This window comes from Jatropha curcas, chromosome 8 (assembly GCF_041381405.1).
Source record: "Jatropha curcas cultivar XTBG-Jc1 chromosome 8, XTBG_Jcur_1.0, whole genome shotgun sequence".
NCBI lineage: Eukaryota > Viridiplantae > Streptophyta > Magnoliopsida > Malpighiales > Euphorbiaceae > Jatropha > Jatropha curcas.
Genome location: NC_143158.1, coordinates 20,506,631 through 20,578,719, shown reverse-complemented (window position 1 = coordinate 20,578,719; position 72,089 = coordinate 20,506,631). Strand labels below are relative to the sequence as shown.

The 72,089-nt window shown below is 33.5% G+C and overlaps 1 protein-coding gene and 1 non-coding gene across 3 annotated transcripts; both read left to right on the top strand.

The window, feature by feature from the left end:
* Window positions 1-36,054: 36,054 nt before the first annotated feature.
* Window positions 36,055-44,202, top strand: LOC105629629 (basic helix-loop-helix (bHLH) DNA-binding superfamily protein). 2 transcript variants are annotated; one of them, XM_012211241.4, is made up of 5 exons: window positions 36,055-36,264; window positions 36,346-36,544; window positions 36,780-37,001; window positions 37,202-37,372; window positions 43,859-44,202. In XM_012211241.4, the coding sequence occupies exons 1-5, from the start codon at window positions 36,185-36,187 to the stop codon at window positions 43,946-43,948; spliced, it is 762 nt and encodes a 253-aa protein (XP_012066631.1). In that variant the 5' UTR covers window positions 36,055-36,184; the 3' UTR covers window positions 43,949-44,202. The 2 variants fall into 2 exon arrangements, with proteins under 2 accessions (XP_012066631.1, XP_012066632.1); XM_012211242.4 differs by having other exon boundaries at window positions 36,058-36,264; window positions 36,382-36,544.
* A 14,107-nt stretch (window positions 44,203-58,309) lies between these two features.
* Window positions 58,310-58,447, top strand: LOC119371019 (small nucleolar RNA Z247). The gene has a single exon (XR_005178576.1). It is a non-coding gene; the product is annotated as a small nucleolar RNA Z247 (small nucleolar RNA).
* Window positions 58,448-72,089: the final 13,642 nt, after the last annotated feature.

Sequence of the window (72,089 nt, the reverse complement as noted above, 5' to 3'; positions counted from 1 at the left end):
TAAATAATCCACTTTAATGTGCTTTCATTTCTTAATCCAAGGGCAGGAGGCCCAAATGCTAATCCAGCAAATAATTTCAAAAGAAAAGATTTATTGTTGTCTTTTGCTGTCTCTAAGTGTAAAAAATAGGAATCAATAAGAAGAGAACCGATGGAATTATTCATTGAAAAGAACCGATGGAATTATTCATTGAAAAGAAAAAGAAAAACGGATACAATGATTGGGAGTTCATAGCCCTCCGAAATACAGGAAATTGAATAAAAAGAAAAGTAGCAGCAGCAGTCATCACGGTGGTTGGATCATCAAACACCGACCCCTCCAAGACCCAGTTTCATCACTAGGAATAAAACCAATCAGCATACTCGGGTGTCACGGTATCATGCATCACCCCCTGACCCATGTACCAGGTATTCCGATTCCGCCAAGGATCAGCTAGGTTGGTCAACAGACTCTGCATCATGGGACTGCTTTCGAAGTAATGGACTCTGGGAACGTGCTAAACGCGACCATACTGGCGGTTGACTCTGTCTGGAAAGTAGGCCATTGAGCGATCAAGACTGGCATATAGCACATAATTGAGGTTCATGCTCCTGGTAGTGACCAGTCCAATCCTCCACCAAGGGCAAGTCCACCGAATCACGGGGTTATCTCCAAAATCAAAGTGTCCTCGGGAGCGGGTGTGAAAATTGGCAGGACCATAAGTTGGGATTGAACGAGCTGGGACTGGAGGAATCATGCTCAGTTTATCTAAAACCCAGGCTTGCAGTAACATCGGGAAACCCGATGGTGAACGTTGAAGTTGTTAACCTGAAGGGTAATGTCCCTAACCCAGCACATGGTCTCTCCCATGATCATCATGAAGACGGTACGATGATACACCTGCATGTCTCGGACGACGGTCAGTAGTCGGAAATCTCCAATTCCAGGTTGGCGATTTTTCTTAGCATACATGTTCAGCAATAGGAAATAACAAGCTCGAACCCAAGAGGGGTTCGCATCCATGGATAGAACCCTATTCAGGAAAGGCTCTAAGGGAAGGCCTTGGTTCAGATCTATTCCACCAGGAAGGTAAACCGGACACAGAGCAGCAACCTCGGTCAGATCATATCTTGGGCCCGGGGGCAAAGGTGGAGTTTCATCCTGCTCAGGGTGGTGACCCATTATGGCACACATCTCCTCGTAGGTCGGCGTCACTTCAGAATCGTCAAATCGAAAAACGATAGTATTGGGGTTGAAGTGCCTTGCGAGCCAGGACAAGAAACCATGGTCAGGCTTCAAGTCTTTGAAGTATTTCAGCCAGGCTAGTTGATTCATGGGGTGGATCCCCCACAGGTTATCAGGAAGTGATTGAACAAAAGATGAGACTTGATTTCTGAAAGCCATGGAAGAAAAGGGTTGTTAAAACAGTTTATTTCGAATGCGGTGGAATGAGGAGAGAATGAAGAATGGAACTCCTATTTATAGGAGGGGAAAGGCCTTACTGGGTTGAAAATGATGCTCATCACTAGCTGGCTGTCATCTGCTTTCGGTGATGGTAGGGTGGCGACTTCAGATGGGCAATTATAAGAAAAAAGTAGCAGTGGAAGCATCCGGAGATACAACAGATGCGCAATTGGCATACGAATAAAGCGGTAACTCTTATTTTGTGTCAATTCTAGCTGTTTCTCGTCTCCAGATGGAGAATGACAGGCTCCGCACCAGACTGGAGTTTGAGGGGATTCCCTTAGACTTCTCAAATGAAGAGGATGATGATGATGATGAAGCGGGTACAGTCTAGCAATATAGGTTCAGGCAAAGCAGAACCTCTGATATAGCTCCTAATACCTTTGAGCAGGCACCTGCAAGTGAAGAAAGGCACTCAATGAAGAATCTTCCAGGTAAATATTTCTGACTTAGTAAATTCATTTTTATACTTACATGTGTGGCATGCTCAGGATCCAGCTGTAGCTGTGGTGGAACCTGCCTGAGATCAGCAGGAATAGCAAGGGTCGGCTCAAGCCCATCAAAAACCCATCAAAGCCCAAGTCGGCTTATTTAGGCAATTTGGAGTCGATGTGTGGCTCGTCTACTGTAATAATTTCATCTACTCGCCACACAGGGGGCAAAATCATCAAATTTACCAAAATACCCTCAGGTAAGTTTTTTTTCAATACCGCATCAGGAAGAGTATATCTGAAAATTTAGGACTAGGAAAATTTAACAAAATTTTTGCTAAACTTTTTGCAATGAATAAAAAAATAAATAATAAAAAAAATAATAAAATAATAGATAAATAAATAAAAATAAGATTTTCAAGGTTTGCTTAAAAGATAATATTTTTTATCTCGGGACGGAATTCCAGACTGGGGGCAAAAACTAAAATCTTTTGCCCTGATGCAAAATTTCAAATTTCAAAGTTTATGATTATTAATGCATGGGGGCATGTGACGCTCCAACATTTTAACAAAGGCGAGATCTGTTTGTACACAGAAATTGCTTTTTTCTCTTGAAAATATTTTCAGGCCAACCGGTGATGGTTTCTCGAAGCCGTTTGGTCCCACTAAGCAGTGATGGTGTATTACGAAGCTGTTTGGATCCTTTTCTCGATTAGTAATGATGCATTACAAAACTGATCGAGTCAATCCTTAATCGAGTCAGTGATAGTTTTTTGAAGTTGACTCTAATCCTGATTAGTGATGGTGTATTACGAAACTGATCAAGACAATCTCAATACCAATTAGTGATGATGCATTACGAAACTGATTGGTCAATAGAACCTTGGACGTGACCAGATGACTGCTGACGTTTAGAACGCTAATGTAGTCCGACTGGAGCATTCAAGTCAACTCAACCAAACCCTCTAAAGCCAATCAAACTGAGCTGAGGAGGTGAGCAATAAAGCCGATCAGACTGAGCTTTGGACATAACCAAAATCCTTCGAGCCAATCAGACCGAGCTTCGGAGGTGACTTTAAAGCCAATTAGACCGAGCTTTGGAGATGATTACAGATCCGACTGGAGCCAACAAAGCCAATCGGACTGAGCTTTGGACGTAACCAGATGATCAAGACAACTACTTCATTCAACCCAAGATTGAAGGCGCGTCAGTGAGCCACTTTAACATTAATTGTTTACACGATTAATGATAAAGTGGGGGGGCAAACTGTTGACGCGTGTCTTTATGCCCCCGCTGATCCGATGAGGGTACGAGGATGCGAAATGAAGGGTTAATGCTATCTAGAAGTCTTTTAATCCAATGATTTAAATTAAACCGATTTTAAGTTTCTGGTTGGGTCATAGTTGCGTCACGCAGCTAAGCAGGCGCTGTAACATCCCTTCCCGGTCCACCCGTTAACCCGAATGAACCGAACCGAGACGCTACAAACTGGTTGACTTTATGTCCTGTCATGCTGATATCATAATGTATATTGAATATAATATCATGCTGATGTTGTTTACATTAATAATGTACTTTATATTTACAAGACATGATACTAGTGTCAAAATGAAATGGGCCCAACTGTGTGCCCTGTACATGCCATAAAAAGGGTAGACAAAAGATACACATCCAAATGAGTAGCTACCCTGAAGACTGAGTCTTCTACAGATGAACTGCAGCAATTGTAAGCTGACTCTCTACGGTCCAGTCTCAAAACCTGCGAGTTAAACAGGTAACTCGCTGAGCAAATAAAGCTCAGTGGATATCTCAACATAAAAAAAAAAACAATTAAGCACATACATGTATAGAAAGAACCATGTAAACACATATGGCACATATAAGCACACATATCATGATACTTTCTTTCTACCTTGACGGTCTTTCTTGCTATTTATTATACTGTATGATTCATGCAATATTATGTCAAGATATCTGTATGGCTCCATAAGGTTATAGTGAAACCGAAGTGATAAGAAAAACTATATGAAACTGGATGAAACTGTATGCTTGGCTGCTATGGCCCATATATAATCATATCCACTCAACGGCCTTTAGCCGGAGTACCAAACTGTATGGGGTGCAGATCTGCTATCCTATGTCGCGACATAGCCTTATCTACATGGTTTCTACCTAACCTCAATGGAGCATAATGTTGGTATGTCAATAGTATAACACAACATCATATTAATGGTTTCATAAGTTCATAAATCATAATGTTTATTTGGTTTCACATCATTTGCATGCTTGCAGGTTGTTTGATACATGTTCTAATGTTGTCTTTTTGTTTTAAAATGATTGGAGGCATACAAGTTGAGCAAAGGAATACAATTGCATAGCAAATGAAGTCCAAAAGAGCATAAAAACACAAGTCGCGAGCGCGCAAATGAAAGTCGCGAGCGTGCAAAGCACACATGAGAGTCAGTGAGTTTACAGGCCAAATTCGCGAGCGCGCAATGAAATTCGCGGGCGCGCGACGTGTTTTCCAGCCTGCGCAGTCTGTACTCTTTTGGTCATATCTCTCAATATATAACTCCGATTTGGGTGATTCAAAAACCCATGTAAAGCTAACACATAGAGGAACAAATAACTCATCTATGACACTTCCTAATTTCGTCATTAAATAGGGTCAAAATCAAGGTGAAGTCACTGGTTCTTTTTCCAGCAAAACCTGTTTCAGCATAACTCAATATCTACTTCATTTGTTCAGTTCATCCCATGTTTTCTCACCATTTCCAGTCCTCTCACTCAACATTAAGCAATATATTGTCTCATTATCAACACACCACATGAGTTCTCATGCAAAGAAAATGGTAAATGACAAGAGATATCAAACCTTCACTCCACAAAGCTTGAGCTCTTCTTTAGCTTCCCTTTTCTACAATCTTTGAACTCACTTCTCCTATACACATCAAAATTCTTATAACTTATCTTCAATATAACTCAATTAGAGGTTGAATAACATAAAGCTTCAAGAAATTCTACTTACTTGGAGAAAATAGAGGTTGCCTTAATGCTTAACTACCATGAAAATTGATGGAGAAAGAAAGGGAAAGGAAGGAGATGAAGAAGATGAAGATAAAGATGAAAATGGGAAAGTGAAATGATTATCACGGGTAGGCCATCAAAATATCAAGGGATTTATGTGAAACTTCCTAAATGGTACCTCAATTATCAACAGGTTACAACTTAATACCCAAGCTTGATCTTTTAGTGCAAGTAAATCCTAACCCTTATACTTTGATCTTTTTCTCTCATTCAAGTAAGTCCACTTATAATCCCATTCTACCCCAACCGGGTTTGGTTCGGCCCGACTCAACTCGACTCTATGAAATGACTCAACTCAGTAGGATGTCACAGGCGCGGGACGGCACTGTCAACTGTGTCACGCAGCTCTAATCCAAATGCAATTTGGATTTGTATGATGTCACCAAAAATGACGACATAACAGTTGTTTATTTTGTCTGAGTGACACATGGCTGTGGTCTAGAAAGGAAAATACATCACGCATCTAACTAGATCCGTCACCTAGCCATAAGCTGCGTGACGCAGCTACCCTCTGCTGCCCTACATCTATAAATTGATCTTTTTCTCTCATTTGAAGGGGCTTTTTGAAAAACTCACTTTCGGCTATATTTTTCTCCAGAGACTCTTCTGAGTTCATTTGAAGAAAAATTGCCATTAGATATCAATTTAAGTAAAAACAAAATCATAAAAAAGAAAAAATCAAGAGAGAAAAGAATAAGTGTTTGAATCCTTGGTGATAAAGCTTCTGGGAGGCCTTAACTATCATTTGTTAAGGCATTTAAGCCACTTACAATCCTCAATCTGAGGATTAGGTAACTCCTTTACCCTTCTTTGTATTTTTATTTACTTTTGTGGTTTTAGTAGTTTAAGCTTCTTTAAATTGTATTATGTTCATCTTTGGTCATTTTAGGTTTTCTTAAAGCATATTTAGATAAAAAAAAATGATCTAAACAAATCATTTAAAAATAAGCTTGGGCCAGTGTAGTTGCGTCATGCAACCAATGGATCCGTAACGGATCTGTTCATATCCAAAATTTTATTTCTATACTCAGTGTTCTATTTTCCAGATTGTGGATTTAAAATAAGTTTCTAATGGATCTAGAGTTTTAGGGACAGTTCCGTCATGGAACTTGAAGATCCATCACGCAGCTGTTCTAAGAATCCAGAAATAATTTTTGTTTTTTTAAAAAATAATAAATTTTGCACAAAATAAAGTTTAATTTCTCCAATAAATCCAAAGATGTCCAATTATGAACAAATTGCAATTTAATTAAGTTTAGAGTACTAAAATGTAATTTTGCGTATTTACTTGTATGAATTTTACAATTTTAGTTTGAATGAAAAATGAAATTAAATTTATGGGTTTGTTAGTAATTTGCATGTTTAGGATTAAATTAAAAAAGAAAATGTGATTTAGGTGCTAAATAATAATTATGCATGATTTTGGTTTTTGGTTTTTGGTTTTTGGGTTTAATTTTGAATCGGGTAGAATGTATTTTAGGTTCAGTTTGTTACCCGCCTTGAACCATAAGGCAAGAGCGGGTCTTTTATTTATTCGATTTAATGGTTTGGTTTGAATGATTATAAATGCGATAATTGGATTTGATTGGGGCGATTAAGTAATTTTTCATATAAGAACTCGGTCCGATTCATTTGGGTTGGGTTTAAGTAAATAAATAATTTGGCTTTTCTAACTAAAATAAATTAAAAATCATAGGTTAAAAGACGCCAGTTTTTCCCGGCGTCGGCTTCCAACGGGCCGGCGTACCCAATTCCCTTACCCAGAATCTCATTGGTGCGCCTGACCAGTCTTTTTAATAATTTGGCCTTAAATAAAATTAGGTTTAAAATGGAGTCACTTATTTATAAAATAAAATTGAAAACGGTCCCATTGCCAAAATAATGGGTGGCGACTCAAAAAACTATTTATAAGACCGATTTATCGGCATGGTATCCAATAAAATGTTTCATCACCACTTTTCATAATAAGATTACTTTCCACATCAAAATAAAATAAACAACAAAATAATAAATAAAAAGGATGTTTTCGAGTCATCCGGGGGCGCGATACGAAAACAAAATCCAAGGAAGAAGTTTAAGTCTCCCATCATACTCATTTCAAACTCAGCCGGTATAATCTTAGAAAATTCCTTGCAGAGAAGATCATTAATAGAACCAAAGATTATGTCATCAACATAGATTTGCACAACTAAAATATCAGGTGCATTATTCTTAATAAATAGTGTAGTATCATCTTTTCCTCTAGAAAAACCATTTTCTAACAAAAGCTTACTTAATCTTTCATACCAAGCTCTGGGAGATTGTTTTAAACCATAAAGTGCTTTAGTAAGTTTGTAAACATGATTTGGTTTATCATAAACTTCAAAACTGGTTGGTAATTCTACATACACTTTTTAATTTAAAAAACCATTTAGAAAAGCACTTTTCACATCCATTTTATACAATATGAAGTTTTTAAAATATGCAAATGCATAAAGCATTCTAATGGCCTCAAGTCTAGCAACCGGAGCAAAGGTCTCATCAAAATCGATGCCCTCTTCTTGGTTGTAACCTTGAGCCACTAACCTTGCTTTGTTTCTTACAATATTACCTTGTTCATTAAGCTTATTTCTAAACACCCATTTTGTTCCAATAACAGAATGGTTTTTAGGTCTAGAAACAAGTTTCCAAACTTGGTTTATCTAAACTGATTCAGTTCTTGCATAGCAAGAATCCAACTTTCATCATTTTGAGCATCTTCTAACTTCTTAAGTTCTAATTGAGAAATGAAAGCAACATTACCAAAATATCTATTAAGTTGAGCTCTAGTCATCATCCTTTCTGAAGGATTGTCCATAATATCCTCTTGAGGATGATACTTGTGGAATCGCCACCGTTTTGGTAATTCAGAATTCTCATTTTCTATTCTGGCGTTTGACTTTCAATTGCATTTTGATCATCATGTTCATCTTCTGGTTCAGCCTGATTATCAACATTCTGCTCACTTTCTGGCTGTTCTAGTTGTTTTGACTGTTCATTCTGCTTTTCTTAATTGAAATCTACAACATCATCATTTTCTAAAATTCTAGAAGTAGAATCAGATTCATCAAACACAACATGGATAGACTCTTCTACAACTAGAGTTTTCTTATTAAACACCCTATAGGCTTTACTATTAATAGACTATCCTAGAAAAATTTCTTCATAAGATTTAGCAAGGTGATTTTTCTTGTTATCTAGAATAAACATTTACACCCAAAAATATGAAAATAACCAATATTTGGCTTTCTACCTTTGTATAGCTCATATGAAGTCTTTTTCAGTTTAGATCTTACCAAAGCCCTCTTTAGAATATAACATGTAGTGTTAACAGCTTCTGCCCAAAAATACTTTGGTAACTTAGAATCACTCATCATGGTTCTAGCCATCTCTTGAATTGTTCTATTCATGCATTCCACTACTCCATTCTGTTGGGGTGTTCTAGGTGCTGAGAAGTTATGGAAGATTCCTAATTCTTTGCAAAAAGCATCGAATTTCTGATTCTCAAATTCTCTTCCATGGTCAATTCTAATCGCAGAGATGTTGTATCCTTTCTCATTCTGTATTCTCTTGCAAAAATGAACAAATACGTCATACAATTCATCCTTATTTTTAGGGAAGAGGGTCCAGGTGAATCTAGAGTAATCATCAATAATAACAAGTGCATAAAATTTTCCTCCAAGACTAGAAGTAGTAATAGGTCCAAATAAATCAAGGTGTAACAATTCTAAAGGTCTAGAAGTAGAAACCATGCCCTTAGAGTTGAAAGATGTTCTGGTTTGTTTGCCCAATTGATAAACATCACAAATGTGATCCTTTTCAAACTTTAGCTTTAGCAAACCACAAATCAAGTCTTTCTTAGATAGTTTAGAAATAAGGTGCATGCTTGCATGTTCAAGTCTTATATGCGATAACCAACTAGAATTATCAACAGAAACTAAGTATATGTTTAGGTTATGCATATCAGAGAGGTCTACTAGGTATATTTTCCCAAACCTTTTTCCAACAAATAAAGTTTTGTTATCGTGCATGTTCTGAACTTCACAACAAGAGGGTTCAAAGATCACTCTTCTATTTTTCTCACAAATCTGACTTACACTTAACAAGTTATAATGTAATCCTTCTACTAAGTATACATCTTTTATTAAAGGATTAGAACCTACCACACCAATACCAACAATTTTACCTTTTGCTTTGTCTCCAAAGCTCACTGTACCTCCCTTTTTCTTTTCTAATCTGGTGAATTTCTTTCTACCACAAGTCATATGCCTAAAGCAAGTGCTGTCCATGTACCACATTTCTGTTTTCAGCTTACTCTTTAGGCGCACCTGAAAAGATCATGCAGATTTAGGTACTCAACTCAATTGGGTCTTGGAGGGTTAGTGGTAATAGGGGTAGATCCTTTTACGTTTATTTTACTATGATTTTTCTTTCTATTGAGACTATCAGATTTTTCAAATTGCTTTTGATGTTCTAAAGTCACAACATTAAAAATAGCATTTTTCTTATTAGAAACATGATTTTATCTTGAAATTCTATTGTAGCTACAACTTATCTTTTCTTTAGAAAATGATTCTGAAATTGACTTTAGAATTCTAATCTCAATTTTCAAAGATTCATTCTTTGACTTTAGATTTTTTACATTTTTCGACAAAGTGTTTCAGATTTTCAGAAAATTTATCATTACAATCTTTAAGATCTTTGATCTCTACGATAGATCTTTGCATGTAACTTCTCAATTAAAATCATCTTTCAAATGATTACATTCAGTTTTCAATTTTTTAAAATCTTTCTTTAGAACTTTATACTTTTTAATAAGTTTTTCAAATTCAGTGCAAAGGTTATTATAAGTATCTAGAAGATCATTTTCAAATTGAAGTTCAGACATACTTACATTGCCTTCATCATGCTTTTGGCCTGCTACATCTGCTTTACTAGCACATACAAGAATATTAAATTTATTTGTTTGTATAATCATCAAAATCTTAAGATAAAATTAACCCTTGAGCCAACAAAAACAAAAAAAAACTACAAATAATATAAACAAATATTTCAATTAATAAATAAAAAAATAAAATAAAAAATGTTTAAATTCATAATAGGTTAATTAGTATTGATATCGGTAACGACAATCCCCGGCAAGAGCGCTAAAAACTTGACAGGCTTTTTGCAAGTGTACGAAATTGCAAACAAGTAATAAAGAGCGAGTAGAGTATCGTCCCACGAAAATTATATACCAGATACCAAAATTGTGTTAACTTACTATTATTTAAACAAAAAAAAAAGGAGAATAGATTGGAAAATAAAATAAAACAATAAACAAGAAATCAAACAAGAATATTTGATGAAAAGAAATCAAGGATTAAAAGTTACTGGGGATTATGACTTCACTTAATTCTATCCAATTTGTTCTATTAGTTTGATAATCAATTGTAATTGTTCAAGTAGGGTAACAAACGTAAAATCACTAACAAGCTCTCCCGGCTCTTCCAATAGCGCAATCAAACATGAATTAAATCATTAAGTTTTATGGTTTGTTTGTGAATTCATAACCTAAGGTCGTTAACTTATAAAAAAATCCCATTAGTCAAACCATATAGCTTCCGCAAGTTATTATTCTTATGTAATTTATTACCTTTTTTTATATCAAAAACCCTTCTCCCGATAGTGATTAATGAAATAAATCAATCTAGGGGAGAAACTTTACCTGGAAGCATTAAATTCAAAAATAAATTATACTTTGAACAAAGAAAAGCAAATCTAATATTATAAATTGAAATAGAAATTAAGCTACATCAAGTCCCTAGTATGAGAATTTAGTTCGACATAGTAATTAATAAAACTCAATCAAACTTGTAAATTATCTCATAAAGAATAATAAACAAAAAGAGAGTTTAGAAATAAAGCGGCTTCCTTGAATCTTGACGTCAACTTTGTTGACGCGTGATTTTATGCCTCCACCTGACCCGATGATGATATGAGGACAAAGGATAAGGTATCACGATGAACCAGAAGTGTTTGAACCACAAATTGAACCAAACCGCCCAAAGGTGCCTGACCCGTGTTAGGGCTGCGTCACGTACCTAGTACCTGCGTGACGGCACTATTAGCTGCGTCACGCAGCTCTAACAAGACTGACACTTCTGGCGTGCGCCCGTGCAACGGCCTGCACTGTTTGTATGGATATGCGGCAACTGTACGAAAAGTAAGTCGCGACGAGCTTACGGGTGCGTCACGCAGCTCCTACCCGCGTGACGCGACTGCTCTGTTGCCCTAGCCATATAAATACAACATTTTACAGCAAAAACGGGACTTTTTTACACTTTGCTCGCATTTCCTCTAAGAAAAATACAACTTTCTAAGATTAAGTTTCTGGATTAACGACTAAAGCTCTTTCTCAAGAACTCAACTGAGTAAACTTGGGGAAGATCAAGTCATAAATATTTAGACTTAAAAATCAAAAAAAATACAAAAATATAAGAAGAGGAAAAGAGAGGGAAGAAAAAAAAAAGAAAACGATTTATTTTGTGAAAAAACTTGGTGACCACGCTTCTGGGATCGTGAAACATTGTCTCTAAATCAATCTCAGTGCATGCAATCCTCAAATCTGAGGGCTAGGTAACGATTCTAACTTTTCTTTTTCATTTCTAGTATTTTGTCTCTTAAAAATCTAATTTTCATATTGTTTAATTGATCTGCCATTGATAAAACGTAAGTTTGCTTATTATTGAACCTTTCTGGGTTTGTTTTAATCATTTTGGACAAAAAGAAAATGTAAAAAAGAGTAGTTTGAAAGGTAGTTGCGGAACAGAGCAGCCGCGTCACGCAGCTACTACCTGCGTGACGCGACTGCTCCTGTCCAAAAGCTCTTAACCAGGATTGGACCACCTGCGTGACGCAGCTGTTTATGTACTCAGTTGTATTTTGTTTTATATTTGTATTTAATGTTTCGCTAAAAATGAATAATCAATAAGTCTGAGTGTTATAAATAAGTCACAAATAGTTCCGTCACGTAGGAAAGAGCTCCGTCACGCGACTGTTCTTCATAGAACACCCGCGTGACGCGACTGTTCTTAATTCCAGCAGGAGTGACAGAGTTCCGTCACGCGACTGTTCTTCATAGAACACCCGCGTGACGCAACTGCTATAAGTTCCAGAATAAAAGACAAGAGTCGCGCCACGCGACTGTTCTTCCATAGAACACCCGCGTGACGCGACTGTCCCCCAGTTGTAGTTTATTTTTGTTATTTTTATTTCATTAAGTAAATTTTAATCTCAATCCAGAAAAAGGTCAATAATGGGCAAATCGAGTTTTAATCAAACCAAATCAATTAATCTGTTGTGATTATGATATTTTGAGATTTAATATTCGTTATTTCCTTTGATTACATTATTGAACTCGGTTTGTGGCCCGCCTTTAACCATAAGGCAAGAGCGGGTCTTTTAATTTTATTTGATATATATGGTGGATGAATGATGAATGTGATACTTGGTTTATGAATGAATGCAATGAATGAGCTTACTTGGGACGATCAAATAATTTTCCAAATAGGAACTCGGTTTGATTTATTCGGGTTGGGTTTAAATAATTGGTTTTTCTAAAATAAAATCAATTAGAAATCGTAGGTTACAAGAGGCCGGTTTTCCGGGCGTCGGTTTCCAATGGGCTGACGTACCTAATTCCCTTACCTAGAATCGTACTCGGTATGCCTGACCAGTTTTCTTGCAAATAATTTGGCCTTAAATAAAATTGGGTTTAAAATGGAGTCATTTAATAAAATTAAAATAGAAACGATCCCATTGCCGAAAAAATGGGTGGCGACTAAAATGATTTATAAGATCGATTTATCGGCATCGCATATCCAAAAGGTTTTATCATCTCTTTTTCAAAACAAAATAATAACAATCAAAATGCCGATTTCGAGATTGTTTTTGGGGAAAACAGTTTGGCGACTTCACTGGGGATTTTGCACCCACTAATCCCCGGTTGTTTTTAATAAACAATTTAGTGGTTGCAATGAGGAGTTGACTCTAAAAAGCCTACCTTTTTAAATAAAATTAGTTAGAAAAGCCGATGGAAAATTATTAATCGTCCGTATATGTTTAAATTGCTTTCCTTTTTCTTTCTAGGATTTTTGCATTCATACCGCATTTCTCTCTTCTCACCTCATTCTACCCATACTACCCTCCGGTACTGGTGTTAACTTTGACGGTGGATCTAGCCTAAACCTCGCGTTTTAGGTGCATCCATCCGAGAATTAACATTACTACCAACCGCAAGCCTAGTACCTTAAAGGTGCGTCAAAAGGAGTAGGCCCAACAAAGCCCGAATCCTGTTTGCGGAACCCAGACTTTGTTCAGCCCAATAAGACTAAAGCCAATGCATATAGTTGAAAACCTTAGTTACTTCCCCTAAGGAGCACCCAATTTTGTTTGTTGTTGTTATGCCGCATTCATTTCTGAGAGTTGATATCGTCAATCTCAAAACCCCCTATTGGTTGTCGAGATTAAACCAATTCCTATGAAACAGATGTCGGAATTTTATACCAACGGAATCCGTGTGTGGGAGAAATAAGGTTGGAAGGCATGCATTTCCCAACTCCCGTTCCCCTGTATGATATAAACTGTGCATATGTTGTGACATTCATGCATCATGTAACATTTTCTTTTTCAGCCATGCATTAATAAGAGCTAATGTTCGGTATGGACATTTGACCTTGATCTTGAGACTGGCCCTCAAATTCGTTGTGAATAATATAATGCAATCACTTATAGTGAATCAATACCCAAAAGAAAAGGGAGTTCAAAGGGGGTTGCGATTCCTTTGTATTGTCACATTTCTCACATTATCTGAAAATAAGTGAGCAAGAGATTACAAAATTTGTAACAAAACAAAACGAGATCCTGCTTGGGACCATATGTTCCAAGGCAAAAAGTAAGGATACAAAAACAAAAAAAAAAGTAAAAAGTAAAAATAAGAAAAATCCCGCTTGGAGATTCTTCCATTCCAAGGCAAAAATTAAGGACACAAAAAAAATAATAATAAAAATCCCGCTTGGAGATTCTTTCATTCCAAGGCAAAAGTTAGGGACTTGAGAGAAAATAGTCGACTGTAAATTCCAAAAAGGGACGGTCGACGACAGATAATGCCGAAAATGTTTGAATACAAAATAAGTCATTGCCATGTTATTCACACCGAATTTTGGGTCCAGTCGTTGAAATCGAGATCTTATTTTCATACCGGTCATTAGCACATTAGAACTGCATTTCTCATTCTATGTGCTGCTATTTCTCATACATACATGCAGGACCTACTTTAACTCAGATGTTTATATCTATCAGTCATAATTGATCCTTCCTGGAAAATCACCTCGAGAGCTTGGCACCGGCGCCCTGATCAACGTTTGGTCAGAGTATCCCAATCCCCGAGCCTGTTCCGTTTAGTCCTGTGATTCATTCAAGTTCTTCGGATTCAATTTCTGATTCATATTTGGTTGGGATGGTTGATAACACTGTGAATGAGACGGGTTTCTCTCCAGCCCAGATAAGGACCATTTCTAAAATAATAGTTGCTGCCCTTGCTCAAGATAGAGCCCAGAACCAAGTGCCGCCTACTTCAAGTAATCAGCCTATAGTGGAGGGAAGAGAGGCTCCAGAACACACCTTTGGTAGTCAAGCATCAGTTGATAATGCTAGTCTGGCTGAGAATGAGCTGATTAAGAAAATAGCAAAACTAAAGGACAAGGTGGAGAGGATATCTATTTCGAAAGAAAAAGATCCAGTCATCAATTTTCATATGACAGAGTATGTCTTAAAGCCCACAAATTCTACTTCTTCGAAGCATACCCTGTTCGTGGAGAATGATGACCCGAGGTCCCATTTGTCGGAGTCCATCCGTGTTGCTCAGATGAACCAATACGGCGAAGAGGATGTGTTGCGAGGATTTCCTCAGACATCGTACAAGAACTATAGGAAAAGATATGACGGCCTGGAACTGGGGATACGGAGGGCTGGATTGAATTTTGAAGAACTGTACAACAAAAAGAAAAAGACGAGCCGAGGGTTTGGTAACTACCGGTCTTCCAGCAGTAATCATAACAGAAATGTTGGTCATGCAGCTACAAACCAATTAGGGAGTAGCAATACAGTTAGAGCTGTTAAGGAGAAAAAGAAAAGGGAATTCACTGATTTGGGCATGCCTTTAAGCGCAGTCATGAGATCCTGCATTGAGAATGGCGTATTGTCAAAGTTGCCAATTAATCCATCTAAGCCTATTCAGGGTAGGTTCGCTGATCAAGACTGTGAATATCATCAGTGTAAAGGTCATTCTACTGATAATTGTCTCAAGCTCCGACATGATATCCAAGATTTGATAGATATCGGGAAGATCACCAAGCCTCCTGAGCATAATGAGCCGGCGCCCGGAAACCATTAAAGTTAGCTGATGGGCGAATTGAACAAGCTCTTAATCTTTTTTTTTGTTTTTCTGAATATTGCTTTAAGAACAATTTGAATGAACTTCCTTTACTATTTCAATCAATGGGAATGAATTTTGATTACTTGTTTTCTTACTTCTCCTGATTGTTATGTTCATGGCATTGATTATACCACACGCATATTTGGCATAAATGCATTGCATCATTTTGCATTTAACCTAAGCACCGTCCAAAATCTCAAAAAAAAAAAAAATAATAATCGAAATCGGATCAGACTTTAAGCTTGAGCTCAAAAACGATTTCCAAGAACGTCTACAGTTATGCTGATATACCGGGGGATCAATAAGCCGATTACAGGACATGTCGTCCCTACCGATTCAAATATCAAGCCAGTAAAGCGGAAAAGGAGATGGGTCAAACTAGAAGTGGCAAAATAGATGAAGGCTATGGTTCAAAAAGAGCTAGATGCAAGTTTCTGGGAAGGTAATGCATTACCCTAAGTGGTCGGCGAACATAGTCCCTATGCTCAAGAAAGGGGGAGACTAACAACCTGTGTCGACTACAGCCTCGCCCAAAGATGACTTCCTTCTTCCACATATGGATGTCTTGAGTAACAGCGCTGTAGGAATGGCATGTTATCAAAAAATAATAATAATAATAATAATAATAATAATAATAATAATAATAATAATAATAATAATGAAATGAATGAAAAAAAAAAAAAAGAATGATTGCTTGTTTCTACAGTAAGCGGGTACATCCAAGGACTTTGAAAAATGGAGATTCAGTGCTGATCAAACTGTTAGACAACGAATCCCAGAGTCACCCTAGAGGGAAATTCAGACCCAATTGGCATGGACCATTCAAAATCTAGAAGCTGTTGGATAAGGGTGCCGCTGAATTGGTCATTTCGGAAGGGAAGCCTGTCAATCGGATTGTCAGTCAGGATCAAATGAAGAGATTCAATGTCTGAAATGATGATTTCGATTAAAAGAAAAAGAAAAAGAAAAGAAAAGAAAGGGCTAAGTTGAAAACCCGAAAGGGCGGCTTAGGCGAGAAATGAGCTCGCTAGGTTGAAAACCCGAAAGGGCGGCCTAGGCAAAAGTTAGAGCATAATAAAAATAATAAAAAAATGATAATAATAAAAATAAAGAGTTTCGAGATTAACGCATGGTGCTTAGTTTAAATGCGAAATCTATGCCATGCATTTGTGACATGCTTGCAACTGGTTGCTCAATGTCATCAACCTGATTAGAAGGAGAATAGGCAAATGAGTAATTAGAATGAATAACCATTGTATTGAAATAATTTCTCTTCACTTCTGTATAATGTTGAAAGAAGTAAGTGCAATAAAGAGCTTGATTCTCAAATTCTTCTTCCCTTTTGTTTCTGGGGCATGATCGTCGATTACAAGACATTCCTCTCTGCCTATGTGGTCAGCATTTGCTCATTTGTTTTGAAGATGTGTAGCTGTTGGTCCTACCCGGGTATTGGATTCTCTTAGACAGCGATCAGAAGGTCAAGTGCCATTTTCTTGGTGATTTCCTGGGAAAGATCAATAAAACCATGGATAAAACCTTAGTACTCATGTAGGTTCATGCATACATAAAGAAGTTGCATATGTTGTTTTTGTTTGATCTATGCAGGTAATAAAATAGTCATCCCATTCTTTGTTATTTCTCAGTGTAAGCCTTTATTTTTATCAAATAATTCATTTTTATGAGCATTTCTTTATTAACCCAAGGGCAGGAGGCCCAAATAACTAACACGACAAATAATTTCGAAAGAAAAGTTTTGTTGCCTGGTGCTATCCATGTGTGCAGGAATTAATAAAGGCAGAATCAGCAAATTCATTGATTCAAAGAAAGCAGATACATTAAATAGGAGCTCAAAGCTCGAGCTCAAAAGAAGACAGAGAAAGCAATAATAACATTTATTTCAGTAAGGGCTACCATCAGACACCGATCCTTGTAGAACTTAACATCATCATGGGGTAAAAAATCGGTTCACATATTCGAGTGTCACAGTGTCCTGCATCACTCCTTCACCTAGGTACCTGGTGTTTCGGCTTCGCCAGTGGTTAGCTAAATTGGTCAGCAGATACAGTGTCATTAGACCGCTCTCAAAGTTATGGATCCTGGGAACACACTAAATTGTTCCATATTGACGGCTGATCCTGTCGGGAAAATAGGCCATGGAACGGTCTAGACTAGCGTACAGCACATAATTGAGATTCATGCTTCCAATAGTGACCAGCCTGATCCTCCACCAAGGACAAGTCCACCGAATTGTCGGGTTATCCCCAAAGTCGAAATGTCCTCGAGTCCAAGACCGAAAGTTGGCAGGACCATAGGTTGGAATTAAACGAGCTGGGACCGGAAGAAGTAGGCTTAACTTGTCTAGAGCCCAAGCTTGCAGCAACATTGGACAACCACGATGATGAACATTGAAGTTGATGATGTGAAGGGCAATATCCCTGACCCAGCACATCGTTTCTCCCATGATCATCATGAATACGGTACGATGATACAGTTGAATGTCACGAACAACTGTCAGAAGACGGAAGTCTCCAAGTCCGGGTTGACAGTTCTTCATGACGTACACATTCAGCAACAAGCTCGAATCCAAGAAGGATCCAGATCCATGGACAGAACTTTGTTAAGAAAAGGCTCTAAAGGAAGACCCTGATCCGTGTTTATGCCATCAGGGAGGTAAACCGGACACAAGGCCGCAATCTCAGCTAGATCGTATCTAGGACCTGGGGGCAGGGCCGGAGTTTCATTTTGTTCAGGATGATGGTCCATCACAGCACATGGTTCCTCATAGGTCGGAGTTATTTCAGCGTCTTCAAACCGGAAAACCATGGTGTTAGGGTCAAAGTGCGCAACGAGCCAAGACAAGAAGCCATAGTTGGGTTTTAGGTCTTTAAAATATTTCAGCCAGGCAAGTTGGTCCGTTGGGGGAATCTGCCATAAGTCATCAGGGATGGATTGGAAAAAGGATGAAACTTGGTTCCTGAAAGCCATGGAAATGGATTATCTAAGGAATGGATTTGTTCTGAATGCTGGGTGTGAAGAGGCCGTAAAAGGAAGCCTTCATTTATAGAAGTGTAAAGGGTTTCATGAACGAAGCACCATCATTATCAGACCTGATATTTATTGTCAATAGTGGTTGGAATAGCATTTATTCATAGGTCGCTCCAGTTGGTGGACATTTATGCCTGCGTTAATAAGAAGGACAATTTGTACAATAAGGAAGTTGAGCCTTTATGATCGCATTAACCGAGAAAGGATAGTTGAGCCATTACATCCGCATTCACCGAGTGGACTGCCCTATCAGGTAAGTACTATGATCCACTTCTGTTTCTAATTGATTTTTGTCGTGTTTTCTTTTAAGTTCCTTATTTAATCTTTTATTTCATTTCATTCCATTTATTCATTTACAATAAATTGGTTCATTGATCACTAACAAGGTGGACCACTCTTGTGAATAAGTGGGATACCGCTATTTTGTGTTCTTGTGTTTGTATTTTGTTTTTGCAGGAATAAAATCTCACAAGTTGTAAGAAATACACGTATAAACGATACTGTAATAAAAGCAAATATACTGTAAAAATGTAAAATAATGTCATAAAATTAATAAAACTGTACATATAATCCTACAAACTACAAAAATGTTTCAAAAATGGTCAAAAAACAGGAGCCTGGCTAGCGACGCCTCCGGCTCGGACCAGCAGCTACCTAAGGGGGTGGGGATGGCGGTGCGTCATCGGATGAGGAACCATCATCATCCTCTCCGGAGAAGTCTAGCGGAATCCCCTCCACCTCTAACCTTGTCCGAAGTCGATCCACCTCCAGCTGGAATCGGGTAACGGCGCTGGATTGGCGAGACTGGTGCCTCCGTAACCTCCCAATCTCCAAATCCTGTAAGAGCAGAAATATGTAAGAAGGGTATGCAGACAAAAGAAGAAGAAAGTAACGCATATGAGATACATACCCTCTCGTCGCGGTCAGCGTAGAGTTGAGCGATGTAAGACCGGGCGAAGCCGAACCGCTGGCACACCTCCTGATACCTCTGAGCAGGCACCTACAAGCACAGAAAAGAACATTTGGTGCAATTGCTAAATGAAATGGTTAGAAGAAACTTACTTATAAGTAAGCGTTGGGCCCAAGCCCACCTCTCTAAGTCCAAAAGAAGGAGGGGCCCATCAACAACCCTCAAGCCCAAAGGAAGGGCCCATCACACTCGTTAAGCCCACAAGGCCCAAATGGTCCGTTTAAAGCCCATAGTGACCCGTTCAAGCAATTTGACGTCGATATGCAGTTCGTACACTTCAGCGATTTTGTCCACTCACTGCACAGGGGGGAGCATCAAATTGCCCAAATTACCCTCAGGTAAGTTTTCTCTCAAACACCGCATCAGGAAGGGTATACTTGAAAATTCAGGCTTAAAATTCTTCTGGCCTAAAATTTTTACTAAATTTTTTGCAAACCTTTCAAACCAAATTTTGACAATAAACATTGAAGGTCTGCGTAAGAAGATGATACTTTTGGTCCTAAGTCGGAATTCCGGACTGGGGGCAAAAGTATAATCTTTTGCCCTGATGCAAACTTTCGAAATTTATAATTAATGCATGGGGGCATATGATGTCCCAACATTCTTCTAACAAAAAGGCAAGGTCTGTTTGTACACAGATATTGCTCTTTTTCTGTTGAACAATTTTTCAGATCAACCGGTGATGGTTTTTCGAAGCCGATAGGTCCCACCAAGCAGTGATTGTGTTTATGAAGCTGTTTGGATCCTTTTCTCGATTCGTGATGATGTATTGCGAAGCGGATCGAGTCAATCCTCTTCCTGGTTAATGATGATGTATTGCGAAGCTGATCAGGACAATCTCAAATCCCATCAAGCAGTGATGATGTATTGCGAAGCTGTTTGGGTTCTTTTCTCGATTAGTGATGATGTATTGCGAAGCTGATCGAGTCAATCCTTTTCCTGATTAGTGATGGTGTATTGCGAAGCTGATCAGGACAATCTCAAATCCCACCAAGCCGTGATGGTGTATTGCGAAGCTGCTTGGACCTTTTCTTGATTAGTGATGGTGTGTTGCGAAGCTGATCAAGACAATCTCTATTCAAATCATCCAAAGCCGATCAAAGCGAGCTGAGTAGGTGGCCAGATCAAAGCTCTTCAAGCCGATCAAACCGAGCTTTGAAGACTTTGTCATCAAATCAACGTCTTTCGGGCCGATTAAACCGAGCCTCGAGGATGTCTTTTTAGATTCAACGGAAGCCGACGAAGCCGATCAAACCGAGCTGAGAAGGTGACCAGACATTCAAGCCCTTCAGGCCGATCAAACCGAGCCTCGGAGGTGTTTTTAAAGCCAATCAAACCGAGCTTTGAATTCATTCACATGTTGGATGGAAACCGACGAAGCCGATCAAACCGAGCTTAGGAGGTGGCCAGATGATTGATTCAGCATCTTTCCAAGCCGATCAAACCGAGCTTCGGAGATGATTGCCTGATAGAAGGCGCGTCAATGGACCACTTTAACATTAATCGTTTATACAATTAATGATAAAGTGGGGGGGCAAACTGTTGACGCGTGATTTTATGCCTCCACCTGACCCGATGATGATATGAGGACAAGGGATAAGGTATCACGATGAACTAGAAGTGTTTGAACCACAAATTGAACCAAACCGCCCAAAGGTGCCTGACCCGTGTTAAGGCTGCGTCACGCAGCTAGTACCTGCGTGACGGCACTATTAGCTGCGTCACGCAGCTCTAACAGGACTGACACTTCTGGCGTGCGCTCGTGCAACGGCCTGCACTGTTTGTATGGATACGCGGCAACTGTACAAAAAGTAAGTCGCGTCACGCGAGCTTACGGGTGCGTCACGCAGCTCCTACTCGCATGACGCGACTGCTCTGTTGCCCTAGCCATATAAATACAACATTTTACAGCAAAAACGGGACTTTTTTACACTTTGCTCTCATTTCCTCTAAGAAAAATACAACTTTCTAAGATTAAGTTTCTGGATTAACGACTAAAGCTCTTTCTCGAGAACTCAACTGAGTAAACTTGGGGAAGATCAAGTCATAAATATTAGACTTAAAAATCAAAAAAAAAATACAAAAATATAAGAAGAGGAAAAGAGAGGGAAGAAAAAAAAAAAAGAAAACGATTTATTTTGTGAAAAAACTTGGTGACCACGCTTCTGGGATCGTGAAACATTGTCTCTAAATCAATCTCAGTGCATGCAATCCTCAAATCTGAGGGCTAGGTAACGATTCTAACTTTTCTTTTTCATTTCTAGTATTTTATCTCTTAAAAATCTCATTTTCCTATTGTTTAATTGATCTGCCATAGATAAAACGTAAGTTTGCTTATTATTGAACCTTTCTGGGTTTGTTTTAATCATTTTGGACAAAAAGAAAATGTAAAAAAGAGTAGTTTGAAAGGTAGTTGCGGAACAGAGCAGCCGCGTCACGCAACTACTACCTGCGTGACGCGACTGCTCCTGTCCAAAAGCTCTTAACCAGGATTGGACCACCTGCGTGACGCAGCTGTTTGTGTACTCAGTTGTATTTTGTTTTATATTTGTATTTAATGTTTCGCTAAAAATGAATAATCAATAAGTCTGAGTGTTATAAATAAGTCACAAATAGTTCCGTCACGTAGGAAAGAGCTCCGTCACGCGACTGTTCTTCATAGAACACCCGCGTGACGCGACTGTTCTTAATTCCAGCAGGAGTGACAGAGTTTCGTCATGCGACTGTTCTTCATAGAACACCCGCGTGACGCAACTGCTGTAAGTTCCAGAATAAAAGACAAGAGTCACGCCACGCGACTGTTCTTCCATAGAACACCCGCGTGACGCGACTGTCCCCCAGTTGCAGTTTATTTTTGTTATTTTTATTTCATTAAGTAAATTTTAATCTCAATCCAAAAAAAGGTCAATAATGGGCAAATCGAGTTTTAATCAAACCAAATCAATTAATCTGTTGTGATTATGATATTTTGAGATTTAATATTCGTTATTTCCTTTTGATTACATTATTGAACTCGGTTTGTGGCCCGCCTTTAACCATAAGGCAAGAGCGGGTCTTTTAATTTTATTTGATATATATGGTGGATGAATGATGAATGTGATACTTGGTTTATGAATGAATGCGATGAATGAGCTTACTTGGGACGATCAAATAATTTTCCAAATAGGAACTCGGTTCGATTTATTCGGGTTGGGTTTAAATAATTGGTTTTTCTAAAATAAAATCAATTAGAAATCGTAGGTTAAAAGAGGCCGGTTTTCCGGGCGTCGGTTTCCAATGGGCTGACGTACCTAATTCCCTTACCTAGAATCGTACTCGGTATGCCTGACCAGTTTTCTTTCAAATAATTTGGCCTTAAATAAAATTGGGTTTAAAATGGAGTCATTTAATAAAATTAAAATAGAAACGGTCCCATTGCCGAAAAAATGGGTGGCGACTAAAATGATTTATAAGACCGATTTATCGGCATCGCATATCCAAAAGGTTTTATCATCTCTTTTTCAAAACAAAATAATAACAATCAAAATGCCGATTTCGAGATTGTTTTTGGGGAAAACAAACTTGTACTTGGAGTCTTAAGAGAGAGAAACTAAATAGACTAGAGAATAGAATCAAAGATGGAATATACAATGAATCATGAATCCCCCGACTATGGCTAGTCTCTCTCTTTATATAGACTTTCTGGAATATTTTCGAATTCATTTAGGAAAGTGAATCTCTATTGAGGAAGAAATCTTTTGGAGATAGGAAACTGTTTAGGTTTTATTTTTCTTTCCAATTAAGACTCTCCCAGTGTCTAAATAGGACTCCAGCTTTAATAAGGTACATCCACAATATCTTCATGTGGGCCGCACTAGCTTAATATGAAATTTCGGCCAAAGTTAAACTCTGCAGAGTAGCACGGGGGTGTTGGGGTAGCACGCCCTAGGGGTGCTACTTACTGGAAGTCTTTGATAATTGATCTTCTCTTACATTTTTGGCTGGTTTTCTATAAAAATCTTGCAGAATTCCTCAAGATTAAATGAAATATGATGCAAGAAAACTTTATTGAAAAACATAAATAAACTAAACAAAAACTAATTAAAGTAATTAAAAATACTAAAAATCCTAATAAAAACTATATTAAAAATACTATAAAAATAACACTTATCACTAGATATACACATAGCACTAGTACTAAAGAAAACAGATCATTATATACATTCTAGTACTATCACACATCACACACTTTAGGGCAGTAACCTCTCCCTTTAATCACAAATCTCTAGTGCCTATAACCTAATGGGTATAGCCCCATAAAGTTGTGATTCTATCATATTAGCTAAACAAATAGTTTGGTATGTTCAAATAGGCTTAGAGACCAAATAGGATCTCACAATTCACAATTTCAATGACATAATTAACACATGGTTTCAAGTGTCAACAATAGTATGCATTTGATAAAAAAGTTTCAAGGCAAAAAGGAAGGGATTAGCCACTATTACTCACCTTGAACTCGAGAATTTGATTTCCTTAGATCACTAACCATTTCAAAATGTTTCTATGGTAATCCTTGACCTATATTCACATTTACACACATGTATTGCACACTTAGTTTTGCTTTAGCTCTTTATTGACATTCAAGGTTCTTTAATCTTTTTATTCATAAAATTTGCATTTGAAATTTTGGGATATAAATTGAACATGTTGAGCTTTATGTTCATCTATTATATGATCATGTTCATAGTCTATTTACATATACTTTAATATGTTCAATTGGTGAAAGTTAGTGAAACACAAAATTTTCAGCATATGAGCAACTTTTATTCATTTGGTTGTACATTTACTTTCTTAAAATCCTTTTGTCTTAAAATCTTACCGGGTTGTTCCCAATACCCAAGTTACTTGCCTGTAATTTTCATGAATTTTAGATTTCATTTATGTAGTAAAATAGCATAAACACAATAGCAAAATTTGTTTAGAGTGTCAAACTGAGCAACCTGTATTTACTTAGTTATAAATTCACTTTCTTTCATCTTTTGGACTTGCCCTTTTATCACAATCTGTCCAATATCCCAACCTAGCTCTATAGAAAATTGCATGAATGTTGAAGCTTTACATATTAAATTAATAAAAGATAGTAGTTGAATTTCAAGAGATTTAAGCAGCTCAATTGTGATAGATTTAGGAATTAAAGTTTCTAGCTTTTCCATGTTCAATTTCTTTTAGTAATAACCAATTTCTAACATCCTAAATAATCAATTAACATGTTTAAAAGATAATTTTAAATTTTGACTCATCAAATTAAAGATGTAAGCTTTGGGAAATAAAATTGAGAGTTAAAGTGCAGAATTTTGGGTTTCATACCTCTTTTAGTTCCTTTTGTTTTCTCTTCTTTTCTATTACTTTGTTAGCTTAACTGTTCCTTTGAAACTCATATAGACACGTGATATTAAGTTATGAATGAACAATCAGGTAAGAGAATGATAGAAAGAAGGAGAAAGAAAGAGGCTATGATTTGGAGTTTAAGAGGTATAGAGACAAGGCTTGTCCTTCATTATCCACTTGTTTTCCTTTCACTTAACTGTGGGTCCTGTATATGAATGGCACAACCCAAGAGGGGGGGTGAATTAGGTTTTCAAAAATTAATTTCAGATTTTAAAATCAGAATATAGAATTCTAAGTGCAACGGAAAAAGTAAAGAACTTGTGAGAATAGATTATGGATTAGAACTTCCTCACAATGTTCTATTCATAGAAAATAGAAAAACTATGCAAAGTGCAGCTATTAATTAGAACTGTTTCACAATGTCTTATTCAATATTAGAACTTCTTTATGACGGAAAGCTATTGTATTTAGAACTTCCTCATAAAGTTTAGAAAATCATATAAGACTATGTGAAAGACAGTTATCGAAATTAGAACTGCTTCACAGAGCTTTAATCAGATTTAGAAAACAGATTAGAAACCCAAGTAGTGAAATATACTGAAAATAGAAGAATAGTTTAGAACCTGGTATATTCACTTATCAGAATTCCAGAGTTCTAATGTTCAGAAAAAATAAGACTTATTTCAGTTTTAGAACATTAAATCCATTAACACTTTAGCATTTCTAAAATATAAACAGAAGTGTAAGTAAAGCAGTATCAAGCAAAACTTCAGAAATTAAAAAAGATCAACACAGTGATTTATAGTGGTTCGGCACTAACTCGCCTACATCCACTCCCCAAGACTCATCTTGAGATCCTCAACTATGTTATCTCTTTTCAAGGGTAAGAGACAAACCAACAGTACAAGGCAATAGATCAACACCTAGATCTACCCTTTATCCCACTAGATTTTCCAAAGGTTCTAGTTAACCTCAACCCTTTCTATTTTTGGCAGAGTACAGAAACTCAATTCAAGACATTAGAATCTCTCTCACAGAGAAGGTTGCTTGATAACCTCTTTCACAATAGCTTCTAACCTAAGCTATTACACAATTGTTTATCAAATAAAAACCTGTCTACTATAGATTATAGAATCTAAATAGACAGACAGAAATGCAAATATAAGCATAGAAAAAACAGTTTTTCAAATGAGAAAATCGTTTAGAACACAGAACCGTTTTTAAAAAGTAGTTAACCAAAATTCTTTTCTCTTTAAAGATAAAAATGAGAAGTGTAAAGATGAAAATAAAAATGGGGGTAGAGAGTAAGTTTTGAGAGATAAAAGATGTGATCAATGAGTGAATACTCTTAAAACGAAAACTCTTTCTTCCATTTAGCTTAAAGCGTGAAAGCTCCTTTTTATAGAGAGATATGTGACTCTCGCTTTTGGAAAGAGGGTATTTCATTTTGAAATCAGAATATTTTCTTTCCTTATTTAGAAGATACGAAAATCTTTGTTACCAAAAATTTATTTTATCGTTTTGGTAAGAGAATAGAAAACAATCTTTCTTTCCTTAAACATAAAGATTTTTGAAAGCAATTTATTTGGAAAATATTTTTCAAAAAGATACTACTTACTAAAAACGAAAAGATACAATCTTCCTTCGTTTTAGGTAAGAGAATAAATTAAAATCCTTTAGATCTTCAAAGGGAATTTCCGAAAAAGAAAGTGTATGATTTATTACCAAAATCGCTAGAGACATAATCTCTTTAATTTTAGGTAATTGAATCATTTTGGCTTTAAAGAATATTTTTGAAAACAAATTTTTGACGAAAGAATTATTTTTGAAGAATCTAATTTTCGAAAAATATTTTTGATGAGAGAAAAAAAAAATTATGTGCTTATAGATGAGTTTTCTCTCTATCCTACAATGTATCCTAAAACCCTAATCATTAGGGTCTTCGGATATCTTCACACACTATGGATTTTTGTATGACTTGCCTTGATCGTTTTATTTCCATAAGAATTCTGCATAAAATAATATTAGCACAAATAATAAAGTTTAAATTTATTTGTTTTGTTTTAATCATCAAAATTTCGAGATTAGAATTTGACCATTGAGCCAACAATCTCCCCCTTTTTAAAATCACACATTTTTATGCAAATTCAAGCATATTTATGCAAAATCATGCATCACATACGCACGCTTTTCTGGGCCTAATCGCGAAATTTCTAACCATAACCGGCCAAAGAGCCTTTCTCCCATGTGTTGTCAAAATGGTTTTATAGGTACCTCCCAAAGTAGAGCATCTCAAATTCAAACCCGTTCGAAGTGGCACACCCAAAGTCGTCCCAAGTGGCACAACAAAAGCCTTTCAAAGAAGGCACCGCAAGGGACAACCTCCCAAAGTGGAGCATTCTAAAACCTAAGCCGCTAACTGGCGCAAGTCAGCTGCAGAAGCCGTTAACAATCACCACGATGCAATTCATCTGCCTTACAAATGTTGTAATGGTAATGTAAGTCCCCCGAGGCAGGTTTTCAAAGCCCTTTAAAGAAGGCACCATCCAAAGGACAACCTCTGAAAGGAGCATTTCAGACACCGGGTCGACCAAAGTGTCGCATCCATTCATCTGTTAAAGTCATCCCAAGTGGCGCAACTCCAAAGTTGTCCCAAGTGGCACACCTCATTTTGCCTCTCGCCATCCAAAGGACAACCTCTCAAAGGATCATTTCAGAATCAAGCCGTCCAAAGTGGCACACAAGGCCGATCAAAGTGTCGTATCCATTCATCTATTGAAGTCGCTCCTAATGGCACACCTCGAAAGCTATCTCAAGTGGCGCACCTCATTCCACCTCTCACCGTCGAAAGGACAAACTTTGAAAGGAGCATTTCAGAATCAAGTCATCCACAGTGGCACACCAGGTCGACCAAAGTATCATATCCATTCATCCATTGAAGTCGTACCTAGTGGCGCACCTGGGAAGTTGTACTACGTGGCAGACCTCATTTCGCCTCTCACCATCCAAAGGACAACCTCAAAAAAGGAGCATTTCAGAATTAAGCCATCTAAAGTGGTGCACCGGGTCGACTAAAGTGTTGTATCCATTCATCCGTTAAAGCCATCCCTAGTGGCGCACCCCGAAAGTCATCCCAAGTGGCTCACCTTATTTTGCCTCTCACCATCCAAAAGACAACCTTTAAAAGGAGCATTTCAGAAATCGGGTCAACCAAAGTGTCTATCCATTCATCCGTTAAAGTCGTACCCAGTGGCGTACCCCAAAAGCAATCACATGTGGCACATCTCATTCCGCCTCTCACAAGTCTTACAATTTATCAAAGCCGCCGATTGGCACAGATAGCCGTAGAAGCCACCAACAACCACCATGGCGCAATTTGTCTGCCCAACAAATGTCGTAATGGTAATTCACATCAACAAAGCCGCCGAAATGGCGCACTTCATCGATCAAAGCTATTCATGCAATGCAAATCAGGTAAATATTCTCTTACTTAAGCATCTACTTTACACTTTGATGACATTTTGCTTAAAAAGCAAAATATTATCAAAGTGGGGGCACACTGTAGACGCTCACATTTTTCCCTTAAAAGGTTCAGTGATGATACACCATTTTTTTATATAAAATTAGATTGGGATTCCCGATCACTCTGGTTTTTAGACCAATGGTCTGTGGCTGAAATTATCTACGTGTTTAACCATTTTTACTTTTTCAGGCCACTGGGCATTTCACTATAAAATCGGGCCCAGGAAACCCATCAGGCCCGCTCGACACATTTTTCGGTATACCACCTCATTTTGCACGCCACCCAGTTCATTTTAGTGAAAGTGGGCTCGGTCTTATTGCGGTTTCGATAGTGGCATTTTTTCCACATCAACCTTAAATGGGGCCACCCTACCCTCAAATGTCTATAAATAGACATTTGGGGGTGAGCCTTAAGGAGAGAATTTTCGGTAGCTTAAGGAAATTCTTGAAATTTCAAAACTCAATCTAAGAAATCAAAGGAAACCATTATTTCTCTTTGTTCTAAGATTGTGCTCCATTGATTCTTTAATCAAAAGCCCTTGAGCATATACTAGAAATCCCAAAAACACGTTCTTAATCTTCAATCTCGGATCTTTGGCTCAAGGACTAAGGAGTTGGATTCCTTCTTCCATTGTTATTCAATCTTCAAAGGAATCTCCAAGAGGTAATTTTTGAGAACGTCATTTCTCCATCATTTTCTTTTCCTCTTCAAACTTTTAAACATTTGTTCTGGGTTTAGTTGTGAGGAAAACCAAGGATCAACCATACAAGGATTTTTATGCCTTTGTGGCAAGCGACCTAAGCTAGTGGCGTGAGCCACTATGTGTGGCTTGCGCCACAGGCATGTGGCTCGCACCACATGTGCCCAGGTTCCTCTGTTTTTGCCCTATTCATGCTAGAAGACTTTCTAATCTGGGAAAGGCCCTGCGCCATATCCTTGCGATGCATGCCATAACTCCATATATGGTGCAAGGCCCTTCGATTCAGAGGTTCTGAATATATAAAAACTCAATAAATGTTCCGATTCAGAGATCCAGTGACCTAGCTCCAATCCTAAAGGGTTTGGATCGCGTATTTGGTCACATATGGATCAAATAAACATTGAAACAAGGTTGAGGGCTGTGATTGATGGATTTGTTCATCTTCTTGGATGAACATCAAGATCATGAGCTTAAACCTTGATTAACTTTTAATTTTTTACCCGTTGATTACTGTTCTTTACATTACAAGCATTTTACTTTTCTTTCATTTGATTTCGCATTCTCTAATTTAACGCTTTATAATTATTACTGTGCTAACCCCTTCATTTATTAATTTTGTACCTCTAACATGCATCATATTTTCATTTTAATGAGTGCGTGAGTGTGAGTAGTTGGGAATTTATGTTCTATTACCTTATTAATATTGTTTGTCTCTGTGTAAATGTTGTTTGTAGGCATCTTTCATTTCTTTATGTGTTTTATTAATTATTGTTGCTAAATGCAAGAGATAATGTATCTCATTAAAACTTATTTATAATATTAAATTGGGTTTCAAAAATTTAGAGGGGTGAGGGTAGATTGTATTGGGATGGTTTTGCAACTCTTTTCTCCTCCCTCCTTCTTTGTGTATGCTTTATGATTCATGTTTATTATGCTTACAATAATTTGTGTGAATGGCATAGTTTTTTTTTTTTTTAAAATTGCATTAAAATCGTTTTACATCTCAATTTAAAGTGAATCTCATTATTAATTATTATGAATTTTTGGACAACGTGAAGGCCGATTTAACTGGGCGAAATGGATGCCTAACATCTTCCCATTTCGTACCTAACTCCTGGACCTCGTCTCTTGTTTAAAACTGAATTAGTCAATTCCAAAGAATCGACGAATTCCAGAATTTTCCCTAATAAAGGTGACGACTCCTAAAATAAAACTCCTATCAAAGAAAGAGAATCTATTTTCGAGGATTAAACGGTTTTAATAAAGGAAAACCATTTTACTAAACAAAATTAATCAAGTCCGTTGGATTTGATTTTTTTCAAACTTTTGGAAAAAAATCCGAGGCATCCTCACATGATTATTTTACCATTTATAAACCGCAACTTTTCACTAATCTACATTATTGTCAACAATAATATGATCTAAAAGACAAGGCTATTACATTTGAAAGTTGAAAAATTTTGTATCAATCATATATTTCTATAGCCTTATACCCTCTCCGTTGAGCTTGATATTTCTACATCTTTTTTCTTCTCTTTGCTAACCACCGTAGGTTTTTTCTCCAAAACTGTTTGAAAGTAAATCAGGTTCCTTTTTAAGATTTTATTCAAACTCTTTTATGGCCTGTAAATCGACGGTGATCATATATGTATATATTCCTTATAAAAAGTTAAGGAATGGTGATATATTATAAACATTTGCAAGAAACTGTTCAAAAAAGATCTTTAGATCATTAATGGGCGTTACTTGATAGTGAAAGCATGAATCATAAGCAAGTTTGGAAATAGGTTTTAACAAAAAGAAAAACGTCCATTGAATTTTTAAACAACAAAAATTAAAGTGTGTTCACTTGTAGAAAACTAGAGTAGTTTTCTAGAAAAGTTTTCAAGAAAACTAGAAAACAGAGTTTTGTATTCAAATTAGTCAGTTTTCTATTTGAAAAACTAGAAAACAGTTTCCCAATTTTTCAAAATTTAAGTTTGGAAAACAATTTTAAGTTGTTTTCCACATTTTTTCTTTATAACAAAACACATGCTTTCCAACTGTTTTCCATTTTAAAAAAATGACATTTTCACAATTGAAGTTATAATATCTACAAATACTTTTTTCTATAAAATGTTTTTATTAAACATTAAAATATCCAAATAACATAAAAAAATTATATTATGCTTTAATATATAATTAATTTTATTATTACAAATATATTATATCTTTTATTTTTAAAAAATTTTATAAAAATGATAAAAATTGATATTATTATTATAATAATCAATAATAAAAATTCAAAAATTTTAAAAAAATATTTATAAAGTTATTTTATACTAATATTTTATTTTAATTGTGAATGATATGAATAATGTTTGTGAAGTTTTTAAATTAAAATATATTTTTTCATAAAATACTAAGTGAATACATTTTCTATTTCCTGCTTTCTAATTTTCATTTTCCAAAAAAGTGTTTTCAATAAAAATCAGAAAATAGAAAACAGAAAATTATTTTCTGTAAATAAACACACATCTAATTTCTTATTTGCTTTTCTCCACCTTTCTTCATCTTTATTCTTGACAATAAACCTTTGATATTTAATCAAAAAAAATTTTTGAGATCTTTTTTTTCTTTTAAGTTTTGATTAATTGATATATGTATAAGAGAAATGTAGATAAAATATAAATTCAAAAAGAAAAATTTAAAGATTTTCAAATATCTAATCATCTATAAAAAAAAATATCTACATTTAAGATCTATAGATATATAATTATTCATATATATTTATTATAAAAAATAAAATTTCAAAAACAAAAATTTTAAAAATTTTCAAGACTTAATTATCTATATATCTATCTAAAAAGTTAATTTTTTAAAAATAAATCCAACCAAATTGTAGAAAAATAAAAATTACACAAATTTAGAAATAATGATTTATTTTAAAAAGAAAGTTTAAATTTTCAAAGGCTTAATTATGTATGCATGTATATTCAAAAAATAAATTTTAAAAAAAATGATGCAATCAAATTTAAAAATAAAAATTAAAAAATTAATTCCAATCCAAGTATTTTAAATTATAATTAAATATTACATGTATTTTTAAAATTTTTTTTCTATATCTTTATCTCTCTCTTTATCAAAATACTCAAAATTACAATTAAATATTAAATTTAAATATTATAAAAATTTTTTAAGATAAATTTAAAATTACGATTAAATATTAAATTTAAATATTGTAAATATTTTTAAGATAAATTTTCTAAATATTTTTAAGATAAATCTTTTATACTTTGGTATTTTCTAATCATTATTGAGCTTGAAAATCTTTAAGGTCAAAAGTATTGGAATTTTGGAATCCCAAAATTCCATACAAATTTCAACAGAATGGAATAAAATAAACATTTTAATTCTAAAAAAAAATTGAAACAGAATGAAATAATTTTAAATTTCAAAATATATTTTTAAAACATTTTTAAAATGGGATTAAAGGTTATTTCAATCTATACTGACTAATTACATATTCTAATATAATGAATATTTCTAGGAGCGTTTGAGCATGCTACCTCTTGGATTGCCTTAAGAAAATGATTCAATCTCAATTAGAGAATCTTGTTGATGAAAAAGATAAGAATTTAATCCAACGATTTTATTTCTTTTTTTTTTTAAATTTTTGCAATTCAAGAATTCAATCCAAAGAAGCATAATAAAAATTGTGCACTTGTATTTTTTTTTAAAAAAAGTAACAAATTATGATATGAGTGGGACTTGTATTTTTTGAATTCAATCCAAAGTAACAAATTGTGCACTTGTATTTACACTAGAAATTCAAATTTTATATAAACTTTTTAAATTATCATTAAAATTTGTTTAATTATTTTAAAAACAAAATTCATTATTTTTAGATAAAAACATTTAAAGGGTTAAAAGATTTTCAGAACTAAAAGCCTTAACCTCTTTAACTATAAAAGAAAAATAATCACTAATTTATTTTTTAATTCCACTTAATTTGTGTTTTAATGTCCACCGATAAAACCATGAATAATGGTAAATGGCCTAATATATAAAATCACCCTTAAACTTTATTACTTTAATCTTGTGGCTCCTTCAACTTTTATTTTGATATTTTATTCCACAAAATAGAACTTTTAATTATTTATTTATAAATAAATAAATAATTATAAAAATATATAAATGTGAAAATAGGGGATAATCAAATTTCCTATAATAGTCTTAGATTAATTTGAAATTTCTAATTTATCCATTTAGTTAGATTTTTTTATGCTTTTAATTGGAGAAACCATTTATCCTTTAAAAAATTCTTTTAGTTGTATTTTTTTATTATCTTTTAATTGAAAAAATAGATTTCATTTTTTCTTTTGAATATCCTTTTATTTAATTTTTTTATGCATTTTAATTGGAAAAAATATGCATATATATTTTCTCTATTTGATATTGTATTATTATCGTCCAATAAATTTTATAATTAATAGATTTTCATATTCTTAACTATAAGTTTTCATGTGATATTACTTTTTAGAAAGTAAATCGAAAACTTTAATTTAGGTATCGAAAATGAAATATAAATTTATTAATTAATTATATTCTGAATTTTTTAAAATACGGGTAAACACTTTACTATTAGACTCTATTAATTAAGTATAATGAAATTAAAATAAAATATTTTAATATATTATTTCTCTTTGATTTTTGTGAAGATGTTGGTGTACACTTATTTGCATTATTTACACATTACTGTATTTGAGAAATATCATATAAAAAATTTTTCCTTTTTAATCTAATGAAATCTTATTAAAAAAATACACTATAAATTTTGAATTAATGAAAAAATGGCTATTTACACATATTTGCTATCACTTTTATTTTCAGTTTTCTATATTAAAGATGAAATGATGAAAAAATCCAAGAGCTCACTTTTTAAATTTTATTTAATTTTAAATTTTTGAAATTTTATTTAATTTTTTATGACTTGGTTACATTTATTTTTTAAAATAGATATAAAGATAATTAGACCTGTAAAATTTTAATATGTTAAATATTTTTTAAAATTTTTAAATAAATATATATTACTTTGAAATTTTTAAATTTAATATCATATATATCTATCTATAAACTTGGAGATAATCTTTCATTATCAATATTATTGCTTGTGCAATGGTTTTTAAGTTACATATTAATATTTATGTATGTCATTTTGAAACCTTTTATAGTAAAGAAAAAAACTTGAAACAATTGAAATAAAAGTAGGTGCATGTTAAATATAAAATAGGATATTGCAAAATTTTTAGTAGTGAATGTTAAAATATAGACTTGAACCGTTTGAACTCGACAATTTCAGCTTGGTTCAAATCGAAATATTTTTAATTTTTATTTTTAAAAATTTATAACCACTTAATTTATTCTATAAATTTCTAAGATTCAAAACATATCTTTTACTCCATGATATACTTGACTTAAAAAGTTAAGAATCTAAAAAAGTAAAAACGGTATAAAAAAAGTGAAATATTTTGTTTAAAATTTATATTGTTCCATATAAATGTGACATTTTTTTCCTTTTACATATTTTTACTTAGCTCAAACTTACATTATTGGAAGCATTTTTTAGAAATTCTAATAATTTATTTAATTAGTCACATTTAAACAAGTTAAAATAATAATTTATTTGATTATTTTGTATTTATTTGTAGAGTTAATTAATTTTATTTCTTACATGAGTACGAGCATTATAAGAGCTATTTAAAATTAAAATTTATTGAAATATTTTTTTCAAAGTCATGGTAATTTTTTTGAAAGAAAAACTTAACTTTAGAACTGAATATTGATTATTTTTTTTAAAAAACACTCCATCCGTCCCAAGAACATAATCAACTTTTTATTTTCATACAAATTAAGAAATAACAGTTATTATGGTTAAAAGAAAATTTTATTTATGTAGCTTTCCTATTAAACCCATCTTAAATAATACATGAGCAATTATTATATTTAAATAATAACTAAGAGCTAACGTGGGTTATTGAAAATAAGATAAGAGTATAATAAACAATTTAAAGTTTAACTATAACGCAAAAAAGAAAAGTGGATTACTTTTGGGTCAAATAAAAAAAAAATGAACTATCCTTTTGAAATAGAGGAAATAAAAAATATATTACTGGAACCATAATTAGAACCATACCATCGATTCATTAAATCATACTAGAATTGAAATTGGACTAAAACCCACAGTTCAAGGATCGGTTCAATTCAATCAACCCGCCATATACACTTGTACAAGAAGGAATTTAAACAAGAGAAATTTACAGAATGATCATTGTAGTTTGTGAAATATAACTAGTCGGTCCTTATCTTTTCTAAAATATATCAATTTGTCTCTATATTTTGCTTATGTTATACTATTAGGTTATTTTGTTCATTTTTTACATCATTTTCGTTAAGTCGATAAGAAAACAAAGAGATCAAAAGGGAGATATTAAAATATTATGTCAAAAAAATTACAATACGGTCTTTATAGTTTGAAAAATATAATTAGTTTGTCCTTGTATTTTTAAAAAATAAAATGAATATTTTTATCATTTCATAAGATACTTGATAGAAAAAATATAAAAATTAGACGGAAGAATTTTATGACCTGATGAAAATACAATATGAAAATATTTTAATCTATTTAAAAAAAAAAAGCCACGTTAATTGTATTTTAAAAATCTCATGGATTATACTGTAATTTTACCAATAAATAATTATGTTCCGGAAACTAAAGAAATAACTCCAGGTGGTGTCATCCACGCGGTCTTGAAGACCGCACTAAGTGGACGGTTAAGATCTTTCTACGAATGAAGCAAACCATAGCTAATGCATACAGTGACGCGACCACAACAGACAGTCATACATACGAAGTTAATGGCAAAATTCTTACAAACCCACGTGTCTTAAATCCCCAACCATTTTCAATCTCTTTCCTCCTTACCCCTCTCCCCACTATAAAAGAAGACTCTCTCACATGTTCTTCTGAAACATTGCTACTACCTTTTTTTTTTTTTTTAGTCACCATTTCAAGAAAGCATAAATTCATTAATAGACTTCTCTCTTTCTCTAATATAAGATCTATTCTGCTTCTTCTTCTTCATGGAACCTATTGAAAATATCGGCGAGTATCATAACTATTGGGAAACTAAAAGGTTTCTCGAAACTGAAGAACTAGATAGGTTAGCTTTTGATCTTTTGTTTTTAATTCTTGAGATTTCTGAAATTTTTTAAGTTTAAAATATCTCTCTCGTGCTCGTTAGGGCTGAATTTGCAACTTACAAATTGATTTTGAGCAGCTGGGCTATGGATGAGGCGTTTTCCGGTTATTACGACTCCAGTTCGCCGGATGGAGCTGCTTCCTCCGCCGCATCGAAGAATATTGTTTCGGAAAGGAATAGAAGAAAGAAGCTTAACGAAAGGCTTTTTGCTCTTAGAGCTGTGGTCCCCAATATTAGCAAGGTCTGGTCACCCATCCATTCGTAATATATTATTTATTACTAATATTAAAATTAAAAATTATTGCTTCCATCATTTTGAGCTTAACTACAATTAATAATTATTTCAAATTTTTTAAAAGGAAAGTAGTCAGTGCTATATATCTTATAATCATAACAATTTCGAAACGTTTCTTTTTTTTTTTTTTTTTTTTTTTGGTAACTGAAGTTGGATTTGGATTTTTGTGGCTTTTATTTAGATGGACAAGGCTTCCATTATCAAAGACGCAATTGATTATATTCAAGAATTGCATGAACAAGAGAGAAGAATTCAAGCTGAGATAATGGAATTGGAATCTGGGAAATTGAAGAAGAATTCAGGTTCTGAATTTGAGCAAGATCTTCCAGTTTTACTGAGATCCAAGAAAAAGAAAATTGATCAATTCTGTGATTCTAGAAATTGTCCAATTGAAGTTCTTGAGGTAAACTTTCCCTAATCTAAATTTTAATTATATAAACTCTCTAAGAACATAATTTTTGTTTCTTTAACATAAGTTGTAATAAGATTTTATTCGGTAAACCGTATAGATTCTAATCAAATATGAAGAAATATATTTTTGATTTAATATATTAAAAATACTTTTGATTATATTTTTGATTTTTTTTTTTTTTGAAATTTCAGTTTAGTGTTGTGTACATGGGAGAGAAGACTTTGTTGGTCAGCTTGACATGTAGTAAAAGAACGGACACAATGGTGAAACTTTGTGAGGTATTTGAATCTTTAAAGCTCAAAATTATTACAGCAAACATTACAACTGTCTCAGGGAGGCTCCTCAAGACTGTCTTCATTGAGGTTAGTACTAAATTGTCCTCTCTCTCTCTCTCTCTCTCCCTCCATCGGTTTCCTTTCCTGCTCAGTAAAATGACCATATCGGGCATATCCCTGTTCAATACAGTAAGGTTGGTCGGCTTGAGTGTCCTATCACAGAAGTAGTACCTAGACCAGTTTTCACTTTCCATCCAAAAAAAAAAAAAAGAAAAAATTTATAAATTATTAGTGTAGAAAATTTACTTAATTAATTATTAATTAATTTTTTTTCTCAAACATTTTACGTGTAGTACTTATAAGGGTTCTATTCGGTAAAATTAACTGTTTTTAAGCTGTTAACTGTTAATTGTTTTAGTGATATTTAACAATTTTAATTGCTTTTCGTAAAACTCTAAAAATTAACCCATTGTTTGAAAGAAGTGAATTTCACAAAAATTTTGTGAAATTTATGTAAAAATCCATATTTTTGTGTTTAGAATGTTTCAACAAATGGATTCTATAAAATTTTGTGAAATTCATTTAAAAATCTATACTTTTGTGTTCGGAATGGAAACAAAACATGGATTTCAATTATAGGAATTCAATTTTATAGAATTGAATATAATTAAACCAAATTTCACAATAGGTGGAATTTTCAGGTGAATTTCACAAAACTAAGTCATCTAACTTTTTACGACAAAACTACCATTCTCCTTTTACAAAGTTAATTTTTCATTTTTTTTCTTATTTAATTCATTTATTTTATGAAACTTGACGAGAACCATTTAAAAAATTTATTTTTTAGAAAAATATTTTCTTATTATTCTGTTTTTATTTGATTAATTTTCATCTTTTATTTTGATATTTTTAGTATTTTTTTTTTTATTGAGGGGGAGAGATTCAAATTAACTATACATTTATCATCAAATTAAATGTAATAGTTTTATTAATATTATTTTTATTTAAATATTTATTTTAATAAAAATATAAAATATTATATATCATAAAATAAATATAATTATTTTTATTATTTATTTTTATGAAATTAATATTTTAAGGATATTTTAGGAAATAAAAGCAAATTAATCTTTAATTATGAATTTATTCGATACCTGATTATATGAAATTTAATTGAATTATATTTTTTAAATTAATCATACTAAATATAAAACATTTGCAAATGAATTCTATATTTTAAATTCATCCATACTAAATGGAACGTAATTGTTAGATATTCATAAAACGATATCTTAATTTCTGAAAACTAGTTTAAATGTTACATGGCTAAAAATTATAGATAATAGAATTTAATCAAAACGATGAAAGCTATTTAAAAAATTAATAGATTTTAGTTAAAACGACGAAAACTACTTAAAAAGTTATCGCCGAAACGCAGTCTAACATATGCAAACTAATTTAAAAATTTGACACTTCTCATTACTTACCATTTTTCTTTAACAAATCACCTTACCACTGAAAAACAAAATAATTTCTCAACCTGGGATGTTCTTAGAATTCTATTATTTAATTGTTCAGTTTTCTTTAATTTAATAATAGCTTATATAGAAAACTGAAGATATTTGGCTGTTAAAAACATTATTATTTGGTAGATCAATCAACTTGAAAATTTTTTAAATTAAAAATTAATATTTTTAGGGATAATTTCTTCAATAAATATATAATAAGGGAGAATATATGACGAAGTCAACAGTTTTTTTTTTTGTCGTGTTTGGAAATAAGAGTAAGGAATATATAATATTGTCAGCAGTAGTAAACACGACGACGAAGTGGGACTCGGTTTACTGTTGGTGCATTGATGTCAGATCGGACATTTTTCGATTATTAAAGCTTGTCCGTGGAGTTCCCTATAATGGCAAAAGTTAATTGGTAAATTTTAGTTTGGATTATTACAACAGCAACCAAGGTCGCAAACCAAGGTCCCAAACTTGTCGAATTACTATAATATGACAGATAATGATTAAATATTTATCTTATAGTACAAAATATAAAATATAAATTTTGAAGAATTTAAACAATTATCCTTTTACAGTAAAAACTTTATATTATCTAATAAAAATTACGAAATTTTATTGAAGAAAAGTCATGTAAAAATAAGTCTTATTTCACAGTGCATGAATAAACAATAAAAAACCATCAGACTGTTTCCAATTATGAAATTTTAAAATTTCATAAAATTTTTAGATTTTTTTATTTGATTGAGAAAATATATAGTATGAAATTAATAAATTTTATCTGGCTTCAATATTATCATATGAAAGAAAGTGAAATTTTGTTGTTTTTTTTATATTAAAACTTAAATCATTTAATTTTATTTTAAAAATATTCTTCAATTCAATAGATTTTATTTTCTAACTAAATGATGAAACGTAAAATTCATAAATTTTATAAATTTCATATTTCATCAATACAAACGATTTTCTATTAGCAGTTTAGGTTCTGTTCGACAATATTCGCTGTTTTAGTAGTATTAATTATTGTAATAGCTGTCAGTTGTTAGCTATTAGATTTTAGCTGATAGTTGTTTATATATAAATTTAAATTAGAAGTGTTGGGTAAAAAAATAAAAATAAAACAAAATATTGTTTGTTTAATTAGCTGAATTCAAACAATTGAAAAAAAAATTAATTAAAAGTTAAACACTGAACATTAGAAGTAGAATATTAAACAGTTTAACGTTTCATAAACTCGTAAGAGGTATTATAAAAATTATATTATAGAATGCTAAAGATAGAATGTTTATTTAAAAGCTGTTACCGCCTTAGTTTATTTGTTATAACAAAAAAATTACTCAAGCTTATTTTTATATAATAAAACAAAAAATAAAAATAGTAAAATTAGTGGGACCCGGAAAGACAAGGTATAGACAGCTTTAACAAAGTGGCTGATCACTGCCATTATTAATAATAGAGAAGCAATTTTGAGGGAAATGATGATTTCCAGAGTGTCCGAATAAAACTAGTCTCAAAATCAAAAGTCACTAAGGAAAAACAGGACCCCATTTCAAACTTCCACTTTAAACTAAACAACAATGATTCTAATCTTCACTCTTTAGAGCACCATCTATCATTGTTTATTTTGTCTAGAGATTCCTTTTATACTTTTGCTTGTATTACTATTCATCACTAAACAAATTATTCATTCCGCTTTATATGATTAGGTTTGGATTATATGTTGGTAAAATGGAACACAGAAAATATTGGGATAATTTAGAGTATTATTATGATAAAAGTTTTATATTTTTAACTTTTTAAGAATTAAGTGAAGTTTCAGAATATTAATTATAAATAACAACTCTGATGATTTATAAACTCAATTTGAAAAGCTCGTGAATAACTCAAAGGAAAAATAATTAACATATTAATATTATAAAATAATTTTTATTCCATTTTATAAAATTTCTTATCAAACACTAGTTAATTAAATATAAAATTTTATTTAACATTTAAAATAACTATTATATGTTATATTGAGTTTAAATATTATTAATGAAGAAAAATATGTAAAAATTTATAACTAATTGAATAACCTCCTAAATAAATTTAAACAGATGAAATTTAAATAAAATTTTGACCTTAATATTAAGTTAAACCTTGGAGCTTAAACCACAAATTTCGAACCGTCGGCATGCACATAGACAATCAATTTGGATTGACAGCAACATGACATGATTACTAGCATCCGCCTTGATCGTTGCTCTACGGAGGGAGATATGTCAGAGAAACGAGAAGTGATGAATAGGTTGGGCTTGTCAACCATAAATGTCAACCTACCAAAAATAGTCGAATCTTTTTCTCAAAATTTATTACATAATAAACTCAAATATATACTTGAATCTTGGTAGATCTAAAATTTGAGTTTGTCACTAGGTATGAGTACTTTCTTACATCAAAAATTGTGTTGCAAGTAGGGGCGAAAGCACCAATTTATCACGAATTTTGACTCGTATTCATATGTGTTTAGAATTTTACTATATATGTTTGAAATCAATCATTTTAAATTTGTTTAAAGTATCGCTTTTAAATATATAACGTATTTATAGATTTTAAACTATCCAAACTCTAATTTATTTAAAGTACATTTTTTTATCAATAATATATATAGTACTCCTAATTTCTTATGACCAAAATCATTTAATATAATGGAGAACAGATAATGATATTCAGATATTTATACACATACTTATTTGTACTTGTCATGAGTATCAATATTTATCCAAAATCTATTTATATTTATTCATATTTTCATTAAACAGATCGGAGCGAGACGGATATTTTAAAATATATGTTAGGAAAACCATTGATTTCATTGATTTTTCTACTTCTAATGTGAGTCATAACTCAATAATCTAATACTAATAATAATAATGTCACAAGTGAAATAGGAAATAGTAAATTATGAGGACCATAGTACCTTTCATCCAACTTTTAACAGTCACTCATAGGTCGGGAGACAAGATTTAATATTCAGCTACTAATACGTTTCACATGTTGCTTCTTAGAAATTTCAACATTCGTGTATTTAATTTTCAACAAACTTCATAAAGGAAAACAGAAAAAGCATTAAAAACGTGTTTCTAATTTTCTTTTTCAATTTTCACACGGCTCAATTTGTCATTTTCACATGTTTCTTGTCTGTTTCCTGTGGTTAATTTTTGTCTGATAACTCATAAAAACTTCGAATCCACTAAAAACATTTTAGGTGGGTTCGGGAATATTAAATGTGGTATTAGTGTTAGTTGTCGTATTAGCTAGTAGCTATTTATTTAGCAGTTTAAATCTAATTGTTCAGTAAAAATAACTGTTTAATTTAAAATAATAAAAAAGACATTAGTTGTTTAATTAGCTGAAAAATTCAACAAAACTTAAAATGACGAAAATGACATTAATTGTTTAATTAGCTGAAAAATTTAACTAAATACTAAACGCTAAAAGTTAAATTTTACGGTGTTAATGTTCATAAAAAAACTCCATCGACTCTTAGAAACTATTATAAAAAGTTTATTACTGGATTATACAATTAATAGAGATAAAGTTTTGACTTGATTAACACGCCAGAAATTAATTCAAAAAGTTTTTTTTACTATTTCATAACCTTATAATTTCAACCACGAATTTTATTAACTCTTTTAAAAACTTATTTTGTTATTGATTTTCACTTTTGAATTATGCCGAAAGTAGTATTCTTTCGGTTTGTAAATACTTGTTACGTTTAGATATTTTATTTCCCTAAAACTTATTCAATCATTACTAATCGGTCATATAACAAAGAATTGGCTTGAATTTAACTAGTTCAAATCAATTTTGATTAGATCAGGAGGTTTTGCTTTCGAACCGATTTTGAAATAAATCATTATAAACGAATTACAGTCTAATTTTTCCTAAATCAAAATTCTGAATTTGTTTTTAATTGGGACAAGAAATTTTAATTTCTGCATCAGTTCATCAATTTTGAGCTGATTTCGACATCATTAATGTTTTTTAGCAAAAAAATTTCAGTAGAAGTTGTAGAACACTTTAAAAATATATAATCTCGAAGTATTAAAAATTTTGGCGCCGAGCAGAAGCAGGAAACAATTTAATATTGTGGAGATACACAGCGCTCGAAATTTGTTGATATTGATGTTCTGCGTGGTTCAATCTTTAATTATTTCATTGAAAGATGAGGGGAAAAACAATAAAGAATTGGGGAAAAAAGATCCTGTAATCTAAGTTGATAAAGATTTCGTACCAAAACAAAGAGAATAATTAGATAAAACAAAAAAAAAAAAAAAAAGAAAACCAATATTAATTAGTACTAATTTAAATATTCTAGTTGAGGACCTTGAATATTTTAAATATTGTATTTAAATATTAATACTAATTAATACTAATATTATAATAATATATGATTTTGAATATCTATCTCTTTTCCAAGCCATACCGTGAGCTATAATTTTTTTTTTTAAAAGAAATCAAATTAGAAATTTCATTATGAGGAAACTGTATACATATGAGAGATACAGATAAATATGTTTCTAATTTTTGCATAGGAAGTCTAATAATAAACCACTTATATAAAGAATAAAAAAATATAATTTTGATTTGAAATATCTGATTCAATTGACGGAACATAATATTTGTACTATAGATGATCATTTGCTTCACTTGTTAGCTATTTATGGCTACTATTCGACTCTATGGTCTTTCTAGAAGTCTGATATGATTATCTTTAAATTTCTTCCTTAGACGAGATCTGCATTTGGTTTATGCATTAGGCATTAAATATTCTGTTGTAAGTTTACCTGAGAAAGCTTAAAGCTCTACCTTACAGTTCAAAGTCTAGAGGCAATTCCCTCTTTTTATAAAATTCGAAAGGCAATTTTTGAATGCATAGGCCAAACATTATCTCACGATGCACAATCTGAACCTTCTAAAAGAAAATCCAACACTTATCTCTAAAATCTGTAAACTCCTATTTAAAGTACATCTAAAATCAAATTAACCTTATCTCTTTCCTTGTCTCAATCTGCAGGCGGATGAGGAGGAGAAAGATCATTTGAAGATAAAAATTGAAGCAGCCATTGCAGCACTTAACGATCCACAAAGTCCTATGAGCATGTAACTATTAATATATATCGGTTGTTATGAATGAGCACGTTTTATCAAGCATGGCTGTGTGACCCTTCTAGGCTTTTCCCTTTATCTCTTTCTGGCTTTTTTCGGTTTCCAAGTTTCTTTTTCTGGGTCATTGTTTAGCTGATGAAAGTCTGTTAGTTTTGTATTTTCTTTTGTTCCTTATCTGTCTCTTTTCTAAAAGAAAACTAATATTGTCCCAGTGTATCACATGATAGAAATAACCATCTTGATGTTTCCAAATTCTGCCTTGAGATGCAATTGTTAGATTACAATATCTAAACTATTTATCACACATACAATATATATACACATTGAATTATATTATATACTTAGAAACCTCATAGTTTTTCACATTTTTCAACAATTAATGGTTTTTATACAAGTACTCATACATTAAGACCACTTCTCTTTCTTATCAAAATAATGCCAATATTCTTGGTCAAATGCATAAATTTATTCCTTATTTTTCACAAAGCTTATGATATTTTTAATTTTTAATTTGGTTCATCAAACACTTTAAAAATTACACTTATAAATACTTTAACTTGTAAAATTATTCTATTGAATAATATGACTCGTAAAATTAGATTAATTAAACGCTTAAAAATGTGAAAAACTTTTGCAAAAACTTTTGCTCTTGGCCTTGCAAGGCTCCAACACATTTTGTGATTATGTATTTTGAGAGATCCAACACATTTTGTGATTATGTATTTTGAGAGATCATAAGCTTCTTCAATGGCTGTAATTTTTGACTTTTATTTCTCAGTAAATAAATGAAAATCTTGTCAAATACTCTTCAATAGCTACAACTTTTGACTTTTATTTTCTCAGTAAGAAAATGAGAATCTTGTCAAATACTCTGGTCTGAAATGTCTTCTCCATATTCTTAACTGATTTACAATTTGAAGAATTATTGAACCGTAATCTTTGATACGTTCATTATCCTTCATTCTTAATGCTTCAAATTTTCTTCTCAAAGTCTGCAACTTTACTTGTTTTACTCTTCGACAACATCAAGCTCTGGAAAAAAAAAAAAAAAGAGTTCTCATCCATAGTTGAATGAATGAAGGACATAACTTTGAATGGCTTTAGAGCCTTCTCAGGTTGATGCTTGATTTGAGCAAGAGCAAGATTTTATCTTTGTGGTGGTGGTTCATAATCCTTTTTCAATACCTCCCACAAATCATGTGCTTTTAGAAAAAGCCGTCATCATAATTACCTAAGATCATAATTTTGGCCTTAGAAAATGAGCAATGCCTCGCATTGAGACGTTGGAAGCCATAACACTTCTCTCTTTTTCTCTCTCTCTCTCTCTCTCTCTCTCTCTCTCTCTCAATTAATAATCTAATCCAGGCCCTTTAAGATTTTTGAAGCTCTGATACCATTTCAATGTTTTTCTGCAATAGAGATGAAGAGAAAATTATGAGCTAGACTATTTTGCAATATTAGCAACTCAACAAATACAAATTAAGCATTCTCAAATGTCTTCCATTTAGTATTGCATGGAAAAATAACTGACATTAAAATCAATTCTCAAAACATCAAAGCTCAACTCTTGTTGAAGGGTAACCATTTCTCTATTTATCTGACTAAGGTGCACTTGAAGTTCATTCATTTCTCTTCCAAATTCGCATACTGATTTTGTTTTTCTTGTAATGCAATTATCATTCTAAGTTTTTCAAATACTGGCATTAAAGAGTCGACCGTAAACCTAGGTTTGGATACATTCTCAATACCTTTTCTTATCAACTTCAGGTAAGTTAATGACTTAAATACCATATCAAGGGTCTGTAAGGCCTCTCCAAGCATATTTAAAGAAAAGAAATTCTAGTGCTACTCTTAAAGATGCAATTATCTCAAAAAGTACCTTCAACAATATAAAACCTCTCAAGATATGGAGTATAATGACTCTCCACATTAAACCCATAAAAATCTGCATATGCCCCAATCCTAAATTGTGTTAAGTCCTAGTCCCATCTCCTTGAGATGTACTAGCAACATTGGGACCGATAACAATTTTATGGGTCAGAAGAGTTGCGTGAGTTCTTTTAGCAAGAGGCATCATTTCATCCCTCTCTGGCACTACTAGAGTTGGAATAAGTAAGCTGCCAGCATTTCCTACACTTGCATCATCACTACTAGTATAATCTACAATATCATTCTTATCAGTAAGATTATTTCTCCATTTGTATAGTTATCTATTATTCTTAAAGTACCCTCCTTCGAGGTATTGTTTACAATACCCTTACTCCTCTATCTATAATCCCTCAGTGAGATAATCCTCATCTTCCTTGACCTTCTCGTTATCACTAATGTTGCCTCCTTTTCTTTGTTTAGTTTTTTCTTCCTCAAATGCATCCTTATCTAACTCTTCTCTTTCATTTTCATCAATAATGCCATGCCTTTTTCTTTTAATTCCATCTCCTTGAAGAGTATCCTTACCTTTTACATCAGATTCATACCTTTCAAAAGGATTAGTTTCCAAAGACTTTCCTCCCTCAACTTCATTCTCCCCTTCGCTCCATCAATGGATTTGTCTGTTCTGAAATCATTCCCTACTTTTAGGGTTTGTGGAAGTAAACCAGAATGTGTCTTGGATGGGTTCAGACAACATCTACAATCAAAGAAATCCACATGAAAGATGAGTTAGCTTATATGAAATAAAATTAAAAATTGATAAAATACTGCATACAGGAATTTGACTCGAGAAGTCCCTCCAACTCCATAAATATGTAAGAATTTATAAGGAATACATATCTTCCAATATATGTTCACAGTCCAATGGCACACAGTAGCACAAATCCATATGAAATAGGATGTTCCCTTTGTTATATGCATGTGTTGGAACTTAATCTATACGCAAATGAGAGCTCTCAGAAGTGTGCAACTCCAAGGTGAAACACCTATATGTAGGCTCACTAGAATAACAGTAGCTCATATATCAATGTATTTGAATTTGATGTTAGCATTTGCTAAATTTAATTTTGGAAAAGATTTTTACGTCATAATGATCTAGATCATAGGTGGTTTTGACCAGGTCATGAGTGGTTTTAAAATGTCCAATGTCAATATTACCCTTATTAAATATTGTGTGCTGAAAATTGAAAATTGAATTTACAATGTGTATATTTACTCATATATCCTTGAGAATCATGTTAAAGTGTCATTGTAAAATGTGTAGGGCTCGATGACATTAAATGCAATAGGAAAAATGTCAAATATACAATATTATCATTAATTGTCTTTGAAAATCATCTTTTCATTCCAAATATACTTGGACTATACAGTGTCCATGGGAAGAGGGAAAAATTAGTCCATGGAAAGAGTTCAAAAATATAGTCTATTGGCAATCCTATGCTAAATAAAAATATGAATTATCTTCATATTTACAAGGACGATTTAGAATAGTGAATATTAGACTTTAAATCATATTTGGTGATATTTCAAAAAATGATTTAAATTAAGATACTTTAATTAAAATCAAGTTAAATTTTAATTAATCAAGTTATAGTTAGGTACAATTAAAACTAAATCAAAATATCATGATTGTACTTGTAGCTTGTTTAAACACGCTTGATCACTCTTGAATTTAAATTAAATTAGACTAAGATAATCTAATTTAAACTAAATTAAATCGCATTTTATTAAATTATACTTAAAAATTTTATTCAATTGAGATGTCCTAATTAAAATTAAATTAGGTCATACTCGAATTTAGATAATTGAAATCAAAACATTCTAATTGGAACTAAATTAAGTCACTTGATTAAGTTAAACTTGGAATTTTAATGTATTGTGACACCCTAATTGAAATTGAAGTAAATCATACTTAGTCGGATTTGAGATTTAATTAAATTAAGGCACTCTAATTTAAATTTAATTAAGTCAACTTTGATCATATCACGTTAACTTACATTTGAAATGAAGTTAGTTAAGATACCTAAAGTAGAATTGAATTAAGTAACAATTCATTAAAAATTATACTTAGTTTCAAGTTCTATTTAGAAAATGAAATTAAGTTACTTTGATTGAGTTACACTTGTAACACTTGAAATTTAATTAAATTAGGACACCTTAATTGGAATTAAATTAAGATATATTTAGTCACATTTAAATTAAATTAAATCACACCTAGTCATACTTGAGAATAAATTAATCAAGATATTCTAATTGAATTAAATTAAGTCACCCTTGATTGAGTCTCATTTAGTGATATTATGATATCCAAACCGAAATTAAATTAAGTAACAATTGATTAAGTCACACTTGATTTTAAAAATCTATTTAGATAATAATTCACCTTGATTCATCCACATTTGGTCACATTTGAAATTAAATTAAATTAAAACATCCAAATTAAAATTAAATTAAGTAATAATTGATTAAGTTAAATTTGGTCACATTTGAAACAAAATTAAAATTCAACTAAGACACCTCAATTACAATTAAATTAAGTTACATATGAAACTTTATTAAAATGAGATAAACTTATTGAAATTAAATTAAGTCACACTTGAAATAAAATTAATTTAAATTAAAAATACTCGAATGGGGACTAAATTAAATTACTTGATTCACTACAAAAAAAAAAGCGATTTTGCGACCGATCAACCGATCGCAAAATAAAAGAAATCGGTCGCTAAATGACATCAAAGACTGATTTGCGACGGATAAGTATCGGTCGCAAAAGTGCTCGTCGCAAATAGTTTTGCGACCCAATTATTTAGTAGTCGCAAAATTCTGATTATCGGTTACTAATTTTCGTTGCGTTTTCATTCTGAAAAGCCTGTTGCAAATTGGTCACAAATTGCGTCGGTCGCAATTACGTAAAGTAGTCGCAAATGGGTCGCAAATTTTGAAATTGATTGGTTGGTGATCTGTCGCAAATTTGAATTTAATGGTTATAATTTTGTTTGCAGTTCGGTCGCTAGTCGGTCACAAAATGTAATTACAGAAAAAAAAATTGAATAATATTAAAAACCAATATTTTTTGCACCTATCAAAAATCCGCATATATATACATCACAATCACAAGCATCATCATCAAGATCACAACACAATAATAATGTAAGAATGGGATTGTTAATGTAATGTACTATAAAAAATATGAAAAAAATCACATAAAGCTAAAAAGGTCCGAAATCAAATCTACGAGGTCGGTCCTCCGCATGATCCTGTATCGTAGCATCGGCAGGAGTATCTGCTGGATGTATCGTAGTGTCGGCAGGAGTGACCAACGTACCGTCTGTAGTATCCGGATCAAGAGGAGACAGTAATCGCTGATGCAGAGTTATAGAAACATCTCGATCTGTAGCAAGCGAAGGATCAGATGAAGAAGTACCAGCACCATGCTGACCGAACATCCGCATGACATGTGCTCGAAGCTCTGCAAGCTGTCTCTCCTGCTCATCAACACGAGCCCGTAATGCACTAATCTCCTCGGCACTGTGGCCTGGCGGTGATCGTGAGGAAGCTGCAGAAGCGTTAGATGCTGAGCCTGAGCCACAATAAAACTGTGATACCTGAGACCCGATGCCAATATACTTTCCTCTTCTTTTCGCCCCCTACGGCCTCCAGATAAAGTGCTAGCTCATCAATTCTTGACTCAGCTTCAGATCCAGCCTGAGAAGAAATAACACGCTCGCAAGCTGTACTGTAGTTCTCCTGAAAACAACAAAATTAATTAATGAATATAGTTGCAAGCTTTATTATATTGAACTTATACACGTAAGAGAAGACTAAAAGGTAAATGTATTCATTCTTCACTGTTACTTACATTGACGCCTAATTCACGTCTGTCGATAAACTTATTTCCATCGTGGTCTTTTGTGTGAGTGTAAGTAAACACCTCCATCAGTGTGGGCTCACGACCATATTTTTTGGCCTGTAATGAATTTAATTATACATGAGATATTAATATGGTGTCATTGTTGGCTCAAAGGTCAATTTCTAATCTCGAATTTTGATGATTAATACAAAATAAATAAATTTAAATTATCTTTTGTGCTAATATTATTTTATGCAGAATTCTTATGGAAAGAAATCGTACAAGGCAAGTCCTACATTGAGTGTGAAGATTTCCGAAGACCCTAGTGGTTAGGTTTTTAGGATATTTTGTAGGATAGAGAGAGAATTCATACATGAGCACATAAATTAATTTTTCTCTCAACAAAAATATTTTTCGGAAATTAGATTTTGCAAAATAAATCCTTTTATTTATTTTCAAAAAATATTCTTTAAAGTTAAAATGATTTAATTTCCTAAAACTAAAGAGATTATGTCTCTAATGCTTTTGGTAATAAATCATACACTTTATTTTTCGGAAATATCTTTTGAAGATCTAAATGAACTTCAATTTATTCTCTTACCTTAAAATGAAGGAAGAATCTTTTCGTTTTTAGTAAGAACATCTTTTCGTAAAAATATTTTTCAAAATAAAAATGCTGCCGAAAATTTTTTGTTTAAAGGAAAGTAAAATCGTCTTTTATTCTCTTACCAAAAAGGATAAAATAAACTTTTGGAAACTAAGATTTTCGTATCTTCTAAATAAGGAAAGAAGATATTCTGATTTCAAAATGAAATATTCTCTTTCCAAAGGCGACAGCTTCTTAGCTCTCTATATAAAGGAATTCTTCACTCTTTGAACGTGGTGAAGTAAGCGTTTTTGTTTTAAGAGCATTCTCTCATTGTTCAAATCTTTTTCTCTCAAAACTTACTCTCTATCCCCATTTTTCTTTTCATCTTTACACTTAACATTTTTATCTTTAAAGAGAAAAGAATTCTAACAACTGCTTTTGAAAAACGGTTCTGTGTTCTAAACGATTTTCTAATCTGATAAACTGTTTTTTCTGTGCTTATATGTGCGTTTCTTTCTGTCTATTTAGATTCTGTAATCTATAGTAGACAGGCTCTTTATTTGTTAAACATTTGTGTGAAATAGCTTAGGTTAGAAGCTATTGTGAAAGAGGTTATCAAGCGACCTTCTCCTTGTGTGAGATTCTAATGTCTTGAATTGAGTTTCTGTACTCTGCCAAAAACAAAAAGGGTTGAGGTTAACTAGAACCTTTGGAAAATCTAGTGGGATAAAAGGGTAGATCTAGGTGTTGATCTATTTCCTTGTACTGTTGGTTTGTCTCTTACCCTTGAAAAGAGATAACATAGTTGAGGATCTCAAGATGAGTCTTGGGGAGTGGATGTAGGCGAGTTAGTGCCGAACCACTATAAATCACTGTGTTGATCTTTTAATTTCTGAAGTTTGCTTGATACTGCTTTTAATACACTTCTGTTTATATTTTAGAAATGCTAAAATTGTTAATGATTCAGATGTTCTAAAACTGTAATAAGTCTTATCTTTTCTGAACATTAGAACTCTGGAATTCTGATAAGTGAATATACCAAGTTCTAAACAGTTCTTCTATTCACAGTATATTTCACTGCTTGGGTTTCTAATCTATTTTTAAACTTTATGAGGAAGTTCTAATTACAATAGCTTTCCATCATAAAGTAGTTCTGATACTTGATTAAGGCTTTGTAAAGCAGTTCTAAATTCGATAACTGTCTCTCACACAGTCTTATATGATTTTCTAAACTTTATGAGGAACTTCTAATTTCAATAGCTTTCCTTCATAAAGAAGTTCTAATATTGAATAAGTCATTGTGAAGCAGTTCTAATCAATAGCTGCACTTTGCACCGACTTTCTATCGTTTGTGAATAGAACATTGTGAGGTGATTCTAATCCATAATCTATTCTCACAAGTTCTATATTTTTCCGCTGCACTTAGAATTCTATATTTTGTTTTGAAATTCTAAAATTTATATCTGTTTTTAGAAAATCCAATTCACCCCCCTCTTGGGTTGTGCCATACATATACGGGACCTACAGTCATTTCATTACACATCAGTAAATGTAACTGTAACTGGTTGACTCACTAATAATTGAGATGTCTCTATAGCAGATATTGATCCGCCTGTGTGTCGGGAAGGTCCTGCTCTGTCACCGCTAGTCTCACTGCGTCTATTTTGTGCAAATATGTCACACTTTCTCTTGAATGTAGGATCCTCCCAAGCCTTCTGCCAACTCTCCCATATCTCCTGAGACATGCACTGCTGCTTCTTGCCGCTTTTTCGTATCCTATAGGTGAAGTCAGCATACCGTAGAGCGCACAATTTCTCCCAGGCCACTTTTAGCATATCTGTAATGGCCTCTTCCCCTACAAAATGCTTCTGCAAGAATGAAAAATAAAATATCAATAAAGAGATGTAGCTTGATTATTAATTACATTGAATGAAGATATAACTTAAATCAAATCGTACCTAAAACTCTTCCCAATAAAAGTCTCTCACCTCCTGTGGTACGTCATCCCATTTGTATCCATCTTTATCGAGATGTAGCTTGATTATCCTCATAATTTGCCTTAATGCATTAGTGTTTTCCATGCAATGAGGACAAGTCAATTTGCTTACCGTACTCCACCTAGATAACATTCAAAATGCTGAAAAATCACTGATGGTCCAAAGCAAAGTAGTTCGCATTATGAAATTCTGATTGGCCGAAATATTGAACGTTTCAACCCCATACTCCCATAAATAATTAAGTTCAGCAATCAAAGGTTGCAGAAAGACATCAATTTTGTATTTCGAATTATTAGGGCCAGGTACAATAACACACAAAAACATGTATTCATCTTTCATACACATTGAGGGTGGTAGATTATATTGTGTGACAATGACAGGCCATGATGAATATTGTTGTCCTGATTGGCCAAACGGCTGAAACCCATCAGTACAAAGCCCCAATCTCACATTTCTCATATCAACAGCAAACACAAGATGATTGTTATCAAAGTGTTTCCGGGCTTCAGAGTCTGACGGATGAGTCATTATACCATCGTCTTATTCATGCAAAGCATGCCATCTCATGTGTTCAGCTATCGCCTTAGATGCATATAACCTTTGAAGGCGAGGAACAAGAGGGAAATAATTCATTTTCTTGAAAGCCTTCTCTCTTTGCACTCTACCAGTCCCTTGACCCCGCTGTTGATATCTTGGAAGATTATAAAACTTGCATTCTCTTAATTCGGAGTCAACACCCCAGTATATCATACAATTCTTTCGACAACAATCAATCTTTTCCACAGGTAGTCCTAATCCCTAAACTAATTTTTTTGTCTCGTAAAAATTATCAACCATCAAATGGCCTTCAGACAATATTTCTTTTGCTAGCTGTACAAAATCATCGTAACCCCTTTCTGAAAAATGGTGCTCTGCTTTCATGTGCAGTAATCGTACCACAACAGATAGAACTTAATGATTATTGCATCTAGGCCACAGTTCACTGTTAGCTGCACTTAGCGTGTCAAATAATTGTTGTCCTGCGTAGTTTGGCGATTCCTCCATATTATCCCAATGAAATTCTGCTCTACCCGTATCGATTACCATATTATTGCATCAATTACCATACTGAAATTGATAAGGCTGACCTTCTAAACTTATAGGAATAGGGTGGCCGGACCCATTGGAAACTCGAGGTTCACCATGATGTATCCATTCGTAATAATTTTCCACGAACCCATTTTTGCATAAATGAAGTTTAATTGTATCGATATCTAATAAGGCTCTATTTTGACACTTCTTGTGATTACATGGACACCTCAACTTATTACCATCCATACAACTGGGATTACCAAATGCAAACTGTATAAACGATTCCAATCCTTGTAAGAATTCTTATCTTAATATCCCATTGACCTCGTACCTCCAGTACGTCCAATCTCGATTAGTCCTCATTTTTTTTTATCTAATTAACACACTGTTTATAAAGGGCAAATTATATGTAATTGCATTAGTCCTAAATCATCCTTAAACATACCAAAAGTAATGTTCCATTTACATTTCTAACTTAGTAAGGTTATTTCTATAATAAGGGTAACTATATATATGTAAACTCATTAAAGTTATTATTTCTAACTAAGGTTATATATATAAACTTACTGTTAATAACAGTAAGTGTACGATTCCTCATATTCAGTTTTTAAAAAAATTTCGGCAGCACTTTGGCGTAACATCAATTCTCAAGTCAAAACACACTGATATAAATACTTCTATATCATTCCAACATCCACCAAAGTCAAAATGGCCACTACTAGGCTTCTAACTCAAACGCATCATTCATATGATTTCCAATCAAATGAAAACACAAATCAACATAAACTAATTAAAAAAAAAAATTAATTTCAATGCATAATATAGAAGTTGGTTTTTAAAATTTGATTAGTATAAATTTTGATTACTATTAAATCACACTCATTAATTTTTTTTATAAATTACAATTATTTCAATACTATAACTAGTGTTATAAATTACGGTCATTAATTTTTTTTTTTACAAATTACAATTAACGAAATATTGTCATTTTTGGTTTACTCTCTTTCAGGCTTATCTTTCGGTCCTTACATAATTACGAAAGAGTAGATACCCATTATATTCGTTTAATAATTTTAAAAATAAAACTTAAATTAACATTGTCACATTTATATTTCGAATTATATTTTAAATTTGAAACAAATATTAGATAATTTCTAAAGTCAATAATCCAATGCAAACTATGTTAATTGAACCAAACTATATATAAATACTACATAAATACTAGTTGTATACCCGTACTATACTATTATTATAAATACTACGTATTATTGATTATACTAAGTAATTAATAAAATAAGTCATTTGTTTACTAAGTAATTATACTAAGTAAGTTAATAAAGGAAAATAAATGTATAATATTATTTCAATTTTATTTATTACTAATTTATTTAGTCATTTTTTTAGTTAAATAATTGTTATTTCTTAAAATTAAGTCATTTCTTTAATTAACTATGTATTTCTTATATTATTTGCTATTGCTATTTACTAAGTAGTTTTAATTTTTCATTTAGTCACTACAAACACTACAAACACTACAAATTACACTACAAACACTACAAATTACACTACAATTGGATTCAGATTGAAAAAAAAAAAAAAACAAAGAAAAAAAAAACAATAATAATAACTACAAAAAACAAAATTGCATTCGCATAAAAATGAAATCCACAGAAAAAAAAGATAGCAAGAGGCGTACCTGACCAGGTGAACACGAACGAAGGAGGAGGAAGAATCTCCAGTGACAGGGGCTTCTCCGGCAACCTGCGTTGCAAGAGAGTGGAGGAGGAGGTGGCTGGGCTGGGAACGGACGGCTACGATGGAGAGGAGAAGGGGAAGGGAGAGGGAGAGCTACACTCGCACAACGCGACCAAGGGCTTATAAAGCCCTATTTTTTTGTGACCGACACTTCGGTCGTAATTCATTAAAAAATCAATCGCAATTTTTAATCTTGCGGTGTCGTTTTATGGTCAGAAAAATTGAGAACGACTTGCAACCAATACAATCGGTCGTAAAAGTTTCGGTTGCAAATCGGTCGCCAATCAGTCGCAGAACGAAAGCTAAATTTGGCACTGAACTTTAGTGTGCAATTTTGAGACAGGCTTTTAAACGGTCGCAAATCTGTCGCAGAATCGGTTGCAAATTAGTCGCAATGGGGTCGCAAAATGAAAACCAAACTGGAGGAAATTATTAGCACTAGAATTAGCGACGGATATTATGTCAGTCGCATATTCATCGCAAAATCTGTCACCGTTTGGTTGCAAATCCGTTGGTGGATTTTCAATCTCCCAATCATCGGAATTGGTCGCAATATCATCGCAATATTGCAAAAGCGCATTTTTTTTGGTCGTGATTGAATCATATTTAGAATCTTATCAATGGGGAGACCCCAATTGAAATCAAGTCACACCTGGTCGGACTTGAAATTAAACTAAATGAAGACATGCTAATTGAATTGAATTAAGTTACGATTCGTTTCAAATTATATTTAGACAATTGAATGTAACTAAATTAAGTCACACTTGTTTACACTTAAAGTTAAACTAAATTAATGCATCCTTTTTTAAATTGAATTAAGTTATATTTGATCACATTTGAAATTAAATTAAATTAATTTAAAAGACTATAATTTCAATTAAATTAAATCACATTTAAAATTTTATTAAATTGAAGTGAATTTGAAATTAAATTAAGATACCCAAGTTTAAAATTAAATTAAATAATACTTAATTAAGTTACACTTGAATCTAAACTTCATTAAGTTACATTCGATATTTTATTAAATTAAGATATCCTAACTGAATTTAAATTAAATCCAATTTCACTAAGTGACCACTTGAAATTTTATTAAATTGCAACACTCTACTTGAAATTAAGTTAAGATTAGAACTAAATTACATTACATTTGATGAAGTTACACTTGAAATTTTATTAAATTAAAATAATACTAATTGAAATTAATTTAAATCAAATTTGATTAAAATAATTAAGTGTAAACTAAATCTTCATTCACATCTAAAGCCCATGTTAATAAATTAATCATTTAATTTATTTTGAAGCCCATGACTACATCTAAAGGTCATGGTTAATCTTTTGCTAATAAATTAATAATTAAATTTTTGTTTCATCAATTTTGACCCCAAACATCTCGTAGAGATAGAGAGAAAAAAGAGAAATTTATGAGCCTTGATATGCGTGTGTGAGTGTGACTATTTGTAGCGTGAAATTGGCATGTGTGTGGTTTTCTTTAGTGTGAAAGGTTCTTTTTTGGTGATATGCAAAACAACTTAAGGATAAAATTGTACTTTTAACTAAACTCTAAAGTGGTTTTCCGTCAAAAAGGTGGTTATAATCCAGATCATAATGAGACGTTTAGCACTGCCGATTTAATTTTCCCTTTCATCTCATCACCGATGCAAAAGCATTGGATAATATGATATTATGAAATAAAAGTGTAGCAGAAAAGTTTATTTGAAGCAAGTTGGTCAGATTGCAATTACTGTTTATTAGGTGGTTGAGTAGGCAATCAGTTATGACGTGTTAGTTCTCTGTATTAAATGCCAGTTTGTTTTGTTTTCAGTTAATAACATATTTGTGGACTGTTTTCCTTTGAGAATACCTAGATCTTTTATAAGAAGATTTGTTGTCAACCTTTGCATTTTTATGCAGAAACAGAATAACTAATTAATAACTAGTGTGTAGTATAAGGGTGGCCATATTACGGTTTCGGGAACCGGAACCGTCGTTTCGAATCGGTCCCGAACTGTAACGGGAACCGGTGAGAACCGGAACCGGTCCGAACAGGGAACCAGAACCGGAGATTTTTGGTTCGATTCCGGTTCTAGATTTCTGGAACCACAAACCGGCGATTCCACAAAACCGGTCGGAACCGCAGGTTCGAACCGGTTTGAACCGACGGTTCGGCGGTTCTAGCCGTTAGAAACTGTTAGTTTTGTGTTTTTTTTTTAAATTTTGTTGTGAAATCTCTTAATTACCCCTCCTAACAGCCATAAACGGCTACATAATGGCTAGTTTCAAGGGTATTTTTGGAAAAATAATTTTTTGAATTTATTATAAATACCTCATTTCATTTACAAATTCATCACAAAAAAATCTCTACTCTCTCTACTTACTCTCTCTACAATATACTACACTCTACTACACTCTACTCTATATTATTCTTCTCTACTCTACAATCTCTCTTATTAAGTTATTATTCTCTCTAATTTTTTTATTCAATTTTTTTATTAAGTTATTATTCTCTCTAATTTTTTTATTCAATTTTCCCAATTATATCTTATTATTGATAAGGATATGTAACTAACTTACAGCTGTTTTTGTTTTTGAATATGTATTTGAATAGCTAGAGCTTATCTATTATAATCTATATATACAAGAGATACAGAAATACAAATCAAGTAATTCATACAATTATATGGTATTAGAGCCTTCTAGGGTTTAATTACCAATGGCCGAAAATTCTGAGTCTTTCTCTGTTCCTAATGTCTCTCAATTTCTTGCATTGAAGCTAACCTCTGCCAATTACCTTTTGTGGAAGAGCCAACTCGAGCCTCTCCTTAATGGCTATAATCTGGCTGACCACGTTTCTGATAATCCTAATCCACCGCCGGAATTGCTAAATAATGCTCCCAATCCCAAGTATCGAATTTGGTTCCAGCAAGATCAGATTGTTTTAAGTTGGATTCAGAATTCTCTTTCTGAACAAATCCTTTCCCAAGTCGTTGGCATCAAAATGGCGAAAGCAGCTCGGGACAAACTCGCCACCATTTATTCAACTGGGTCCTGTACCAAAGTACAGCAGCTCCGCAAACAGCTCCGGCGATAGAAAAAAAGGAACCGATTCTGTTGATGAATACATGCGTCGAGCATGAGATATCTCTGATCAACTAGCAGCTCTGAGTTCTCCTATTTCAGACGAGGATCTGATCACTGATATTCTTGAGGGATTGGGTGAAGATTTCCGACCCTTTTCCCGTTCAATTAAGGCTCGAAATTATCCCATTAGTTATGATGATCTTTATGCGTTGATGTTGAGTGAGGAAACGCAACTTAATATGCACAAGCTTTCTATCACTTCTGCCATGTCTCCTAATGTTCAGTTTGCAAATCGGCAGTCCACTTTCAAATCTGGAAATTTTCAGAATTCTAATTCTGCCACATCTTTACGGCATTCTTCTGGTTCTTATGGCAGAGGCAGGGGTCGTGGAAGGCACACTAATTCTGGTTCTCAATCAGTTACGTGCTAAAACTATGGAGGCTCTGGGCATCTTTCGAGGCAGTGTCCATCACCCAAGACTAATTCTGGTTCTGTTTTTTTGCCCAAATACTCGTGTTGTTGCTGTTCAATCTTCATCACAACCTCAACAGTGGACTGTGGATTCTGGGGCTAACTACCATTTGACTGCACAACCTGGAAACATAGACAACTTGGCTCCCTATTCTGGCACTGATAATATCACAATTGGAGATGGTAATGAAATTCCTATTTCTGCTGTTGGCAATTCTTATGTTTTTGCTAAAGATTTGCGACTTTATCTATCTAATATTCTTTGTTCTCCTCATGTTCATCGTAATCTTTTATCTGTTTCTGCTTTGACTAATACTAATGGAGTCTCTGTTGAATTTTTTCCTGGTTATTTTCTTATAAAGGATATCCACATGAGACGGGTCCTGTTTTGCGGCTAGTGTAAGAATGGTTTATATACCATCCCTCTTTCCAAGTTCAAACCTGAAGCTTAATGTGGTTGAGTTTCCAGTTTGGCATGCTCGCTTTGCTCATGCTCATGATCGTGCTGTTACCCAAGTTTTTGTCTTTCAATAATATTCAAGTGTCTAATAAAAATTATATTTTGCCTTTTCATGCGTGTTGTGTTAGCAAAACGCATAAGTTGCCTTTTTCAAATTCTTCTAGTTTGGCTAGTCAGCCTCTTGAACTCATTTGTTCCGATGTTTGGGGACCTTCCCCAGTTCAATCAATAGATGGATTTCGTTATTATGTTGTTTTCTTTGACCACTATAGTAAATACTCTTGGGTTTATTTCTTGTGTAATAAATCAGATGTGTTGCCTGTATTTATTCAGTTTCATACTCTTGTTGAGAAATATTTTCAGTTGCCTATTAAAAGTTTTCAAGCAGATTGGGGAGGCGAGTTCCAAGAAATGCAGAAGTATTTGGCTAGTCATGGTATTTCACAAAGAGTGTCTTGTCCATACACTCCTGAACAGAACGGGTGTGCTGAACGGAAGCACATGCATATTGTTGAAATTGGTAGAGCCTTATTGCATCATGCTCATATTCCATACCAATATTGGACATACGCATTTGACACAGCTATTTATGTTATTAATAGGCTGCCATCTACAACAAACCAAATACCATATGAAGTATTGTTCAAAATAAAACCCGATTATAATTGGCTTCGTACATTTGGATGTTTATGTTACCCGTGGTTACAGCCATATTCTAAGCATAAATTGGATCCTAAGTCAAAAAGATGTGTTTTCATGGGTTATAGTAAGAAGCATAAGGGTTATATCTGCTTGGAACCTACAACCAAGAAAATTTTTATCTCACGCCATGTTTCTTTCTTTGAACAGGTGTTTCCATTTGCGGATCCAATGGTAGACAGCCCCATGGTTCACACGCAATCAGACATGACTCCCATTTATCTACCGCCACCACCAACTTCATCTCCTGGGATTCTTGGTCAAGTTCCAATACAACCAACCACAGAGTTGACGCAGCCTGTATCTCCTCAGCCTTTGGCTGTGATTCCCCAATTAAATTTTGAGGTTGCCGAACCTGTGGCTGTTGAGGTTCCTGCTACTGTTGTTCAACAAACTGCTTCATTGGTGCCTTCAGTTCGTACTCACCCAATGGTTACTCGAAGTCAGACGGGGAGCTTGAAACTACGTAATTATTCAACAAGTGTGGAGGTGCCCACGTGTTTTACTAAAGCAGTTTCTGATCCGAATTGGAGACATGCAATGGAGGAAGAATTTAATGCTCTAGTTCGAAATGGAACCTGGGAGCTTGTTCCGCGAGTTGGCTAAACCAGATTATGTCTGCAAATTAAGGAGATCGTTATATGGTTTGCGGCAATCACCGCGGCAGTGGCATAAACGACTTGCTCAAGCTTTAACAAATTTGGGTTTTCAGAGTTCAGCGGCTGATGCCTCCTTGTTTTATTACAAGCATAATGGATATCATGTGTTATGTTTAGTTTACGTTGATGATATCATCTTAACAGGGAGTAGTAATACGAAGTTGGATTCTATTATTTCTTCTTTGAAACAGGAATTTTCACTTCGTGATATGGGAGCTCTTGACTACTTCCTGGGAATTGAGGTAAAACCAATGAAACATGGTTTAATTTTAACGCAGACTAAATATATAACAAAAGTATTGAAGCGAGCCAATATGCATGATTGTAAAGGATTATCCACTCCAGCCGCTATCACTGAGAATGTTCAAGATAATTCATCTCTTTCTGCTGAGGATTCGAATTTATTTCGGGTTATTATTGGTGCACTGCAGTATTTGTCTCTTACAAGGCCTGATGTATCTTTCTCGGTTCACCATTTATCTCAGTTTGTTCATTGTCCGAGTATCAAACACTGGTGTGCAGCAAAAAGAATTCTCAGATATTTGCAGCAAAACAAAAGACCATAGGTTGCAAATTACACGTAGCTCACATTTTCACATACATGCCTATACTGATGCTACGTGGGCTTCTGATGTTATCGATCGCAAATCAATCTCTGGAATGGCAGTATATGTGGGTACAAATTTGATTTCTTGGGCAACTAATAAGCAAAAGACAGTTGCAAGGTCTTCTACGGAAGCGGAGTACAGAGCACTTGGGACTGTTACCGCTGAAATCACTTGGTTGCTTTCTTTGATTAATGAGACTAGTCTGCCAAATCCGTCTCCACCAACAATTTGGTGTGATAACATAGGAACTACGTATCTTTCGGCAAACCCGGTGTTTCATTCTCGCATGAAGCATATTGAGGTGGATTATCACTTCGTACGTGACAAAGTTAGTAAGAAGCAAATTCAAGTTAAGTATCTCTCCAGTAAAGATCAAATCGCCGATGTCTTCACTAAGGCCTTGTCAAAACGCCAGCATGAGGTTTTTAAAGAAAAACTAACAATTCGACCTCCTTCGGGGTAGAATTGTGGGGGCGTGATAAGGATATGTAACTAACTTACAGCTGTTTCTGTTTTTGAATATGTATTTGAATAGCTAGAGCTTATCTATTGTAATCTATATATACAAGAGATACAGAAATACAAATCAAGTAATTCATACAATTATAATTATCATATAATGGCAAGTGGAGGAAACTCAAATTCGGGTAAGGGCAAGGGAAAAATTGGAGAAGCACAATATTCAATATTCATCTATCCCTACAAACGACATCTTTGATTTCACTCCCAACCAATTTAATTTTGAGGGATATCCAAATGAAAATTTGGAAATTCCAACTCAAGAATCTAAATTTAATAATGAGCAATTACAAGAAGAGGAAGAGCAAGAGCAAGAGCAACAAGAACAAATTGTTGGAAGAGCAAGACAAAGTTCCGACATATTCGCCATTCATTTCACGAAAAAATTCAAAGGTGAGAAAATGTACGATTTAATTTGCAATTATTGTGGAAAATCTTATAAATTTAAACAAGCGGGCGGCTATGGATCATTTTGGAAGCATTTGGAGACAAAACATCCAACAAAAATAGGAGTTGATCGATCTCAAACACAAATTACCGGGTACGCATCTTCTAACCTTTCTTTATTTCAATATTCTGAAAAAATACAAAAAGAAGAATTAGCAAAAATGATTTCTATGGAACATTTAGCTTTTAGTTTTGGTGAAAAAGTAGGTTTTAATAATTATTGTCAAAAAGCTTTAAATCCTTCTGCTAAAAGAGTGCCAAGAAATACTGTAAAACGAACTATTATTTCTCTATATAATAAAGGAAAAAAAAGGGTTAGAGCTTTTATTTTCTCAAATGAAAAGTCGTGTTTCAATTTGTTGTGATATTTGGAGTGATCATTGGCAAATGCATTCTTATATGGGCATTATATGTCATTGGATTGATGATGATTGGAAAATTCAAAAAAGAATTATTGCATTTCGTGTTTTTGATGATAAACATACTGCAAATAATATTTATAGAATAATTGTTTCAATTTTAGATGAATATAAGTTGACAAAAAAAATTTTTTCAATTTCATTTGATAATCCTTCTGCAAATACTAAATTAATTATTGAACTTAAAAATATTTGTGAACCAAATATTGGTGGAAAATTTTTTCATATAAGATATGCATGCCATGTTTTAAATTTATATGTACAAGATGGTTTAAAAATTCTTGAATCTTTTATTTCGCTAATTAAAAAAGCTATTTCATATTTATGGGGACATCCCCAAGTGATGAAAAGTTGAGCTAAATTTTGTAAGGAAAATAATAAAAGACCAAAACGTTTTCCAAGGGATGTCCCAACTCGTTGGAATTCAACATATGAATTACTAAACGAGTCTTTTCTTATAAAGAATTATTATGCTTTTTTGTTACTAATAATATTAAGGATATTAATTTATATCCACAAAATTGGGATATTTGTGCAAAAATTTTAGATATTTTAAAAATTTTTAATGATGCTACCTATAAATTTAGTGGGGTTTATTATCCCACATCTCATTTATTTTTACCTATGTGTATTAATATTGTTAGTGCACTCCAAGAATTTGAAAATGATTGTATATTAAAAGATTGTATTTTTTCAATGAAAAAAAATGGTTATCTTATTTTAAAAATATACCACCCCTTTATCTTATTGCTATTGTATTTGATCCTAGATGTAAATTTGATGTTTTATGTGAATATTTGACTATTTATTATGAAGTATTAAATCTTGATATGGAAGATATGTTAATATAAATGTAGTATTGCATGAAGTTAGACAAAATATTATGCAATTATATAATGAATTTGTTCAATTTTCTAGTTCACCTACTTCTAATTCTTCTCAATCTAATATTCAACAATTTCCTACACAAAAGGGTAAGTAGTGTTGGTGTTGCTTAACAGGTTTTACTACAAAGACAAAAAAGACTAAGGAAATCCAGTTCTTTTTCTGAATTTGATAATTATCTAACAACTTCTTTTGAGTTTGGTGATGATTATGCAGATACTGATTTTTCAATTTTAGATTGGTGGAGTCGTCACGCCAATACTTTTCCAATACTTTCTTTAATTGCAAAACAAGTTTTAGCAGCTCCGGTCTCCACTGTTGCGGTTGAACAAGCTTTTAGTCAATGAGGAAACATACTTGATGAAACACGATCTCGTATGACACCCGATTCACTAGAAGCACAATCATGCGTGGATGATTGGAGCAAGGCCGAACTAAGAGCACAAGAAAATCAAAGAGAAAATGAAGATTTATATGATTTATACGATGGGTCCTCAACGGGAACATCAACCGGTGGTGCAAATAGCGATTAAGGTAAAAGGGGTGAAATTGGTATAAGGTAAGTAAGAACTACGTGGGCTTTGATTCCTCTAAACCCAAGAGGATACGTAGGCAGCTTAAATTTTTTTTTTTTTTAAAAAAAAAAATTAAGTTCAAGACCTTTTTTTTTTTTTAAATTATATTCAAACTTTTTTAAACAAAAAATAAATTCAGTTGAAGAAATTTAAAAAAAAAAAATTAAGTTGAAGTCTTTAAAAAAGTAAATTTAATTGAAGTATTTTTTTAATTTTTTAGGTGTATTTTTTTTTACAAATAACTTTCACAAATTTATTAAATTTTGAATACCGGTCTTCAAAATTTAAAATTTAAAATTATGCGATTTGTCGGAAAATCGGTCGGAAAACCGATCGGAACCGTCTGTTTTGTCACCATATCGGAACCGAAACCGGAACCTGAACCGTTCGGTTTCAAACCGGAACCGGAACCGGAAATTTTCGGTTCGGTTTCGGTTCTAGTTTTTTTGGAACTGGAACCGGAACCGCCGGTTCCGGAACCATGGCCACCCTTAGTGTAGTAAAGTAAATGACTACTCTGGCTTAAAAAGATAATATCACAGGCTGAAATAAGTAGTTCAGGTACCAAGGCATACCTTTCTTGTGAAAATTTGTTGTATGGCATCGATAAGGCCTCCCCTCAGCGGAAATTATGAAGATTCTAAGAATATCATCTTTAGCCTCTAGGTTAACACTTTTGTTGAAACAAATGTCTCTAATTTGGGACAACCAACCAGTTTAACTGTCGTTAGCTTTGGGAATTCAATAGCATAGGCCTGAACACAAAATCTAATGAGGTCTGCCAAATCATTTAATATGATGGAATGTTGTTGAGGAAATATAATTAAATCAGTTTTCTCCTCGCTTCCTCCTTGTGGAATAATCTCTTCATTAGTTCACATGAAGTGATCTTTATTACCTCCAACTTCACAAGAAGTTTGGCTATCACGAATGGAGTCGAATTTTTCAAATTGTTGCACTCCTGTATTTCCAAATGCTTTAGGTTTTGAAAACCTAATATCTTTCCCGTGCCCATCTTCCATGTATGCATTAGCTTATATAAAGAATTTAAGGTCAACGTTTCTAGGTTGTTGAGCACTAAAGGGGCAGGGTTTTCCTCAAGATCAAATGTGCTTCCACTGAACCATAGTAACTCAGTTTCAGCGATTGCAGATGCTAATGTCCATCTATTAAATTGAAAGAAACCATCTTTTTTGCTACATTGTTGACATTTGAGTCCAACGGATTAGGTGATGCAACCTATGGGAAAGGCAATATAAAGATGAAATTATTAAAAGAACCTAGTCTATATTAAGAGGTAGATTTTACATGCCATTTCCATATATTTATTTCATAAATAAGTTTACTTTGTAGTTCATAAATACTTCCGGGCATTTTTTTCCTTTTTTGTATATTAAGCTTACTAAATAAAAATTAAAAAAATAGTATGCTCCTTGTTGACTTATTCCAAACTATATAAGAGAAGTGACTATATTAGTCATTTGAGTTGCAACATCTTTTTTTAAATAAATCCACCATTACAACTAAAGAACGTGCAAATTTCCCCTTCAAATCATAGATCTTTCATAATTATCTGTGAATTTCCAAAATGTCAAGCAAAGCTGAGGCCAAGAGGTATATTACATTTGTATGATGCACATTTAGAAAAGGGAAAGATAGTTGTTAGTGACACAGGAATGTGTTGGAGCAGAATTTAAAATGAGTTAATCAAGGAAACTCCAATTGTGGCAAGATTATAAATCCCACTATGGAGAAAGCTAGCCAAATAACACCACCTTGGAAGGCCAAACCAAGGATACGAAATTTCAGTCTTAGGAATTCCACCTAAGGATAGAGAAATCCCAAAACATAACAGCTATGCACCTATATATAGGTGTTCAATCTAAAAGGAAGCAAAACTAAAATAGGGATAAAAACTAAACAAGAATAAAACTGAACAAGAAATAAAAACTAAATAGGAATAAAAACTAATCCTTAATAGATAAGGATTTTTTAAATCATGGTTGCTGCTTTCTAATTGTTGTGAAGGACTGAATCCTTGTCATGCTCCCTTGGTTGACGAAGACTTGTCCTCGAGGCTTGATCACTGTCATTTTGATCTTCAAAATATGGAGATAAATCATAACATTAAATGTAGCAGATATGCCATAGTCTCCTGGAAGTTCAATCTTATAAGCATTTTCTCCAATACGATTGAGCACTTTGAAAGGACCATCTACTCTTGGACTAAGCCTGGCAAAAGAACCTTTAGGCAATCTCTCTTTCCTTTCCAAACCAGATCTCCTTCGTTGAAAATAGTGGGCTTTACGAAATTTATTTGCTTGGTGTTGATATCGAGCATTTTGCTTAATAATCTGCTCCCTCACTTGCTCATGTAACTTTTTAATTTCCTTAACCCTTTCTTCAGCATTTGCACTAAAATGTTGGTTTGTCGACTTGGGAACTAGCTCAAGAGGAGTGATTAGGTTATGCCCATACACAATCTCGAAAGGGCTATGATTTGTGGTTTGACTTGGAGACCGATTATAGGCAAATTCTACCTGAGCCAACAAAAGATCCCATTGTCGGATATTCTTCCCTATAAACTTCTTAGCAAATTTTCCAAACTCTGAGTCACCATTTCCATTTGTCCATCAGTTTGGGGATGAGCCGCTGAACTGAACTGATGCTGTGTACCCATCTTTTTCCATAAAGTGCGCCAAAAATGCTCAGAAATTTGACATCTCTGTCATAAGTTATTCTCTTTGGAACCCCATGGAGTCGCACAATCTCTTTGAAATAAAGATCAGCAATTTGCATTGCATCAATAGTCTTGTTGCAAGGTACAAAGTGAGCCATTTTAGAGAATTGATCCATAACCACCATAATTGAATCTTTGTTCCTTTGGCTATGTGGCACTCCTAATACAAAGTCCATGCTCACATCTTCCCATGAACATTCTAGAACAAGCAGCGGAGTGTAAAGACCTATATTTTGCCCTCGTGTCTTTGCAATGTGGCAAATTTTCGATAAGGACCATTTTGACACTGCTTCCATATTTCTCCAAAATCAGGATCATCTTTATACAAGCTTCCACAACTTCAAATCCAAGAAATTGAACTTTGAGTGCTGCAAGCAAAGCCTATCTTCTACTTAAAGCATCAGCAACTATATTTTGGCAGACTTGTGTTCAAGCACATAGTGGAAAGATTAGAGGAATTCGCTCCATTTAGCATGACGTCTTTGTAGTTTATTCTGATTATTTCAAAACTTGAGTGCTTCATGGTCTGTGTATAAAACAAATTCTTAAGCTAAAAGATAATAGCTCCAATGATCTAAAGCTCGAAATATAGCATAAAATTCTTTATCAAACGTTGAGTATGTGCCTTGATTTATTGACTTTTTTACTGAAGAAAGCGATGGGTTGATTTTCCTGGCTTAATACAGCTCCAATTCCAACGTTTGAAGCATCACATTCAACTTCAAATACCTTATCGAAATTAGGCAAAGCTAAAATAGGAGCTTTTGTTGTTGTATTCTTTAAAACTTCAAAGCTTTTTGCAGCTGCTGGTGTCCATTCAAACTTCTCCTTCTTTAAAAGTTCAGTAATTAGTGTTGTAATTGAACTGAAGTTTTTGATGAATCTTCAATAAAAAGATGTTAATCCATGGAAACTTCGAATATCATGAATTGTCATAGGAGTTGGCCAATTAAGCATGGCTTCTACCTTGCTTTTATCCATCTTTATCCCCTTACTTGAAACCACATAACCCAGAAAAACCACTTCATTAGTCATAAAGTGACATTTCTTAATGTTAACATATAGCTTTTGTTCTCGCAACACTTCAAAAACTCGCCTCAAATGATCCAAGTGCTCTCCTTTGTTTTTACTGTAAACTAGTATATCATCAAAATAAACTACCATAAATTTGCCAATAAATGGACGAAATACCTGATTCATAAGGTGCTTAAACGTGCTTGGAGCATTAGAGAGACCTAACGGTGTCACCATCAATTCATACAAACAGTCTTTTATTTTGAAAGCGATCTTCCGCTCATCACCAATGCGCATTTGGACTTGATGATAGCCACTGTGTAAATCAATCTTGGTGAAGATAATTGCTCCATGTAATTGATTAAGTAAATCATCCAGGCGAGTAATCAAAAAACGATACTTGATAGTAATTTTATTGACAGCTCTACTATCAATGCATTTTCTCCAAGAATCGTCTTTCTTTGGCATAAGAAGTGCAGGAACGGCATAAGGGCTTACACTTTCTCATATTAATCCTTTATTCAAAAGCTCATTGACTTGTCGTTGCAATTCCTCATGCTGTTCTGGACTCATTCTATAAGTAGCTTTGTTGGGAATTAAGGCAGCGGGAAGAAAATCAATACCATGCTGAATGTCTCCCATGGATGATAATCCAACTGAGATTTCTGCAGGTATAATATCTTCATAGTCTTTTACCAATCCCTGAATCAAATCTGGATATTCTAAGCTTCCCTTATTTTCTTCTAAAATCACCAATGCACAAGCCACTTTAGCCTTTGCAACAGCTCTAGCAAACTTTGATTTTGATAAGAGACTCTATTCTTCATTTGAAGTCGTTACAGCTTCAATTTTCATTGGCATCAATATAATCTTCATACGATCCTTCTCAAAGGAATAAGTATTCTTTTAGCCGTCATGAATAGCTCGATGATCATATTGCCATGGACAATCCAACAATAAATGACAAGCATCCATAGGAATGACATCACACCATACCTTGTCTTGGTACTTCTTGCCAATTGAAAATTCTACTAGGCATCGTTTTGTGACTTTGACGTCATTATTTTTTTCGAGCTAAATGAGTTTGTAGGGGTTTGGATGTTCCTATATTTTACCATGTTATAAGACACAACATTTGCACGACTGCCATCATCAATAATTACGTCACAAACTTTGCCATGGGAAGTGCACCGCGTATGAAAAATATTATGACGTAGCCAATCATCTTCTTGGGTTATGGCAGCCTTTAAGATTCGTCGTACTACTAAAGCCTTTCCTTGGTCTGCATAGGTAACTTCATCGTTGCTGTTATCATCACTTTCTTCTTCATCACATGCTGATTCTTCAACAAGAGACATTACACGTTGATTCGTATAATCAGATGCTATGTGCCCAAACCCTTGACATTTGAAGCAACATCGGGAATTAGCATTATTTGTCTCGCTAGTTCCTGTTGAGCTCCCGATTTTCTTCTCATCTTTTACTGATTTTCCTAAAGTACTCCCATAGTTTGAAGCACCTTCCTTATTTGTATTTTTGAACCAGCCTCCTTTGGATCCTTGCTGCCTCTCAACCTTTAATGCTAATTTGATCACGTCATCCAGGGTCCAATATGGTTAGAGTTGTACAGTATTAACTATTTCCATCTTTAATCCTCCAAGAATCTAGCTATGGTTTGCTCCTCTGGTTCATTAATGTCGCATTTCATCATTAAATATTCAAAATCCATGGTGTATTCCTCCACCGACTGGATCCATTCGTAATACTGCTATTACCTTATAAGACTGAAAGTAGTGTCAAAGTTTTCTGGTAGCTCATACCATTGCTAAGCAAATTTTTCCAATCAAGTTATATTTCTATTCATTTACAAGAAGCTTTTTGCTCAAGTAATAAATTGCCTTCTCAACATTGGCTTCATCAGATTGTGCTAACTTGACTCCAATTCCAGCATCTTCCACTGTCAAGTACAAAATTAAGGATTTCCCTGGCTTTAGTGGGCATAAAATCGGGGGACTTGACAAATATTCCTTGATTTTATCGAAAGCTATTTGGCAATAATCATTCCACTTTACTAGCTTATTTTTCCTTAAAAGCTTGAAGATTGGATCACATACTATAGACAACTCGATATGAATCTGCTGATATACTGAAATCTTTCCCAGAAAGCTTCTCACTTGTTTTTCCATCTTGGGTGGCTCCATTTCTTAGATCGCTTTAATCTTGTCTGGATCGATCTCTATTCCTTTAGGTCCCACTATGAACCCTAACACAGTTTTTCTGGTTTAATTGCAATTTATATTTAATTACTCTGTCCACAATGAGGCAAAATCGTAGCTCAAGTATTATCACGCTTGAGGCAAAAGGAAAGGGATACAAAATAAAAAATAAGCAATAAGGTCATTATAAGTATTTGGCTATAAAATATGGCAAACTTTTTGCTCCCAACAGTTCTTAAAGGCCTTTCTCTAATTTTTGATTGAATAATCATGATAAAGCAATGATGGAATGTAGCATTAGGTGCATTTCACGATGTTATGATTGTATGATCGCATTATTTTATGTCATTTCATAAGCATACATGCATCATGCCATGTTTTCTAACATTCATTTGGTGAAGTCAAGATAGTTGCACAATCAGAAGTATCATCATCACGATCACAACACAATAACAATGTAAAGATGTAATTGTTAATGTAATGTACAGTACAAAATATGAAAAAAACCACAAAAAGCTAAAAAGGTCCAAAATAAAATCTACGAGGTTGGTCATCTGCACGATCCAGTGTCGTATCACCGGGAGGAGTACTTGCTGGATGTGTCATAGTGTCGGCAGGAGTGACCAAGGTATCGTCTGCAGTATCAAGATCAAGAGGAGACGGTAGTGGCTGCTGCTGAGTTGTCGAAACATCTCGATCTGTAGCAGGCGGAGGATCAGAGGAAAAAGTACCAGCACCAGGCTGACCCGACATCCACATGACATGCGCTCTAAGCTCTACAAGCTGTCTCTCCTGCTCATCAATAGGAGCCTGTAATGCAGTAATCTCCTCGGTATTATGGTCGGGCTGTGGTCCTAAGCAGGCTACAGAAGCGTACGATGCTGAGCCGCAGTAAAACTGTGATGCCTGATGCCCAATGCCATATACTTTCCTCTTCTTTTCGCCCCCTACAACCTCCAAATAAAGTGTTAACTCATCAATTCTTGACTCAACTTCAGATTCAGTTTGAGAAGAAACAAGACGCTCGCAAGCTGTACTGTAGTTCTCCTGAAAATAATAAATTAATTAATCAATGCAGTTGCAAGTTTTATTATACTTAACTTGTACACGTAAGAAACGACTAGAAGGTAAATGTAAATATTCTTCATTGTTACTTACATTGATGCCCAACGCATGTATGTCGGTAAACATATGGCAATCGTGGTCCTTTGTGTGAGTGTAAGTAAACACCTCCATCGGTGTGGGCTCATGACCATATTTTTCAGCGTATAATGAATTTTTATGCATGCTATATTAATATGGTGTCATTTCATTAAAAATCATTTTGTAACTGTGACTAGTTGACTCACTAATAATCGAGATATCTCGATAGCAGATATTGATCCGCCTGTGTGTCGAGAAGGTCCTGCTCCATCAACGCCAGTCTTACTGCGCATGATATCTCACACTTTCTCTTGAATGCAAGATCCTCCCAAGCCTTTTGCCAGCTCTCCTATATCTCTTGAGACATGCACTGCTGCTTCTTATTTTCGCATCCTATAGGTGAAGTTAGCATATCGTAGAGCACATAATTTCTCCCAGGCCACTTTTAGCATAGCCGTAATTGCCTCTTCCTATACGAAATGCTTCTATAAAAATGAAAAATAAAATTTCAATAAAGAGAGGTAGCTTGATTAATTGTAAACATTGAATGAAGACATAACTTAAACCAATCGCACCTGAAACTCTTCCCAATAAAAGTCTCTCGCCTCTTGTGGTAAGGCATCCCATGTTTATCCGTCTTTATCGAGATGTAGCTTGATTATCCTCATAATTTGCCTTGATGCTCGAGAGGATGGATATATGCTGAGAAAAAAAACATAAGTGAAATATAAGTAGACGAATGCATCAAAATCTGAATAAAACCAAGTACAAAGGAAAAAGTAAATAAGTACTCCTGCTACCAAATTGAGCTTATTATGTGGCTCTGATGAAGCTGCAAAACAAGTGACAAATGCCATAAATACAGATAAATAATTAATATATAACTGAAATAACAGTAATGACATTTATGATTACTTGGTGTAGTAGGTGATTATGAAGCTAGTGACGACTCTACTGGTCCAGGAAATAGGGTAAAAGAGGAAGGAACAGAAGGAAGTGATGGCGGCACGGGGA

Coding starts and splice junctions, on each gene's coding strand:
- LOC105629629 (XM_012211241.4), top strand. CDS start 36,185: ATGGAACCTATTGAAAATATCGGCGAGTATCATAACTATTGGGAAACT. Junction 36,545..36,779: donor TGGTCCCCAATATTAGCAAG/GTCTGGTCACCC, acceptor GCTTTTATTTAG/ATGGACAAGGCTTCCATTAT. Junction 37,002..37,201: donor GTCCAATTGAAGTTCTTGAG/GTAAACTTTCCC, acceptor TTGAAATTTCAG/TTTAGTGTTGTGTACATGGG.